We start from the raw sequence: 50,625 nt of genomic DNA, 5'->3' as shown, positions 1-50,625 counted from the left end.
AGCCGGAGTTAAACCACAACAGCTAGAAAGATGGACAGCCCCAAATTGTGTACTGTGAGAGAATTCAGTCCAAAATGCTGACATTTCACAGCTCAGCTGCAGTTCCTAAATACTGATATTGTGGTGACTTGCTGGGGGTCCCAGAGGGGGACCTGTATCCAGGCGCAGTGCTTGCGCAACTGAAGGTGCCAGCACAACTGCATCCATGGGCTGCTCCCCACTGTCACTGTAACAACGGCAATTTTTCCAAAGACTTACGAGAAGTCAACGACATCCACAGGCACCCGGAGAGGGAGAGAAAACAAGTCTCAGAGATCATGAGGCTTTCTGCCTCCAGAAAAGCAATGATTTAATCAAGTTTTTTCATGTTTATCATGCAGAAGAGCCCGACTACAAACCTTGTACCACCAGCAGTTTACTCAGACACAAAGTCAGGTTTTTCTAGCACATAACAGAGATCTTTGATGGCACTTTAGCTTTGCTTCATTGTTTATGTAAACATACAATTGCAAAGAGGCCAATCTTCAGCAAGTCATCACAAATGGACAAACCAGGCTATTTCTTTAGGACAAGGTTGTTCATAGAGTTTATAAGTCATTAATGTTAGGACCCTTTAATTCAAATATTGTCCGTAGAATGTGACCCTAAGTCACTGAGTATTGCCAGAAGCAGATCATTTAGCTTAGGATTCACTTTATTTGTTTACCTGGGGTAGGACAGGAGAGGCCAAGGAGCTGCTTTTCATGTCTGAGCTGTGTCTGTAGGATCCTGTGTCTTGTAACTGCACTGCTCCTTTTTAGCTGCCATCTGAGGGCAAAGTTAAAGCTTAACGTTTGGCGTTACGGCACAACGAATGGGTTTTATTGGCTCAGTGTGAAGAGTACATTTTAGAGTCTGCCGCACCTCTCATTTTCCTACCTCTTCCCCATCTTTCCCTCAAATGCTTTTCCTACACAAACATCCAAAGAAAGGCAGTATATTCATATGATTTTAAATTATTCTTAAACTATATACCACAAAAATGAAATACACACTTTCATAATTATTTTAGTATGTGCTCAGTCTTGATGTAGTAACAGCTTATTCTAAAATCAAATTGTGTCATACAACTTCAGTTTTTAGAGATTGTGTGATGGTAGTTCTTGAGGCATGCCCACTCCCTTCACATTTCAAAACACTGAAATCTTTCACTATTTTTTACATTAAAAAAGAGGTAATATCACACTGCACAGCCAGATCTGTTCTCAAAAGTGCATAGGTTTAAAAAAAACAAAACTGTTCTATTTACTTAATCTCTTGCCTTGCTTTATATGTTATACATATGTTTTACATAATGAAATGTACTTTTTAAGTGAAATTAGAAAGTAAATAAAATAAATAATAAACAAAGCAAATAATAAATAAATTTTATTTATTCATTCAGTAAATTTTTTTTAAATTATGTAAATAAGATATTATTTTGCTATTATTATGACACATGCTCCAATTCCTTAATCATCTTCAGGGCCCTTTGTCAGACATGCTACACTATGTCTATGCGCTTCTTGCTCTGGGGAGCCCATAACCAGGCACAGCAGACCAGATGCGTCTCACCAGTGTTGAGCAGAGGGGAAGGATCACCTTCCTTGACCTGCTGGAAACACCTTTTCCAGAGCAGCCTAGGATGCTGCTAGCCGCCTTTGCGTTGAGGGCACATTGCTGGCTCGTGTTCAGCTTGTTGTCCATCAGGACCTCCAGGTCCTTCTCTGCAGAGGTGCTTGCCAGCCACATATGCTGGTGCACGGGGTTGTTCCTTCCCATGTCCAGGACTTTGCATTTCCTGTTGTGAAACTTCATGAAGTTATTCCTCCCACATGCTGGACTTGCCGTTCCCCTTTGGTAAACTTGAGAGTCCTGCTGGCTCCATGCTCCAGCCTGTCAGGGTCCCTCTGAAAGGCAGCACATTCATCTTGTTAATTAATCACCCACCTCCCTGGCCTTGTTCTGCATTATCTGCCAACTTGCTCAGACAGCACTGACTCATCGTCCAGGTTGTTAATGATGTTTAGCAGGATTGGACCCAGTACTGGCCCCTGTGGCACACCATTAGTGGCTGGCCTCTAGCTGGGCTTCGTGCTGCTGCTGACAACTGTCTGAGCCCAGCAGTTCAGCTCGTTTTCAATCACTGTCTACTCATCTACCCTATACTTCATCAGCTTGTCTAAGAGGGATGTTATAGGAGGTAGTGTTGAAAGCCTTTCCAAGCTCAAGATAAACAACATCCACTGCTCCCCCTCATCTGCCAAGCCAGTCATCTCATTGTGGAAGGCTGTCAGATTGTCCAGACATGATTTCCCCTTCATAAATCTGTGCTGACTACTCCCAAACACCTTCAGAGTGCCATTATAGTCCTTTTGATGTGGATAAGAACCCAACTCCACCTGTAACTGCAGCCACTGCTTCTTTCTGGTGTGATGTTTCCCTGTAAACTTTTTCAGATAATACGATATGACAATCTGCAAAGCAATCTCTTGTGAATGGGAGATTTGAGGATATACTGGAATTTTACAAGAAAGCGTCCAATGCTTTAAAAGAAACCTGCTTTTAGTTAACCCAGAGAATTTATTTCTACATACACTACCTAACAAAGAGCTCATCTACGAGTCACATTGCCCTAGTACCAGAAACAATTTTGCAAGTGCTGACGTGCTGATAACAGATTGTCACACAACTCATTGTCATGCTTCTTTCTAGTGTCATTACAAAAAAAAGTTTCATCCCTTCCATTGAAAACACTTCACTTGCATTGATGTAATGTACTTACTATTTCCCTCTTTGCAGTGGAGTAAAAGGGACAGTTTCTGAATCACTGTCCATGCTATCTGTTAATGTTTTTCTGTTTTAGCAAGAGATGACAGCAGTTGATTATTCTCCAATGATTACTATTCTTTTAAGTAGAAGAAACCTATTATTATGCAGTAAAACCACCAGCTCATATTAAGAACAAGATACAACAAAATATGAAGTAGTATTGTCAGGAAAGAGGTGGAATTCAGGAGATACAACAGACACGAAGAAAAGATTGGTCTCTAAGAATAAGCAATACTTTAAAGACCAGCTCTTTACATAAGTCACTGCAGAGATGTTTAAATATTTAAATTATGAAAGTTAAATCATATGCAATGGCATGTTCAGTCATGAATCTCTCTTCTGATTATTGACAAGACAGGCAATAAATAATGTATAGTAAGTAGTATAGACACATTCAAATATTACAGACTCATATATAAATTGGTCTCATTGTTTTTTACTAACATACCTAAAGGCATACTTTTTCTTTATGTTCAAAAATATCTCCTTTTTCAAAGGCTTAGAATTAGGCTCTGCCTAAAGTCATACATACCCTGTCCCATTTAGAATACTCAAGGTTCATTCCATGTCCCATCGTGCACAACTTTTACAGTGTTTATTCCATGCCCAAGAAGAGGCAGAATAGCACAAACTACAGGAAAGCAGCTCCTCTTGCCCTTTCTGTTGATTTCACAGATGTCATAGAGTAGATCCACTTGCAGAGGTCTGGTCAAGGCCTGACCTAGGAAGCAGTTGCTCCTTGCTTGCAAACCCTGACACAAATCCATCCAGCAGAGAGGACGAAATGCCAATAGGCTCAAAATAAAATCCAATGGAAGCGAAACCCTGCTACATGTCGTTTCAGTTCCAAAGGGAATCTGGAAAACTGGTGTTACAGCAGCCTGTGGGTGACCTGCTGAGGAGAGAAGAGGCAGGCAGCCCAAGTGGTCAGAAACAAGGCAGAAAGAGAGTGTTCCCTGAAACCTTCATCAGCGTTGACATATTTCCACAGGATGTTTCATCTTCGGTGCATCAGCACTCTGCGGTAGAAATGTACCCGAGTAGGAAACTTCCACTGCTCTCAAAGCTGCTGGCTGTGCCTGCACTCGACTCTGCTCTTTTTCCTTGACACTTGCTGATTTCAAAGGGGTTTAGAACAGATCCTGTACAATTTGGTAGAAGATCACCAGAAAAGCTGTGAAACTTCCTAAAACTGAACCAGAATTTATTAAAAAGAGGCCATCTTCCACTCTCTTCCATGAATTCTCTCTGAACAACGACAATAGTTTTAGAATTTGAAATGGAATACTATAAACTTTGAAAAGCTATACTGATGTATGTATAGATACATATCCTTCTCCACCTTTAGCAGTTTTCGAGGCAGCAGGAGGGTGCCACAGCTGACCTGAGATAGTGCTGCTGGTAGGAATGCCCTGAGCAGGAGGTTGGACTGGAGACCTTCAGAGAAGGAGGTCTTCCAACCCAGAATTCCCAATGCTACCTTAATTTTACCATGGAAAAAAGCAGTGTTGGAAAGGGAATAACCATTTTAAAGACCTTTTCAGTAGTTCTAGAAGAACATATTGCAAGATAATATCTTCTGAACACTGACGCAAAGGACTCACTAAAATTAATGAACTATTTTACTGAACTGTAGCTACAAATATAAAATAATTACATGAAAAGGTAGTATAAAATCAAACCAATTTATTTTTTATAATATGAAATCGAGCTGATTTCAACGTTCAGTCTGAGTACAATTTAAAATAATGATATGTATTTCCTATTGGAGCCAATGGAGCCTATAATTTTTTGGTTAATACATACTATCAACGGAAATGTAATGAAAAATTTTCACTTACCCATTTAAATCTGAAAATACTCTCTCAAAGCTAAATTTGCCACAGGTACAAAGAAATCAGTCAGTGTTTGGATTTTATTATTTATCTGCTTTAAAGGCTTCCACTGCATGTAACTTGACAGTCTGAGAGACAAATGGGCTGTACAGGCTAGATAAAGTAACATGCTACAAGGAGAGAGATCATTATCTCAACCATTTTAAATTGAATCCTGCTAACACTTGGCATGCAAGCTGAAAAAACAAAGACCTGACTGCCAATATTTGTTAATCATTTGAATTCACTAAATCCCTTGTGCGTTGGGAGAAATGCAGAACAAAATTAAAGTGCACATTTAAATATACAAACTTTTCAAGACCTAAGAGTGAAATTAAAAAAAATATTCTAGCGTGCTGCAGCACCACACTGCAAAAAAGACCTTGAACAATGTTTCTGTATTTAACTCCTAATGGAAAGGGACTCAAAATGTAAAAGAATAAAAAAGAGTTGGTGAGAAAAACAGGTCCTCTAGTTGTCTGAAACAGCAGTGCTAGGCATGGTCCTTCCTGCTTCAGCACTTTGGGAGTTAGACTCTTGAGACTTCTGACAGAGTCATTTTAGTCAGCTTGCACAAGTTCCCTCACAGCAGTGATGGCACCTAATAGGAAATCTGCTCAGTCACGCATATTCTCCCTACACCGACATTATCTCCTAGCCAGATACACTGTCTGTAAGTATTGCTACTTGCCAACGGCTTTTTTCCATCTCCCACCTGCAGAAAGGACAGTTTGCTGATTTTATTGCTTATGTGGGCACATGAGTGTGTAAAGGTAACTGTGCTTTGCATTCAGCCTTATGTAATTAGACATGATAATTTCATGGGATTATTGAAGGAAAGGGAACTTTTTCATCTAAACCCCTTCTCTGCTCCAGACAAGGCTAACTTCCAAAGTTGGATCAGGTTGGTCAAGGTTGAGTTCAGGCACAATTCAGAAATCCTCAGTGACAGAGATTTCACCGCTGCTCTGTGCACCTGATTCAATGCAGCATTTGAGATGCACCACTTGTAGTGGCAGTTTTTCTCGTCCACACAGAATTGGGCTGTAACTGGTGTTTGTCCACTAGCTTGCAAACTACTCTCACAACGTAATTTACCAGTTCTGATGGAATATAATGTCCCAGAACTGCAGAAGAAACCGAAGCTTCTGAGACAGAAAAATGAAAAGTTGGGAATATATACATGGGATTCATAACCTCCCTCATGGAGAGATAGTGCAGATGTTAGCCTGTGGTCAAGGAGTATGTCCAACTGGAAACCATCAAGTACTCCAATCCGATAAAACTGACGGTTCCACCAGGAACACACCAATATGATCCAGCAGCACATAGCTGCAGACACCCAAGCAGTATGTCCCAGACATGTCACTGCAAATATGAGCCGATTATCTCTGCTGCAGGGCAAGACGCATTGGTGCAGTTCCACACCCAAGTTCAGATAACACTCTCTCTTTTGGACAGGACCACTGACAGGATCAAGGAGAAAACCATCTGGGCCTCAAAAACTTGACCATCACCTCTAGAGCCATGTAGTCACACTTGAAATGCTCTAGGTGTCCTCTGGCAGCACCACAGGTGACCTCACGGGTCACAGCAGCAGGGATTAATCCTGAATTGGTGTGGGAAACCTCGGCTGGGCCGAGGGATTGGGATGTAAGCTTAACATTAACCTTGAGCAGATAACCGTGTACCCTTAAGGAGTCTGGAAAGTACCGAGAAGAGCTGAGTAAAACAGAGCAAGGTACTGCCTCCGCAAGGAGAAGTAGTTTATCGAAGATGTAACAAAGAAGAGATCAGCCTATCATGAACTGTTGGTCCTTTGGGTGAGCGAATCATGTATGGACACACATTCTTAAGAAAGATATAAAACAGGCTTGTATAAACAATAAAGGGTCCCTTTTTGGCCTTTGGCTTTGATGCACGATTCCGTGCGTGTCATGTCTGTCTCAACAGTGACAAATTGGAGCCCCTGACAAGCAGCAAACTGACCCAGGGAATACATCAGCTTGGTACATGGGGTCTTCCATCCATCCCAACAAAGAATACTCCTCCTGCTTTCTATTTCCTCCTGCTGCTGTGTGCCTGAGGTTCAGATGATTTGGATGTCTCATGAGACAGAGGTCCCAGTCCCTTGTCTGCTACCAGGGCTCTGAGTCTGTCCGGGTGGAGGAGGAGACTTTCCTCTGGTGCCGGAAGTCACAGCCAGCTTTAGCCACCCTGGGAATCATAGAATCATAGAAAGGTTTGGGTTGAAAGGGACCTTAAAGATCATCTAGTTCCAACCCCCCTGACATGGGCAGGGACACCTTCCACTAGACCAGGTTGCTCAAAGCCACATCCAGCCACATCTCCACTTCCAAACTTCATAGACAAAACCTCTGCCTGCCTCTCCTTCAGTGCAGTGGAGAAGTCAGGCTCTTGATCTTGCAGAGTTTCAGAGAAGGTCCTCTTAACCTCTTTCTCATCACCTCTGATGCTGTGCACCCTTGTGACTGCCTCCCACAGTTCCCTGAATTGGCAGCACAAATCCTCAACAAGTGCCCATCTCCTGCATGCTTCAAGACCATCTTTCACTGCCCAGGCCCAGCAAGGGGCCCCAGGCATGCCTTGTAGTCTGAAATCTGTGGAGAAGCGTCCTACTTCTGCAGGAAAGCAAAAACATTGATCTGTATACATAAATGTGTGGGGTTTCACTGAAAAGGAGTTAATTTTCTTCATAGTAGCTAGTATAAGGCTGTGATTTGCATTTGTGCTGAGAAGTATGTTGACAACACACTGATGATTTAGTTGTTGCCGAGCAATGCTGATTAAGCCGAGGACTTTTTCGTTTTCTCATGCTGCCCCTGTTCTCTCAGCTTTTTCTCTACAAGAAGCTGGGAGGAGACACAGCCAGAACAGCTGACCCAGACTGACCAAAGGGACATTTCATACCAGAAGGTGCATGGTCAGTACATAAGTTGAGGGGAGATGGCCAGGAGTGATGGCTGCTCGGGCACAGGCCGAGTTCACCGGGTGGTGAGCAATTATTGCATTGTGCATCACTTGGTTTTGTAGATTATTTTTTTATTCACAGTCACAAAGCATCTGATTTTTCCATATGCCCAAAGAAATAGAACTAACAATTATTCCTCTGGTGCTCTTTTGCAGAAATTTCTCCCACAAGTCAGTGGTGGCTTTTTAAGAATTTTGCTTGCAAGAGACTCCAGTGCTGGGTTCCTCTTAAGAGCAAAGACAGAGCCCTGAAAACTTTATTGAAGATAAACAGGCAGAATAGCCATTCAAAACTGGGGAAGACGATCCAAACTACAATCTCATGCAGACTACACTTCTTTGTTACTCAAAAAGTTGAAACAGACATTGTGGGTAAATTTGTTCTCTCCCTGTTTCAGAACAGGAGGGATGGCCATGGGTTTTGCTTGCCAAATGAGGGTCAATGACTGATGACTGGCTTTTTTCCCCTCTGTCCCTGAGCTAATCTCACTGAAAACAATGAACTTGCAAAGTGAAAGGGCTGCACCAAGTATTCAGCTTGGATAGGTAGGTCAGGGTAGACTCATTCAACACTGAAGGAGCTCCATCAGAACTTTTTGCAATAGCATGGCCCACTCTGAGAGATCTCTTGGAAAGACTGGGCAATCCTGGGGAGAGCAGGTCAAACAGTAGCTTAACTACAGCTCCTGAAGACTGGATAAGTAACATTTTTGCTCTCTGAAGACTTAATACCAACTCACTCTATACCACAGAGGTTTGATTTTTGTCCATATGCTTTTACGTAGTTATACCTACTGCACTCCTACTGTCTAGGAACCAGAGCAAGAACATCATGGAATTCTAATGTTAACAGGCAAGTACTGATGTGAAGTAAAAATTATACTGCCCTTCAGTCCTAACCAAATGAAGAATTCCCATCATAGGAACCTTGTTTATTTAATAATTTTCTTCTCTCAAAAGAAGAAAAAATATGTGATAAAATAGAATGTCTGGTATTTCACTGTTGGTATTTACCAGTTTCTCTAGTGAAATGGTTCAAATTCTCACCCTCAAGTGCAGTAATAAAATCTACATTTTTTTGGCTTTTGGAGATAAAGGAGAGATCTCCTCAAGGTAGAATCTGAGGACATTGCCTTTCAAAAACAAGATGAATATTCAGATTGTCTTTTCTTGGTTACCTGTGATGTGGAGATCTGACCATCCTTGCCTCCAGCACTGCCTGGTGCAATGACAGCATCCCAGAGCTACTTGCCTTCACATAAACGTAAGCAGGACCACAGAAAGGAAACACAAGGTATTAGTCATTTATTCAACTTCATGCCTCACATTTTTTCCTTAGATTTCCCACCCCTGCCCCCCCTCCAAATTTAAAGATTGAAAAAGCTGGCAATTTGGCTTCCTCATTTAAGGAAAATTACCCTATACTACCTTAACAGTTTATTAGATGGGATTTACCTAACCTGCTATGCATCCTTACTGTCTGGATTCAAAAAAAACAAAGCAACACAAACACATCCAAAATATTTTTTACTCTCTCTCTCTAAAAAAAAAAAAAAGGCAATAAATGTAGATAAATAGACTTAAGTCTGAATGTTCGATTGCTTTTGTGCAGGGGTACACAAGTTTTATTTATATTAACAATCGCTATTGTGCCCAGTGCAATCCTGCAAACATATATCAAACATGATACAGATAGTCTGTAGCTACCTAATGGCACTCAGGAGGTACTCTAAAATTGTATGAAAGCTGATTTGTCCTGGTGTTTTAGAATTCCCTACATATGGCATTCTGGGAAGAAACACTGCTTGGCTTAGCTAGTAGCACATCCACACTATTCAGCAAATGGTCTTCCTCATAATGAAAGAAAAATTGTAGCTACTTCTATCCCATTAATAGCCTGATAGGAATCCAAAGTCACCTCCATCGTGCTGTATTTTTCTTACATCACATTTAATTACAAACTGTCACTAGAAGCAGATGTATTAACACATCCCAACTCATACATGCTGGTAGGAAAGACATACACGTGCACACAGACATTCACATGCACGCATATTAGGATAAAACAAATCTCTCAATTCCCAGCTTCACCTCAGCTCCAAACTGAGCACGTTTTCAGAGAGTGAACAGTGATGCTGATCAGTTGGTCAGTTGTGCCTTGCCACTGAAGAAACAGTATATCCTGGCACCTAGAGTTCCTGCCCTGCTCAGCAGTGGGCCATGTTTTCTTTGCCTAGCCCTCCGTTACTGATCTAGGGTCTTCTTGATGACCTTAACATCCATCCCAAGTGTTAACTCCTCATGACCTTTGGCTTTCTTGATACCATTCCTACATGAATGGGCAATGTTTCTAAAATCCTCCTTTGTCCGTGCTGAAAAAACAAATCTAACACGTTTAAATACTAGAGCAAAGCAACGAGAAAGAGTGGATGGGGAAGGAAAGAGATTAAAAGGTAATCAAATAAACCCAAATGCTAAAATGCTAGAGACAGGGACAACTTTCTAAATGCATCCAAGACAATTAGATGTGTAAATAATTGAACCCACCTGAAAAATCCTGCCAAGTTCTGATATGCATCTATCTTTGGGAGAGCAGAAGCACCAGTGTTCATAAAGTTTTCCCTAAACTAAAGCACAGCCAGGGCCAGAATTCCAGCTCCCAAACCCCCTAGCTGCCCAGCCTCTTAGTCATTGCAGTTGCCTAAAACTTAAACACTATGGTTAAACCATATTAAGAAGCACAGATCCAATCTCGGAACAACCCCACCAGTTTTGAAAAATAAATGGCTGCTTTAAAAACATTTTCAAACTCATTGTTTGGTTTTTTGTCTTTTTGTTGATGTTGTTGGGTTTGTTTGGGTTTTGTGGGTTTTTTGTTTGTTTGTTTGTTTAGATGTTATTAACAACAGTTTCATTATGAAAGATTATATCTTTCAGGAAAAAAATTAAGTAGAAGATCAAGATTGATTAATCTCTTTTGTAAGATGTGATTTTGTGGCTACACTAGGAATTTGCCTTACTTTCTGTTGAAGATCAATTCTCCCATAGGTCAATACAAAAGATTTCTGCTACAAGGGTTTTAAGAGTCTATTTCAGGCTTCAGCCAAAATATATCATAAATCAAGAAGTCTATCTGTCATTGCTTCTGAAATGAAGTTAATTCTACCAGCCAAAAATGATAAATAGTGCTTGAGGTTAAATTTGTTAAACAGTCTCTAGACTTGGCAATCATTTTCAGCTCTTCTAAAATTGTTCTGAACTTAAACCAATGGACAGCCTCATTTTGCTTTCTCTCCTACTGTTTCTTTAACAGTGATCTTTTATTTACTTCTGAACATTGTCACTTCCAACTCTCCCTACAAAGGTCATCACGAGAGGTGTCTGTTTATGTGCATTGTCTCTGGTTGTCTGTTTGTATGGTACCAATGCCGTTGTGGCATGCCCACATGAGCAGGAATAGCACAAAGAATACAGGCACAACATTTAAAAGAGTGAAACTAGCTATAGCTCTTGTATTTTTTTCTCTGATCCAATTGGTAAAAATAAAACTGTGGGAAGGGAGTAGAGGAATAGACAGGAATAGAGGAATATACAGGCAGGTAAGTGGAATGGACTGAATGTATAAATTTGCAGAAATGGGATGTCAGGTATTAGCTAGACTATAACACAAACAACAGACGACAATGGATCACAGCAATAATTATTCACTGTGTCACAAGGAGGATGGCATACTGCAAATCATGTGTTTGATCATTTGAAAAAAAGACACAATGGATTACTTTTATGCTTCACCCTTAACATCATGATGTTTTCACTGTTGATTTCACAAAAGACTTGGGTTACAGAGAAGTTGTGCCATCCACCCACAGTCTCTAATTTAGGACATAAGAACTCCATACTCATGCCTAAGCACAGTTTATGCTGACTGACAGTAACATTTGTTCAGAGGTTCCATCCCTGAACATCACTTCTGATCTAACATCATATTTTGCTTTATTTTAAATAACTAAAGATTTCCTCTAAAGCAATTAGTCATTTTTCTCCTAGTAAATCTGTGCTATCCTTAGTTATTTCTTACCACAAGATGATGTCAGACAACTATCACCATCACCCAGGCTGCCGTTTCCAAAAGCATTTTGCCCTTTTCATCCTCCCCCACTCTAAAGAAGGTAGGTATCACAAACACCACCAAAATGTACTCGCTGGCACCGCAGCTGCCCAAGGCCCTGGCAATGAGCTATTGGTGATGTACTCTTGGTGTAACAGGGCAAGAGTGTTTGAGGAGCACAGGAGGCTACCACTGATATACTCAGTAGCATGCAACACGGGGACACGCTGCGGGACACAGTCTTCTGTGTCAGAGGTCAAAGAATTCAGTGAAGGCAGATGCCACTCTCCAAAACGCTAGCTCACCAAGAACATAAGTTGGCCAGAAAGCACTCATCCTTCAAAGCAGGTGATTGACTCTGTTAGTTCAGCATATTTCTCATATTGCTGACTTTGCTGGAATTTTTGTCTAACTTCAACTGCAAATTAAAGCTGACTGCAAGACAGCAGAGCCCCCAGTTGCCAACAGCAGCGCAAGCATCCTCTGCCTCCTCAGAAAGCAAGTCCGCCTGTAGCAGAACTGCCTTTATTGTATTCCTCTACCACAGTTTGCTAGTGGAGATAAACTGGACAGTCTGTCTTGGAAAAGCTGCTGTGTTTACTCTGAGCGATGCAAGCAATGAATCACAGGCACTCTCTCAAGCAAACTTCTCAACCCCAGCGTGCAGCAAGGAGACAAAAATCTGAGAATGAAAACCAAGTATGCTGAAAACTAATACTCATGACTCTTCAGATACATTATTCCCGCTATAATGATCCTTCTTCTCCTTTCTTAAAAAGGGGCTGATGTGTATGCCATGGACAGAATTACAGCAACAGAAATCTGTGTATGCCAGATTGATAATGGATTCCTTATTTGCTGGCTTGCCAGGGGCTGGTTTCCACACACCCCCCCTGCCTGGGTGATAAGAACAGTAAGAAGAGGATACGCACTATTCTGTCATCTTACACACAACCAGTGCCAGAGACATGTACAATATGCATGCATATGTTTGGTTTCCCTTAACAGGAGTTTTTTCAACTTTGAATTAAATAAGCTGAAAGGATGACGTGGCTATCCGCATCATACTCACTAGGAGCTGACCATTATCAGTGCTAGAGAAAACTATTTCCATCTCTTTCTCTATTCTGAATGGTCTATCAGGGAAAAAAGAAGGGCATATCCTCTGCAGAAGAAAACAAAGGACGTGCAGAAATTCTCTGGTATGAGTTCAGAGACACAGAATCTATTCATTAAGAGACAAATAAAGTGGGTTTCCTATTAAAACAGGGAGGATTTTACAGCAGTCATTTCTGAAATACACAGGAAGAGGTAGGAAAACATTCTTCCATTGCCAACTCCTGGCTTTCAGCCACTTCTGTATGCTTCTTTACACTTGATTGCAACAGAAGTCCCAGATCTATGAGAGGAAAAAGGAGAATTCCAGCCTAGATGCTGCCACTGGAATTAAGGCCATGAAACACAAGAACACACAGAAGATATGAGATACCTTCAGGAGGGCAGAATCACCTTTGGAAGTAGCTATGTCCAAATGCAAACATTCAAACTGCCAACAGGATGCCTTCTAGCATGAGAAGCGCAGACACAAGTATGTGCAGAAGAGAGAGAAGAGGTTATGCATGCACCTGCAAAAGAAGATAAGCAGATGAGAGGAGTGTACACATGAAGGTGCAAGAAGAAGGAAGGAAAAAGAAAATAAGAAAATAGGAAGAGAAATTAAGTAAACTTTTTCAAAGATTCCACACAGTTACATTATAGAAAATGACCTCTTTGGTCCAGCTTTTCCATACTATTATCAGTGGAGGTTGACACTAGGGTATTATCTGTGCCTGGCAAGATCATGGAGCAAATCCTCCTGGAAATCATGCTGAGGCACATGGAGAATGAGGAGGTGATTGGTGACAGCCAGCATGGCTTCACCAAGGGCAGATCGTGCCTGACAAATATGGTGGCTTTCTATGATGGGGTCACGACCCTGGTGAACAGAGAATGAGCAACCCACCCGGAATACTGCGTCCAGCTGTGGAACCCTCAACATCAGAAGGATATAGACCAGTTGGAGCGAGTCCAGAGGAGGCCACGAAGATGCGCAGAGGGCTGGAGCACCTCTGCTATGGGGACAGGCTGAGAGAGTTGGGCTTGTTCAGCCTGGAGAAGAGAAGGCTCCGGGGAGACCTTACAGCACCTTCCAGTACCTGAAGGGGCTACAAGGAAGCTGGGGGGGGCTTTTTACAAGGGCCTGTAGTGACAGGACAAGGGGTAATGGGTTTAAATTGAAAGTGGGGAGGTTTAGATTAGATATCAGGAATAAGTTCTTCACAGAGAGGGTGGTGAGGCACTGGAACAGGTTGCCCAGAGAAGCTGTGGATGCCCCCTCCCTGGAAGTGTTCAAGGCCAGGCTGGATGAGGCTTTGAACAACCTGGTCTAGTGGAAGGGGTCCCTGCCCATGGCAGGGGAGTTGGAACTAGATGATCTTTAAGGTCCCTTCCAACCCAAACCATTCCATGATTCTATGATTATGAAGGAATTAAGAGGCAAGGAGTTGGTTTGTGCAATCTGACAATGGAGGCTTGCATGACACGAGATAAACTGTTAAATTTAAATGTGCATAATACTATAAACTATAAAGCCCTTGATTTACAGCGGTTCACATTTATACTCAGAGGTACACATAATCTTATCTGGTTATTTAACAAGATTGACATATTTTTGGAGATATAATGGATTTTAATGAGAAAATAATTTAAAGCAACTGTGTTGCCTCAGGTAACCATAACTCATCAGTGAGAGGAATAAGAATTTAAGAGATCTTTGGCAAAATGAAACAGAAGTCCTACGAGTAACTTAACTGCTACGCTATCCTATATTATAAAACATGGATTGGCATCCTGCATACACGAAGTGGTAACAAATAACTTGTCAAACAGTCCACTTTACAATTCACCTGTCACCAGGTCATAAATACAGGAATTTGCAGAGTCCCTCATTGACAGAAGATGAGGGTCCTGTGTCAGCCATATATTAACATGTATTTTTTATTAGAAGCTTTCAGAATTGTCTACCCTGCACATCAATATCACAAGTATTAACCACCCCCTTTATATGCATTAGAAATTTAAATATATGTGAACATTTGAAACTCAAAATTACCTGGATCTCTGTCCAGATCAAAGCTGACTATCCAATGCTGCATAGCCTCAATACATGACTCAAAAAATGCAATCATTCTTTGCACAAGCCCAACAGCAAAAATATAAAACAAAGTGTGGTTTATTAGCCAGCTGGCATGTATACTTTGTCTTACTGAAGCCTGTATGTGTCTTTTTTTTTTTTTTTTTTTAAACAGACTGACTCACAGTAAGTCAACCAGCTTGTTTTTAATTTAGGTCTGTTGAGGATGAACTTGCCCAGATGTACTGAATTGCAGAAGTTCATACCATGCCTTGAATGTTTTCTTTTAAGAGATTAATCTGGCTTTAGCCCAAAATAAAGCAGGAACACAAAACAAATGCAGTCACATACCGGTGCTTAAGATGCTGCTGAAAATCTTATAATGGAAAAATACTGTTGAACTTCAACATCAAGTTTTAACAGGAAACAAATATGGTAATTTTTTATGCAAGCATCAAGGAAAGGGAAACAGCTTTACTGGATAGGCTGCAGCAGTGATCCATGAAATCCCTTCCCCCAGTGTGCCCCTTCAAAATATGTGTAATATTGAACATTCCAGAAAACATTGTTGGGAAAACAAAATGTGGACCATGGATCATCACATAATGCTGTAGATACCACAGGCATCAAAGAACATCAAAGTCTCTCATGTGCAAGCTTTGCGTAACCTCTACAGGAGTCCCTCTTCCTTTGCAAGTTTCCTTGGGGAATATCTTTCCATTGTCTGAAGCTCAAATCAGAAGCTTTCGACCTGGGGAGAACGACACTCCATAAAAACCAGTGTCAGCAGCCAAGCTAGAGACAAGGACTGTTGGCTCTGTGCTCCAGCCTGCCATGGTCCCTCTAAAAGGCTGCACACCCATCTTATCAACCCCTACTTGCTCTGCAACATCTGCCCAATAGCATCAGTGCACTCTACCCCATCACCTGGGCCATTAATGAAGACGTGAAACAGGACTGGACCCCATACTGCTGTCCCCCGGGGCGCACCTCTAGTGACTGGCATCCAGCTGAGCCGGTCACAACCACTGGTGACCTGCAGTTCAGACAGTTTTCAATCCACCTCACTGTTCACTTCTTTAGTCCGTATTTCATCAGTAAGAAGGCGTTGAAAGCCTCAGTACAACTGAGAACAAATGACACCCACTAATCCCCCTCATCCATCCATCCAGTCAGTCTTCTTATTTTAGAAGGCTACCACGTTGGCCAGGCACTACTTCCTTGTTATCCATGATGACTAATCCAGGTGACCATTTTTCCCTTAGAAATGGTTTCCAGGAGGGTTTGCTTCATGACCTTCCCAGTGATCAAGGTCAGGCTGACCAGCCTGTAGTTATTCAGATCTTCTTTTTGGTTCATCTTGAAGATAGGAGTGACATTGGCTTTCCTCCAGTGCTTGGGAACATCTCCTGATCATCATGATCTTTCAAAAATAATTTAGAGTGGACTCAAAATCTACATGTTGAATATATAAATAGGAACACTGGATAATAACCTATTTACAAAATGCACAGATTATCTCATTCCCCTACATTTTGACAGCAATGTCAGTTCGTAATATACAACTCTACAAAAGCCATTTCAGTTTGTGAGATTAATGTGAAGTAGATCAGTTGTGCTTCTTCACATGCTTGAAAGGCCGAGCATGCTATAGGCACTATAAGAAACAAGGATTGAGGGAAATAAATATTTCTACCACATCTGTACAGCAGTTTACAGATTCGTGCCCTTTTTATTTACCACTTGTGCACTCATAAGTTTCTTTCTCTCTGCAAAATAAATAAGTAGGGAAAATCCTATATTCTTCTGATAGCACTGAATGAATAGAAGGGGACTACCTGGTGGCAATTTGTTTTCTTGGAAGTGTTGATTTGACGTTTTCTGAATAAAGGTCTGCATATAATTTAATAGTAAAATACAGCCATGTAAACGGAAGGACACCGCTATCCAGGCAGATATTTCAAAATATGTCTTACCTGTTAAGCAAGGACAAAAGCTAAATTGAGATCGTGGTAATACATAAATATATCTATTTAGATTTAGATATATACATGCATGTGTATGAAGAAAACAAAGATGTTTTACACAGCCCATTAAAAAAGAAAAAGCAAAACAACTGCAAACCATTGAAAGAGTTATTATCCCCATTTCCTCAGGGTTCTGAATTTACTTTTGTAGGAAGTTCTGCAAACATGAAAAATGTTTCCATTTACCTTAAAACGCAACACTCTCCTTTTGCAAATCTGCAAGAGCCTTAACAAATTCTCCCACTGGTAAGAAATATAGCCATTTCTACTTAGGAATTAGCTTTTTGTTTGAGAATTTTACAAAAACAGTTTAAAAATATATCAGTGTGTTCTGCTTCTCATAGGAACAAACGTTTAAAAAAAAAAACCCAACTTGCGTGAAATTCTTGGACATTCAATCATTCATTTAAAAAAAAAAAAATGTTACAGGATCCCTTTCTCCCCTTCCTATCTGTGTTCGCTCCAGCTGTTGTTAGGCAAGGAAAACCTAAAAATTGATTACCTTCAAGCTGTGCCTCTGGGCTTCTACTGGCAACAATGCCGCCCCCTCCCAGCACGTTGAGGCACTGTAACATGAAAAAGGGAAGAGATTCTGCCTTGAAAACAGTGTCTTACAAGAGCCACGGGATGATTACCTGCCAGCAGTTTCAGTAGCTCATATACTGCTCCTTTCTCACCTTTGCAGAAAACAAAAATAGTACTGGAAGGAGCCCTCCTAGTCTTCCAGCAAATTACAATGCAATGCGTTTAAAAAATAAAGAAGTTAAGGAAATCCAATCGATCCTCTAAGCAATAGGGTTAAAGCAGATTAGAAACGACTATCCCTCACGGAGGGAGCCTTACAAACCCTGTTTTCAAACCTTTTCTGTTTTAATAAGCTCAATTGGCCTCCAGCGCTCTGTCAATGTGACAAACCTTTTCCACCAGAAGTGCAGCATTTATTCAAATGCTAATGAAAGCAAATGTAACTTGTAGTGGTGCTGAATCAACTTCTCAAGACTGTAATTTGCATCTGTATGAAACTCCAATTTTTTCAATAAGAAACATACTTTAAATAGGGTTTTGAGACTGAACAAATTGACATACTACTTTTGCCATCAATTTCAAAGTATTTTAATTTCTTTATGATAGGCAACCCTAATAATCCTGAGCAGCTTTTTATATTTACACATTTTCTTCAACTGGAAAGCAGACTCTTGAGATTGATTAAAAATAGTCTATAGCTCTTATATTAATCCATTGTATCAACTAGCTCAATTTTCATGTTTGAATCAATTGCTCATACCATTCTGCCAATGTAGATTCATCTCTCAATTCACTGTAAGTGTCCAGGGCTTGCAGATCATAACTTTAAGCGATGTAATATTCTTCCCATAATCACCAGCAGCAGACATGAAGTGATTTGCCAGTCTTTATTCCTCCTGAACATCCCAAAAACCAGAATAGAATAGCAAATAATACTGAAAATATTCTGGTTTCATTTATTCTATAGTCACTGTCAGGTCTGAAATTGGACTCAGATGACAGAGCTATCCCCAAAAAAAAAAAACCCAAAAAACAAAGCAAACAACAACAAACAAACAAAAAACCCCACCAAAACCAAAAAGTCTCTTTTACAAAAGGGACAGTCAGGGAAACTAAGATGCTAATAAATCAGTTGTGCAAGACCATCAACATACCAAACTGATAAATGCATAAATATGCAATGAGAATGTCCATATTTACATGATAGAAAAGAAAGCTTGCAAGCAAGCAAGCCTCATGTGAACCATAAAGCTCAAAGATGAGCTTTAGGCAGGTCATTTCATAACTGTTTGCTACAAGTGTTCTTTTATTCTTCTTAAAAAAAAAAATAGTCTAGAGAATAATGGACTGAATATAAAAGATTATTTAAGTAGAATTTAGCATTATATACAGCTGCAGCTGAATTTGTCCATTCAAGCAGGGGACTTGTGAGTCACATAATTTTATGTATGGCATGGTGTTGACAAAGGTTTTAAAAAGCACAATGTCTTCAGGTGTAGGCATCTGATATCATACCCACCATGGGCACCAATTTGGCCAACCAGGGAACCTGTCAACGTATTTCTGTGCTCAACAGCAGAGAAATACTATCATCTGGGAAGCAGTATCAGTAAGGCTACACGGTAACATTTAAATAATAAAAAAAACCCAGTGTATATTATCCATATGGTTTATGTGACAACACGTCTTTGTCTAGTAACAGTAATTGCTATTAGGCAGCATAAAAGACAACTGCTGGGGAAGTATTTGCATAACAGTCTGGGCTGGTTAAAAAAAAAAAAATAGGATTTCCAAGGTATTTACAGTAACTAACGGCGCAGTAAGCCACTGGTTAATCGAAGAGATGACATAAAACATGTACAGACGCCACTAACTCTTTGGAATTCCATATCTCCTGCAACGTGAATGACTGCAAGGAATAAGCAGCAAATTGAAGAACATCTAACAAGCAGAAATGGATATATTTTTTAAAAATTTATCAGAATAGTAACACTTTCACCATCTTAATCGTATCTAACCAGCTGAAAAAAATCTGAACAATATAACCTGCCTGGTAAATGCTCTTAAAAGCCTTAGTGGAAATTAATTATCACTGCTCTGCTCTATTAAAAAAAAAATAACCTGAAGGCACAAGGAAAATTAATTAAAATCATTACAAAACAATGAAGGGTCAAGTGAGGAAGACGGTTCCAACAGAGGGAATATCCTGCTGCACAGGTATTTCTGTTGGGCACAAAGAGAAAAATCCTTCTGTCCCACAAGTCTACCTACGAGCAGGACAGAGCCGAACCCAACCCGTAACAGTGGCTGCCGCTGACAGGAACAGTTCAAACTGACCTCGTCAAAAAACCCAAACACACAGAACCCCATGGCGCGTTTTTACCATGTTCCTGACCGCAATCTAAGCGCTATCTGGTCTTCCACACAGCTGGGTTTACCAGGGCAGTACGAAGGATGTCACGGGAGTAAAAACGGCTCATGACGTCAGTGAACTTCTGCTGAGCCCTGAACACACCTGCACTCGCTTGTGGAGCTGGGGCAGGCACAAGACCTCTGCTACAATATCTGTGTGCAGCTTCACACGCAGAAAAATACACATGGTCCCACAGGTGGCCTCATCTTCAGTTCCATGGGATGTGCCAAACACCAGGTGGTGAAACACTGAAAGAAAAACAAACCCCAAAACCACGTAGTTCTGGCAAATACTGGCTTAGGGTTTATTTAAAAATACATTCAACAGTGCTTTCTATCAGGGATGAAATTTGGGATTAAGAATGTTCCCTGTTACATGTGCGTACGCCACTCGATACGGGGCCCTCACCCGAACTGGGAGTGACCCCAGGTCCAGTCAGCAGTGGTTCCTCTCTCCAGCCCACCAGGCTAAAGGTCATCAGTGGAAAATACATATATACATACACAGAATGTGGCTGCCACCGACACGGACAGACACATATGCCGTGGATCCCACCGGTAGCTGGGCCTAGACACACAGTCCACCCAGCAGCTGGCCTAGCTGGGAGGGGACACAGCCAGGACAGCTGACCCCAACTGACCACAGGGATATTCCCAAACATATGACCTCTGCTCAGCATAGAAAGCTGGGGGAAGAGGGAGGAAAGGGGGGATGGGGAAGACAGTTTGGAGTGATGGTGTTTGTCTTCCCAAGTAACCATCAGACATGACGGAGCTCTGCTTTCCTGGAGATGGCTGAACACACTGGCAGGCAGGTGAAGTGCTAAATGAGAGATCACTCACCAATTACTGTTATGGGCAAAACAGACTAAACTTTGGGAAATTAATTTAATTTACTGCCAATTAAAATCGAAGTAGGACCATGAGAAATGAGAGCAAAACTTAAACACACCTTCCTCCCTTCTTCCCAGGCTCAACTTTGATCCCCATTTCTCTACCTCTCCCTGAGCACCACAGGGGGATGGGGAATGGGGGCTGTGGTCAGTCCATCACGCAATGTCTCTGCTGCTCCTTCCTCCTTGGGGGGAGGGATCCTCATACTTTACTCCTGCTCCAGCGCGGGGTCCCTCCCACAGGAGACAAACCTCTGTGAACTTCTCCAATGAGTCCAACTTCTCCACACGGGCAGCAGTTCCTCATGAACTGCTCCAGCGTGGATCCCTCCCATGGGTCACAGTCTTCAGAAGCAGCCTGCTCCAGCCTGGGTCCCCCATGGGGTCACAGGTCCTGCCGGGAGCCTGCTCCATTGTGGGCTTCCCATGGATTCATAGCTTCCTTCAGGCATCCCCCTGCTCTGGTGTGGGGGCCTCCCCGGGCTGCAGGTGGGTCTCTGCTCCCCCGTGACCCTCCAGGGCTGCAGGGGCACAGCCGGCCTCACCATGGTCTGCACCACGGGCTGCCGGGGAATCTCTGCTCTGGCACCTGGAGCACTTCCTCCCCTCTTTCTCCACTGGCAGGGCTGTTCCTCTCATATTCTGACTCCTCTCTCTGGCTACAGTTGCTGTTGCACAGCAGTTTTTTCCCCTTTCTCAAACACGTTATCCCAGAGGTGCTACCCACCATGGCCGATGGGCTCGGCCTGGGCCAGCAGCAGGTCTGTCTTGGAACCGGCTGGCACTGGCTCTGTCAGACATGGGGGAAGCTTCTGGCATCCTCTCACAGAAGCCACCCCTGTAAGTCCTCCTCCACGCCACCAAAACCTTGCCATGCAAACCCAACACATGTTCGAAGAAATCTTGGCAAGCCAGTGATGTACACGATGGCGAACAGATTAGTGTGTAACACCTTATTTACTCCACAGCTTCTTCAGGGATACGTTACTGGAAAACATACACTGTGTAATGTAAACAGACAATTATACTTGTGCAGGTGCATAAGTTTTTACTTTCGGTGAGAAACCAATCTTCAAACAAGAGAATCAAGGCATTGACAGTTCAATATGTGACACGGTTAAAAACCCATATGCTTCAAAAGGCAGCCTGGCTTCTTCTAGTTTAAAAAGTTTCATATTCCTGTTTGAAAAGTCAATAGAGAGCGTTAAGATTTGTGTGACTGTAGACAGCACTTCTGGCAGTAACTTTTAGTCAAAAGTGCAAATGCAAAACAATCTTGGTGTTACAAAGGCACAGGAAAAGCTAAATATTTAGCTCCAAACATCCTGCAAATATCGTTTTGCTTCTCGAAGCATGGCCAGGGTTTTCATTGCTTCCAATTTGTCAACTTCCATTTCCATGCTTAAAATGTCCACTACAGCGTCACTTACACCATCAGCCATGTGCTTCTTATCTCTGCAAAGAAAAACAAAATAGAGGAGGAAAACACCTAATAGTGTATTTTTTCCTTTTATCAACAGCTTCAGAGGCAGGATGCTATCAGAAAAGAGGCATTTAAAAATCCCAAACAGAAATACAGCTTGTATGTTGTATGGCAAGATTCTCACTGAGTTTTCATGTAGCTGAGCAATGACAGTAACAAGGGTTTCTCTCAAGCAAACATTACAAAGTTTTCAGCATACTGTAATTTATAAGAAAAAAAAAACCCTCAGAGCCTTAGTTGAGCTGTCACAGAAGAATCACTTTCTTTCAGAGAGAACTGGACCTGCTGAAGTATTTTTCATTATTATATCCCCACATGGTTCCAATACTAAAAAAAACCCCAAACTCTCATTTATTAATAATGCTACTTTTCATACAAACAGCTGACATTTATTCCTGCAGGAGAAAGTATTGACTTTGGGCTCTGTATTCAAGAACTTCCTAAAAACCTCAAACCTCCAGGTAAGTTAACATCAACAAATAAAACTTTCCACTTCAAAATAAATTACTCTTATGGAGCTTTAATACTCTGGCCCATCCCAGCCTGGAACACAGCAGAGGACTGCCGCTAAGCCACAGCTGGGCTGTTTATTTTCACATATATTCAAGTATCTCGTTTTCTCAAGAGAAATATGTTAGCTTGAAACCTCCTATAGCTTAACTGAATACTAAAAAAGAAAAGGAAACCCAAAGTGGCTAAAGCAAGCAGCGGAACTCTGCGGTCACAAGCTACTCTTTCAAGAACACGCTGGAAAAAAACGGACAGTGATGAAATTCAAGCGTTCCAGGAAGGCTATTTCAGCATCACGCTGGTCCTTTCGGACAGCCCTAGGGCATTCTAACGCTTCAAACTTCTGCTGACTCTGTCCCCTTCCTGAGACAGCCCATCCCCTGCTCTACTCACCCACATATATAGAAGTAACCCCTCTCTTTTAGCAGGACTCTGGCAACTTCCTTGGCATAAAGCCGAACGACATCTTGCACGTATTTGGGCGGCGATACTTCTGCTACCGAAGCATCTCTCGAGAAACAAACCTTAAGATGAGTTAACGTGCCATTCTCAAGAAAACAGCTGAGCTCATCTCTGAAAGGCAATAGGAACTGTTAGTAAACGACTCTGCGATACGGATTCCCTCATGAATCAAAATTAATGGCAAAGAGCCGACTTGCTTGAACAGATAGTCTCGATCTTGATGCCGACAACCAAAAAACAGCCACGTCTCTCCAAATTCCCAGTCTGTATGTTCTTCTCTGAGCTTTTGCCTAAACAGACCAAAAAAAGAAGAATGTACCAATAGCATGTAAATCCACTCCTGTTTTAAGAAGTGCAGAATCTAAACGACCTATAACTAATTCTCATTTACAGCAGTGCTTTTATAAACCTCTGTATTGGCAGAAATGTGGCATGCCATAAATAAATGGTAAATCACAGTCAAAACCCCTCCTCCTCCTCCAATTTTCTTGAGTACTCACTTCTGGCCCAGCTCAAAAAATCAATCAGCTTCAAAGGTTTGGTTTTTTAGGGCTTTTTTCCCCTTCAGTTTCACATTGGAATAGTCAAGACTGACACTCCCAAACATCTCACAAAACAATCCTGACTGCTGAATAAGGAGATCACTACCCTATATCCTTCATTGGAAGCCCTGTAAAAACACCCGAGGAAACTCAGGACAAAGCATTTTTAGCACATTTTCCATTTAGCTGGAGAAACCTGCAAGATGTGACGAATAACAACCTATTTACTCCTACATCATCAGAAGAGTCATTGCATTTTCCTGAAGTAGTGCTGAAGGTATTCCTTTACAGGGGTTTTAGATGCAACTTTCTAGTTATATTTTGAGAGAGAGATTTTATTTATCATTGATCAAGTGGTTATGAAATGCTATGAACCCTTTAAAATCACATGCAAACTACTGAGAGATAAAGGTATATTTGAGGGTTAAAATGCAGGAGTAAGGATTGTATGTAATGATTTGGTTAAAGCGGGAACACAGAGTCAGGGACATCATGTCAAAATTTCACTTTTCTTTCAAATAAAACAGTTTAAAAATAATTGTTTGAGGATGCAAGAAACTCCATTACCTTGCCAGAAGGAATGAGTCATGTAGGAATGATATGTCTTGGTTACCTGTAAAACTTGCAACAGTTCCCACCCAAACACCCCACTCTTCCCTTTCTTCATTTCCTCCAAAACATCATGCTTTTACACATACTTGGTGATGGGGCTGCCTGTCACCTTTTGAACAAGCATCTCTCTGATTTGCAAAATCCTGCTGCTGGAATTGGAGGGAGAAGAAAAAGGGATCTACCTTCCCTCAAATGCAAACTCAGACAACCCAAGATTACTGCCCAGATGAGGGGCCAAGCTCCTGATCTTAAAACATCAAAGCGTGCAGTCACACAGGAATAGGGGAATATGACAGAAAACCTGACATTCAGTGTGCCAAGGCTTTTAATATAAATGTCACTTCTGAAGGAAATGGATTTTGAATATCGAAGTTAAGCCAACGAACACTGTTTTTAAAAACAACTACCAACCACTTACTGGACTTCCACTAGCAACACACAGATAAAAGATTTAATTTCTTACTAACATTCCTGCAATTCCTCCAATTCCTTATTTATCCACTATGAATATCAAATACGGTCAGATGAAAGTGGAAGTTTTACTCATTTGAAAAAACAGACAAACAAGCAAGCACGGCTTGTTTAAAATCAATAAGACTTTCTAATCAGCATACCACTGTTCCAAAAAGTAAAAAAAAAAGATAGTAACTACTTCTGTACTCAAAACATCAAAACATGAGGTTCTGTTTTCCTCAAGACAAAAAGGCTGCTTTCCAGGTAGCAATTTGGTACTTACCTATGTTGTAGGAAACCAATAAATGGTGAAATCCCTGTTCCTGGACCAACCATCATGAATGGGACAGACGGGTCTGCAGGTAAGTGGAAAGTATTGTTTGGACGAGCAAAAATAGGTATCTAAAAGTAAATCAGATAGAATATGACTGAAGGACATTCTTAAGCAGCGAAAATGCCGTGAACATTTTGGAACTGTCATGATGCTTACACAGTGCATACATCCACACACCCTTCCAAATCCTGAGCTTCACAGTTTATTGTTAATGCCATACAGATACCCAGAATAACATTTCACATGAGTTTAGGTTTGGGTTTTTTCTTTTTTTCAGAAAACACACGATTCTTACAGACCTATTAATTAGTCTGGAGAAAAACTAGGCAAAACCACACAAACATGAGTTTCTGAGTATGAAAGTGGACCACACCATAAATTTGAGGAATACTGTTAACAAATATTCATGTAACTTGTGTTGGCACTTGAAGGGAAGCAAAGTTAATTGCTATTACAGGCAACTCAACCTTTATTTTTTACATTCTGGGCACCTAAAAATATGGCAGTGGAGGTGAGGATTTGTTGATAGTGAATTGAAGTCTCCTGGTACTCAGCTCGCTTTCTTCATTTTCTTAAGTGTCTTACATGATCTCCAAAAAAGCTTGTGGGTGAGGGGAGGCGGGTAAGTGCTCCAAGACCTTGGAAAACAGCCTATGTCACTCCACCAATAAATTCTAGTTCTGGTCTTCAGATCTGTGTCTCAAAGGAAGTCTAAATACGATTTTCATAGGAGCTCCACAGCTATTCTCTGAGGCGCGGCTAACATAACGTAGAAAATGAGAGAGGACTATCTTTAATTGCTTAACAGAGCAATCAATACTCAGCAGCCATAGCAGAGCTTCATCCATTAAAGTCATAAGCACACATTCAATTTATTTTGCATATTAATTATGAAAGGATTTGAATTTACTTTCAACTTTAAGGAAGGAGTGAAGATTTAAAGAGATTTAAACTTTGCTCTGTAAACCCGTGTGGTTTAGCAATACTAATTTGTCATCATTTAATTCACTCTAGATAATACAAGGTTAAACAACACTATTTTTCTGGTTTGATGATGATACAAAAAACAGTATAATTCTTGCCACAGGGGGCAATATTTGTATTTCTGTTAGAGTTACTACTTAACCTCCTAAATCAAGTGTGGTTTATTTTCTCTATTAACAACTCCAAACAGGTCATTCCTTTAAAAAAATAATACAAATGCTAAACACATTTATACTGTAAAGTGTTCTCAACTATTCTAAGATATTTTTGCCTAAGAACACACTCGTCTATTTTGTATTGGTATTCCACATATTTCTGCAATCTGCGTGTATGGCTGCACAATTATCTAAGCTGAATTCTAGCTTGTGCAGCAGATGCAAACAGTTCTGAACTTTATTCAGCCTCATTTTGTAATAATATACTTTTTTCTTTTTACTCCACCTCTTTTTCGTGTTTCATCTTTAACATATTGCAAATCAATTATATTTTAAATAAAGAGCAGATGTGAATATTGGAATAAGATATATAATGTATGCACTAATCAGTTTGGGTTTTGAGTTGATTAAAAAAAAAAAGATAACTTGTATGGGTTTTCCTTCCATTCTGCAGACCAACATATATAGATTAGACTAGCAGTACTACTTTTGTCATATTAATTATATAGTAGAATTCAGAATTTTAAATAATTAGCTTACTTTGAGATAATTAGCTTAAACTTTGAGACCTATTAATTACATAGATTCTCTGCCACAAAAGGAAAAGAGGTAAAAAAAAAAAGTAACTTCTCCTAATAATACCCACTATGCCAAACCATCTTTGATGCACATCAGAAATACCACAGAAGATTGTTCTCTGTGTCACATTCAAGAATTTGGCCTTTGTAAACTGTGAGACTTAAGAAATAAGAGCTTTATGATTTCTCCCTCGTTATCTGCCACCTTTCCCTGGAAGTGACCAAGTGCCTCTTTCCTACAACCCTAACAGCTGTAATCATTTAACTGCACACTGGTGTTTTATTCCATGAAAACATCTTCCAAGACCCAATTAAGAGTACAGTGGGATGGAAACAACTCCGGCCCTTCAGCAATGAGAAATTTCACTACTCGTGTTTTAGTTTACCTGTGAATACCTGAGTTCAGCAACTTAGCAGTGCAATTCCAAACATGTTACAGAGGGAAGGGCAAACTTAAAAGTAGGGTACAACCACAAAATAAAGATGGATGTTGCCAAAACACATGCATTACATCAGAGCAGTGAACAAAAAAACCCAGCAGTTGTTTCAAACATATAAATTTAAGGGGGTTAGACCTAATATTTGTACCTTTTCAGTTGAAGGGTTTCCTCCTTTTGTATCCAGAGTGTTTTTATTGGGGTGCAGTAGAGGTGCAACTAATTCAGCAAGCCAGCCCGTACATACTCCTTTCCGTGAGACTGGTCTAGCGGGACAGGCAGGAAACTCCACAATATTGAACACAAAACACAGTTTTCCTGGCTGATACAAGTTCGAACTGTAAAGATGAAAGTATTAAAAACCCCACCAAAGCCTGAGAGACAGCTGTACAATCTTACAGCAGGTCTGCGTGCAGCCCAAACCACCTCACCCGAGCCTAGATTCTCAGTGTTCAGTTAACTGTGTTATATTTATATATCGCTAGCAGCGTTCAGTTAACTGTGTGATATTCTTATAGAGTTAGAAATTAAGGTTGGACTGAGGCCAGTGCCTACAGAAGGGAATCCAAATTTCTCTCCGATTTACACATATGTGAGCTTGTTCTTGAGAAATCTTTCGAGGTCTTGCCAGACACTCAAAACGATGCTGTTTGAAACAGTCAAACCCTGGGCTTTTTTTGCGGCACTTTTCCCTCAGGTTTTGTCCCTCATTCCTCTCTTTCTGCTTCAGATCATAACATAGCACACACACACTTGAGAAAAAAGCATGCTTAAATTACCAGAAGGTGTAATTTGAATATCTCCTTACCTTGACGCTGAATAGGGTCTGGCTTGTAATTTAGGAAGATGTTCTGGGGGGAAAAAAAAAAAGTAATAAATAAAAGCATCACCTATTGTTTAATTAACCCCCCAAAAAATTAAAACATCATATAACGAGTGTTTACACTACAACAGATACAGGCACATTACAATTTAACTGTAATTTTACTCTTTCAACATTCAGTGTTTGTGTCTCAGAAATAAGCTAGTAAGACTGAACTCTATTTTGAATGTTTTTTAGACTTTGTGGAACATCTGTTAAAAATCTTGTAAAATGAGGCCACAACAGTTCATTTACAGAGTTCTCGGTCAATTAAAAACATCTGTAAGGTGCACAGAAGAGACGCAGTAGCTAGTGGACAATGTGAAGCTTGAAATTTCATTTTCCCTACCTTTAACCTAAGACTGCTTTATGGAGCTGAAAGAGGAGGAATTACTTGACTGTAAGTTTCTTATTTATAATGTCCTAGAAGCAGATGTGCCAGTTCAATTGCAAACCACTGTGAATACCTATGCAAATTTTGAAATCAAAGCCTAAATAAACCCAGAGACAGGACTTTACTGAGCATTTTTTCAGTGAGAAACCCACTACACATATCACCCTCCTACACACACATTTATATATATGTACGTATGTACATCTGCATACATACATATAGTGTTCTTAAAGGCTGTAAGACTACACGCTGGAGAACAGAGCTCTCTTCCCCAAGAACAGTTTCAGTTTCACCACTATCAATAACTATAATATTTCTAAGGCAGTTAACGGAAGAGTTATTCCCCGTTCTTGGGAAACTGAACATTTAATCCAATGCATTTTCAGAAATGAAACCTAATTAAGTCTAAATCAGTCACTTACCAATTAAGAGGTTAAGTGAAGGCTTGCAGCTTGGAAAAGCACGAAGTAAATCCAGCAAGCAAACATTAGATTCCCTAATAAAGCGTGTGTAATCAGAGGCTCCTTGTCTGCTGCAAAGCTCCTGAAGCCTCCGCTTTTCTCCCACATCACCGGTACATTCTACAAGGGCTCGCAAGAAAGCCTGAAGAGAAGAAAGCAGGAGTGGAGGATTAAAAAACCAAAAAGACCTGTCCATTTGGGAAAATCATCACAAAACTGGGAAAAACTTGAGTTACCTGGCGACATGAAGCAGTCACCTGACAGGTTATTGGATAATAGAATTTATTTCCCAATGGACATTCACCTACTATAAAAAAAACCACCTTATATTTTACTTTTCTTTTTCTTTTTTTTTTTGGGAGTGGGGGTGCTGCTCTTCTAATGTCTGGGACAAAGCCAGCAAGTCAGAAAATCCTACTTAGCCTCCACAGGGGGAGAGACAAATAAACAGGCACAACTCATTCCCTGAAAAATCTCAAATCAATGAAAGGCTTTCTTATTTATGTATTTGCACTTTGGTTAGGTAAGCAGCTCAATAACACAAATTAATTCAAGACAAAACACCACTTGCTAAGTTACAGAAGCTGGGAAAGGAATAATAAAAATTCTTAGAAGAGGTATTACTGTAAATAAAATATGGTATTTAATGAGTCCTGCAAATGTCGCTGAGGTGTTTTATTCTATACTTTACGCCTACATAATGGTACTGCAAGCTTTTCTTAAGGGGAAAATTAAATTGAGCAGTGTAAGATAAAGTAAAAACCAGATGTAAATAGTTACAAGTTTTTTTCTAAAAGCAAGGGGGAAACAGACACAGTGCATAAAAGAAAAGTGATTCAAAACATCAAGTGCAATTAGATGACATATCCTACACAAAAGAATACTTGGGAAGTAATTTGAGTGTGCTCAAACACAGAGCTTCCAGACAATAGTTTAGAGTAGCAGTTACATAAAGCACATTCCACACTCAACAGGTAGTAAAGCAGGTTGGTTAGAAAAACTGGCTCGGGCGATATTCCCCAGCCAGCACCCTCTGCCTACTCTTACTGTTAAGACAAAAGTTCAAAGTTGTTAAGTGCTGTTTTGAAAAGGTTGAAACAACTGGAGGATTCTCTTCTGCTGCAAAATCACTAAATTGAGTGAAAACGTCCTTCTAAAATGTGATTTCCCTCAGAGACCCAACCAACACAACTGTTTAGCTTCATCCTTAATATAAAGTTATCTTTAAAATGTGTTTTGGCAATACCAGAAATAAACATGCATTTCCAGATGCAAGCTTCCATTTTTTTGCAGGCACAGAATGAGTAGAAAATAATACACACACATTGGGAGAAAAAATACTATAGAAGCAAAAAAAATTGTTCTTCGAATTCTGCCAGATTACTGAAATGCGAAAAAAAACCCTTTTAAAATAATTTAAAAGACATTAGTTTGCATAAAGCAACACACGTATTTTCAGTGACAAAACTTGACAGATATGGCTCCCTCTGATTAGAAAGAATGATTTCTCCAAAATGCCTACAGGGTCAGGTTCAGTCAGCCTTCCAGTTATCTGGCACCAAATATCTAATACTTTCCTATTTACTTCCAGACTAGTTTATGAATCAAGGTACTGCAGAACAGGAACAGAGATTTCAGTATCTCAGAGTCTGCTAGGTAAAGCACCAGAAGTGAAATTTCTCAGAATAAAGAACAAAGAGCAGCATAAAAACTGACAATCTTTATTCACCAAGAAACATGGTAACTACACACGAAGCAAGGATAGGGATTTCTCTTTAAAAGAACACACACACAAATACCTTCTTGGGAATTGCTCTTATTTCCAGACACCAGGTTAGAATGAATTTCAGAGTGCATCTTGCAGGGATGTGTTGTGGATGAGTTGCGCCTAGTCCAGTGGGAAAAAAACAAACAAGACACAATGTGCACCTATTAACATCCAAAAATGGCATCACAGAGTGCTTGTTCCTTCAAGAAATACAAGAGAGCTAAACTGCATTCAATTTTGTACATTCAAGCCCCCCTGGTTAGTGGAAATTACAAACTAAACAGCAAGACAGTTTTCCGCTGAAATATCGAGGACAATTTTCCATATAACAGCCAAAACTAATCGGGAAAGCAGAAAACAAAAAGAGGGGTGTAATACATGAGTGTTCAAATAAATTTCACCGCTAAGCCACTCAAGGTTTTGTTGCACTTTCCATTTTGAAGAAATTCAGTGGAATTCTTACCAGGAAACGGAATATCCACACTTTTTCCCCCCTTCCATCAATAAGCACTCCTGAAAATCAGAACACACTGATATTTTCTAATCATCTAACCAAAGGAGTATGCAGCCAGTGTCAAGCTGGAGGTTCTAAGGTCCAGCAAATACAGGGGGTTTCTGTGCAAGCAAATAGTCCCTCCTGTCCTCTCTACAGGTGCCATTGCTGGGAAGGAGGCACACTGACATCCCATCTGTCCCTTCACGGAGTCAGCCAGGGTGCTGCCAGGCTTAGCCTCATGCCACATCATCCTAAAGCAGCTATTCTAAGTTAACCCCAAAAGCAATATAGCAGCATTTATGTGACAGAGCACCTTTAATTAATAAGCCCTGCAGCTCCCAAATTGTTTCTTACAGACACAACGTTCATGTTGGGATTTTTCGACAATGCTTCTTGGCTTTGACATCTCCCTGCTGATTCTCACTATGCTTTTTTCCATGCTCAAGAGCACTTCAATACTACAGAATTTTCGCTTCAAGAATATACCTATGTAACTTGCTAAATTACCTCTTCGTATCAGCATTACTTGGCTGAATCCTTGCTACAGAGAACAAAATTTACTTTTAGAAGATAAGAAGATTAGCATAAATATAATGCAGGGAAGCAGCATCCATTTTCACATCTACATAAACTTCCTTTTCAGACAGGATGTTACAAGAACTACTTAATCCTCCTCTGAGGATGCCTGTACATACAATAAAGAAAACCCCACAACTACAGAAAACCAGTATTTGAGCAATAGATACTGTACCAGACTGCAAATAGCTTTTGCTTTGTCATCTCAATTATGTCATCTACTTCATCGTACAATTCAGACTGAACCAAGAGAGGCTGTAAACAAAATTCAGTGGAATTCCTGGTAAATCGTGAAGATGCAGCAGAGGCACAGCCTGCTGTTCATGCTCTTCTCCCAGGTTTTTAGCTCTCTTCACTCAGTAAGTCCACAACTGTGACAGCCTGTAGTAACTATTACAGGTTCCTCAGATACGTGAACACACTTGAGGGACAACCATCTCAAAAGGAAAGCAAGTCTGGAACATTGCTAGGAATTGCGAAGCTGCATTGTAGACCTGAATTCTTTGGTAGGGATTTGTAACAGCAACTAATTAAGTTAGAGTACTTAATGAGCCTCTGCTCACCAGCACAGTTCCGAAGAAATGAATTTGGGTTTGATCCTAAACCATTTCAGTTCCTAGCTGCAGTGCATGGAAGTCAGTGCACAAAGCACGATGGGAGATTGGTGGATCAGCAGCAACTCGCCAAGTCCTGGCCAAGTATCTGAGGCAAGTGTAAAAAAGTCAGCCTGACTTGCTCTGGGTCATCCATAAGACTCGAGAGCAGAACCAAGAGCTTCGATTCCCTCTGCTGCAATCCAGTGCCATGACTTTCCTTTCTATTATCATTCATTAAGATTCACAAACAGGCATGCTATTCTACATACAGGATATGGCAAAATGTTGCCTAAATAATGCATAATTTCACCTTTTTCCCCCCCATGATTAGTGCTACATTAGGCAGTCAGAGATGCAATAACCTGAATTATTTACACATAGGATGAGAGCACTGATATTTACTCAATTATTTTACCAAGTTTGTCTTGAAAGGACAGGATTCTTTTGGTATAAAGGAACAATCAAGGGGCTAGGCTATGTTCACAGGGCTATACAGGCTCTGTTTCACACAGAAAGTTCTCTGACACTGATGAACTCAAAGTGCCATGTTAGGGTAGCTTTACGTCCTTCCTGCAACATCAGTACAGCAGAAGAAAGGGAACTATTTGTAGGCAGGAAGGAGGGAATTTCCCTCTGTGCCTGTTCAGGGAGACCTTCACTGAACATACTGTTGACGCTGTCCTTAACTTAGAGATTCAAATTTTATGTAGCCAGGTATCAGGGCTCTCATTTGCAGAGAAAAAAACCCTACTAGCCTTCAGGGGGGACATTCAAGCCCCCCTTCCTACGAATATCTGATGGTTTTGGCCCTCCATTACCCTATCCTTTGTTACATCCTTCGATTTTCATTGCTTCCTTTGAAAATGTGCTTGATTCTGTAAAATCTGTAACCAATATGAACAGCAGAAGTAGCATGTCTTTGAAATCCTCCCACATCACCCAACCCCTTGCTAATTCCCTGTGCATGGTGGTTGGGGCTTTTTTTTTTTTTCTTGGAAGAACCAGGTGTGTTTGGGGAGGAGCTGAGGTCTGTCCCAGAGGAAGAAAGGCCATGGGGCCTCCCCAGGAACGGTGCAGGGGAGCGGCATGTGTTCAGCAGTGGGGCTGGGTAACAGCCAGACCAGCACTGCAGATGCAGGGCTCATCCCTGGCGCAGGGACCAGGCTGTAACCAATACCGGCTCTGCTCCAAATCGAACCAGTGACCTCTCCCAGCAGAGCTTAGTTACTGCAGCCAGGGTCACGGATGGGGATCAGCTAGGCCTGGACATCCCCTGTGATGTTACAAAGTGGCCCATCACGTAAATTCACCTCATTAACAACTGAGTTACTTGCAGGTTACAAGAAGAGATGTCCATTTACATCTCATACTTTCAGGACAACTATTGTTGCCCTAAACTATTGTGGGAATCTCACCATGGGAACTGATTTTCCTGAGGTGTGGGGGCCTAAAGCTCAGCAGAGCAGATGCATACATACCTACAAGCACTTAAAAGGCAACTTGCAGCAGCACAAAGTCTTCTGCCTAGGGAGCGAGGCCCTCTTAGGATGTAAACAAGATTGATGTGAAGTGCTGTGCAAGGACAGATTTCACTTTCAAGTGGGGGCTGGTTGGGTTATGTGATTTAAGACTCATCTCCATAAGCATAAAGGAGCACAGAGGAAGGATGAGATGGATGAACACCAATGCCAGGCTCAAGTTCCCAGTCAGAAGCTAACCCACCTACAGTAAAACCAGCAGCAGCATTCTATACGTCCTCTCTTTAACACATCTTTGTGACTTCCAACATGCCTCCATGAAATGACAGCTGTGTTCCAAAACTAAAGACAAAAACATCCAAAAGTTCGTGTACCAACTACCACCGATGCAGAAAGGAGTATTTGTTCACGACCAGTGCATCACACCATACCTTTCTTTTTAGTGCCCTGCTTAACCTTTACACAAACGAAATAGTCTCCTTTTTCAGAAAGTCCCAGGATTTGAAGAAGTTCTTCCACCTCACTGAAATTGTTGGGACACATTACACTGAAGGCATCTCCAGGCTGATAATCAAAGAGTGTATCCTGTTTTAACATATGAGATCATTTCCATTAAATTGTGTGATAAACCAAGGCCAACAGCAACCCCATTCCTAACAGCAGCAATCTTCCTACTATCTGTCACAAGCAGTCATATGTTCTTTTACCCTGAACTAGCACTTCACTGTTTAGTTTCTGTTGTGATCTAAATACTCATGTTTTCTTTTCAGGTTTAAACTCACTAATTAGAATAACATTTCCTTATCTGGTTTAAGTAGTTGGACAGTCTTCAATAAGAACTGCTGAGCAGCCTAAACAAAAGGAACATAAATATGTATTAAAAGAATGTGTTATATAACCAGTCCAGATCATTAATTACTGAGGTACTTGGTTTTCTGGTTTGAGAAGAGCAGAGAAACAAAATCCTCATACTTAATCAAACTTTGTATAGAGATACATTATCAATAAAAGAAAATTTGCTGGTTAAGCTATTTGATGAACTGTGACTGAGATGACCCCAACTGCTTTCATTTTCTGAAGGAAAAAAGAAAAACAGCAAGGAAAGAGCACAGTGAAAATTCAAAGGTATCTCAGTTCTTAAGACCTAGATTCTACTTAGCTGTCTGAGGTTCTTGTGCTAAAACCCTGTTAGGGCTTCTGCCTCTTACAGAAACACGCAGAACTATACTTGCATCAGTATGTTTCTCTTATGCATCAGGTGTCATGACCTGCATACAGAGGCTGTTGACAATGTGAGGGGAGAAGAGGCACAAAATGTTCAAATTTCAGTGTGTGCTGATGACAGGATACACATATATGAAGAAAAAAAAACCCCATCACGTAATCTCAGAGATTCACTTGCTCAAGACTTTAAACAGACTATATTTATATCTGAAATTTAAAGATGTCACATGAAAATTGATGCAGATCAGGTTAATAGACTCCAATAAAACTTAGCGCCAAAATCAAAATACACAAAAGGCTTAATTCTACAGATTTGGAAAATCGCTCCAAAGCGACGTATCTTCCTCGTACAGATTTCTCGTAAAGTAATCATCAAGCTTTGAATTTACAAAATGGATCAGCCTAAGCTGACATCCTGTGGTATGGGGAATTTTTTTTTCTTTTAAAATAGTCAAATAAATAATTCCCGTCCCACTTGTTATACATAACACACATGCATTTCCCCCTTCATTTTAACCCACTAAAGAAAAAGCCATCACTAACTTACGGCAATATCAAGCTCTAAGAGCAAAGCAGTTTTTATTGCATCTTCTCTAGTGAGCCGAACTGCTTTTGTAACTGGCACCTCAAAGGTTGTTCCCTCTGAAATCACTGAGGACAGATGTGGATTCTGAAAAAAAGAGGTCATGAAAACTTACACTAAAAATGCAAATCAGCTGAATGGCAGCTTACTGTGACATACAGGAATTAGTGTTGGTACAATTTTTTTTAGACGATCTTACAAAACAATTCAAAACAAGGGAAAACATGAACCTTCTATATACATAGTGTTTTGCTCTACATTTAAAAACAAAAAATCACATCCAAGCAGTAACAGGCATATATTCAACTATAAAAAGCCAGTAGGCTTGATCAGCCTAGTGGGCCTAAACTACTAGGAAATGCAGCTAGCTGTTTACCTTTTCAAAGGCACCCTTGAAAATTGCCAATTAGAGAATGGCCTTTATGTTAAAACCCAAAAGCCTCCCACCTAATTAAAGGATTACAAGGTATACAGAACAGACATAAGAACAGAAGCTGTTTGAAAACATCACTGCAGATTTACAAATTAAGACTTTGGGGTGCAGATGGGGACATTATTACAGGCAATTTATAAGAGGAATTTTAAAAATTACAGTTAAATTTAGAGCTAATCAGCAAACTCCACACTACAAAACAGCATCAAATTATGCCACAACATTTCTACAAGGGTGAAAATGTGCCCCAAGAATTGTTAATGGGCACCAAGAATAACTCCAGACCTCCTCTGTCAAAGGCTGTCACTTGAAGTTTAGACTACAGCCCTCATCTCTCCACCACTGGTGTCAGCAAGCTTCATTTGAGATCAAGACAGACAAAAATGAAAAGAGGTGGGAGAGATATCAAATGTCCATAACAATGCTCTATCAAATGGAGAGTAATTACCAATAAGAGAAGATTGGTTAATGTGAAGACCTCCTATTTAAAAGGAAAAGGAGACAGGAGAATCACTTGAGACCAACAGTTGGAAGTTTAAAGTCTTAAAATTTTGACATGTTGATTAATGGCTTGGGCCATATCAAGTATTGTGCATCAGCTAGACTGTGGCAACTGCCTGCACTCATATCCCCTCCAAGTCAAGTTCAAGGCATAACGAGATCAACATTTAAAGATAAATTGTTTTACTTTACAGTTGCCACAAAGGCTAAAGTTGCAAACCGCTAATGCTCTGCTCCTGCACCTTGTTAATTCAACACTGAGGCTCAAGAGCCCAGGACACAGAGCATAATGGTAACTAGAGAGGCCGCGTACGCAGCCTTCTTTAAATGACAGTAATATCCAATATTTTTGGCAACATCCAAACCTCAGGTTGACGTGTTCCAAAACAAGCTAACTTCAGCTGTGCTTGGCAAAATATACCCATGGTTGTTGCAATGTGAGAGACCAGAAAAGGACATGAATTGTAAGGTTTGGTTGTACAACACCTGGGGCCTCCTTGTTGGCAAGGTCTAGCCAACTATATCAATAGTGCCAAAGGAAAAAAAGCCAAACCTGCATTTGATTATTTCCAAGTCTTAAAACAACCATCCAGCTTTATACCTCAAATCCGGACTATAATCTTTAACCTGTCACTGAATCCCAGATCAGCAGCTTCAGCTTTTTCACTGTTTTTCCATTTACAGAGAAGTTAAGGCATCAACATTAGAACCTGATCAATTATTTCAGAGCAGCCTGAAGATACGCTACGATTTTAAAATATGAAAACTGGCTTTTAACCACTGTAGCACCACTTTCAAACTGAGTATTAATCTTTAATCAAAGAGAACCTCTAAATCATATTTGTTCCAATAATTTGGATTATTTACATCAACAACCTGAACAAAACCAACCACAAAAAGCAAACTTACCCAGCGTTTCATACACTCTTACATAATTATATTAGTTAGACCAAGTGACTCTCTCAGCATTACCCCTGACACCCTCAGCAGAGAGTGTCAGGGCCCTGAGGATACAGAGGCTTTCGTGGTCCCGACCAGCCTCACCAGAGGTCTCCACCCTCTGCTCATGGGCCCATGAGCCCCATCTCAGCTCATCCCTGGGTCTTCAGTCCCTGCTCGAGTTAAATCACAGGAGTACTGGTCTGCAGCTCAGCCCCCACCATGCCCATGACTGCCCACAGATCCTGCTGATCAAGTCCTGGAGCCTCAGACTGACTTCCCGGCTTCGCCCCAGACCTGCCTCATTGCCACAAGCTTGCCTGATGATCTGTACTCATGGCTGATCCTGGCTGCCATCTCCCAGTTTGCATCGCTTGGGTATCAGGGAATGGGTCTGTCCATTCTCACACTCTGCTCCTGGCTCCCTGCCCCTTAAAGAGCAGGCAGCACTCACTGCTCCCTCGCACAGATAACCAAAGCGGCTGCCCTTCAGCAGGCAGCTGGAAAAGTCTGAGTCACACTTCCCAGCTCATTTTGAAGACTAAATACGTCAGCTGGAGCTGATCACCAGCTCATGCTAATTCTTCCTTTTGTACAGTCAGTCTTTGTTCAACAGGGCTTTTGATCTACAGTTCATCTTCCATTTCCAGCAGTAAAATCATCATCATGTTTTTACAAGGACAAGTTTCTCTGTTATTAAACACGCAGCAAGGTTTTGAGCAATTTTGCACCCTTCTAAGGAATTCTGCAAGTACTAAAAATTTGAACAGAATTTCTACAGGAAGATGTTTTCACTAGCCCAACATAAGCCACTGAGGGTTTTAATTCTTCCATTCCTGGCACTGCAATGCCCAGTTTTTATTTAGCTAAATTATGCTTTGACCTAAGTGTCCATAACTCATACGGTGGTAACTACATTTTCACAATATGAACGGACCTTTCACTCACAGTTCAGAAACCTCCTGCGCCCAGGGATGTATCTCCCTTATGCAAGTATCCACTTGCTCTCTTGAGCCGTATGTGTGAGTTTACACTCATGCTCCTAACAGAGCTGGAGGGTTTCACCATGCAAAGTGAAGTCCTTACCTCACCATGGGCGTCCTGAAACTCCACCTCTATATATTCCGGTGGCAAGGCAGGAATATTAAGGGCAGACTGAGAGACAGGAGGGACAGAGCGAACAAGTGAAGGTTCGGTGTCTGTAGCTGAAGCCGCAAGATTACTGTCAACTGATTTCTGTGACAGAACACCAGAACTCCTCGCTCCCTCATCTTCTAGCTTCAAGTTCTGTATGTCCGAGCTTAAGTTCAGTTCATGCATAGCGTGTGGGACTGCAGAGAGAGCGCTGGAAATAGCATCACTGCTCATGCCTTCTTTCCGCAACAGAAACGCTTTCTTGAGGGCAAGCCAAAGTCCATCGATCCAAGGATCGACCACTAGTTCCAAACTGGGAAAGGAGGAGGAAAAAAAAGGGAGAGTAATGGATGAACTGTTGTGACTTACTGGCCTGTTAATTTACAAATAACGAAAAGACAACAAAAGCTAAAAATACCATTCATTTCCCATTTTTAATACATATCCACAGCTGTTACCAAGATTACTTTTTTGTTAAAAAAAATATTTTCCTTTAGTCCCTAACACTATGCAAATTTATGGAGTCACAAGTGTATAACAACCTCACTCTTCTTCCAGTTTCTCATTTTTATTTTCTTACACTGAACTTTATGACAGGAAGTTGAAGGGATGGAAACAAAATATGCAACTTTTCATTGTGCAACAGCTACATCAACAGCTTACCCTAATGTTCCGTTTTTATTATTTTAGAACACAAGATATAAGTTTTATGGTTATGACAATGTGTTCAACTGCCTCATATCACCACCCAAAGAACCAATCTGCAGTTCAAAATAAATAAGCCAGGACTGCAGCCTACTGGCAGAGAGAGCAACAGAGCAGGAAGGGAGCTGTTTTCTTATGCAATTCCTCTACAGCAACCTAAAAAACCTGCTTTGATAATTCCCCTACAGTGATTAACGGAAAAGAAAAAAAAAAGAAAAAAAAGAGGATGTTTTCTGTAAGAGAGAAAAATATTAAAAACAATATAAGGTTTGCTTAAAGCAGCTCTACGGAAAGATGTGAGCTTGGATAAAAGTCTGATGCATATGTGGAAAGAGATCCCATTACCCAGTACCAGACATATTGGGGAGTGGATTTATTTTTATTTGCTTCAGTAAACAGACTACATTTTTAAACCCCTGCACTTATTCTGAATTACTTAATTTCTCAAACTGCTAAATATCCTCCATTTTCCAGATGTTTGCACACACTTTAAAAATGGTGTTTTATTTAATGGCAAATGAGATTGGAAAGGCATACTGTGTTCAGACAAGACTCATTCCTATGAGGTGCTGAGTATTCAGGTTCAACTGATTTCAAAGGGTTCAGAATGTAATTCTGAAGAAATTCACATGTGATTACTGCATCTTGAAGAAATTAAATCCAAACTCGTTCAGCTCTTACCCTACACAATCATCTGCTAACCCTGTGTTGTAAAAGTGCTTGGCACCAAGTTCTTGAAGTCGTTGGTCTACTGTCTTTCCACCGTTACAAAAGAACGTGTACTCCGAATCTCCCAGACCTAGCAAATTCAAGGAAAGAGGCATCAGGTCAATCAGCCAGCCAGGCTACACAGAGTAAGGTCTGCAAAGACAACACAGGATTTTCTTGCAGGTGAACAGAAGTATCTGCTGTAGTGAAGCGCATATTACCAGGACACTTTTACAACCTTAAAAACCCTTGTGTTTGTCCCAAAGTAGTGCTGAAGAAGTGGTTCCTCCTTCACAAATTCCAGACACACAATTTCTCTGAAAATATTTTGCTTTCAGTACTTCACATTTCAGAAGAATACTGCTTTAGTTTGAGACTTTCAAAAAATACAAACCCACTCTTAACAGGAAAGAGGTAAAGAACCAAAATAATTAAGAGTGAAACTGATAAACTGTATGTGAATTACCAAAAGAAATCATCTCAGATTCAAGTTAAAATTGTTAATATATGTTAACAACATAGGGGAGAGAGTATTAGAAGTGATTCAATGATACTGGAACCCTGGGAGGGATGGGAATTAAAAAAAAAAATCAAACACAGGAGTGATGTTAAACAATATGAAGACAGACATGTAGGAAAATGTGCATAAGGGAACCTGGTCCAACATCCTCCTTTCCAAGAATCAAAGATTTCATTTTCACTGCACTGGGCTTTCTGCCCTTTAACAGCTATAAAGATGTTCTGTTAGTAGATGCTCGTTGTTAACAGTTAAAAAGGCAGTGGACTCAGGAGGTATGTTCGTGGAGAACCTGAGATTCTAAGAGATCAACTAAATCACTGACCCACCCTAAAAGTGATTCAACCACACACACCCCATCCTTAATAGATGCTTATCTAACACTCCCAAAGACCACTGGTTAGGTAGTCCTCACAGATTCTGTAAGTAATCCACACCACTGTTTTACTAGATCCTTCACAAACCACTAGATCCTTATCTTCTCCCCCTAAACTTCCACCTTTGTAACAACCTTTTTTTTTTTTTCCCCTTTTTATGTTGGGTTTGGGGTTTTTTTTTTTAATTTTTAGAAAGACTTCTACTCCCTCCCAAGTACAGTACTAGGAGTGAACACTTCATTGGACAAGCAGAAACGTATCCCGTGAACGCATATGACGACATAACTTTTCAGACTAGAATCACAAACTATGTTACAGCTTAGGTACTTCAATAGTATTTGTTACAACAAAAATTAGTATTAATATAATGCTTATCTTCATATGTGCATGTTCATATATGCATTCAGTCAGCAGGGGGGTTGGAACTAGATGATCTTTAAGGTCCCTTCCAACCCTAACCATTCTATGAGATTCTATGAAAAACCGAGCCATTTCACAAACTGTAACACATTACCAGGCAGCAGCACAACATGTTCTCAAAGCGTTATGTCATAGAATCATAGAATCACTGGGTTGGAAAAGACCTTAGAGATCATCCAGTCCAACCGAATCTGTCCACCACTAAACCATATCTCTCAGCACCTCATCCACCCGTCTCTTAAACACATCCAGGGACGGTGACTCCACCACCTCCCTGGGCAGCCTGTTCCAGTGCATGATAACCCTTTCGGTGAAGAACTTCTTCCTTACATCCAATCTAACCCTCCCCTGGCGCAGCTTGAGTCCATTCCCCCACGTCCGATCATCTGTCATTAGGGAGAAGAGACCAACACCCACTTCTCCACAACCTCCTTTCAGGGAGTTGTAGGCAGTGATCAGGTCTCCTCTCAGCCTCCTCTTCTCCAGGCTAAACAAGCCCAGTTCCCTCAGTCGCTCCTCATAAGACATATTCTCCAGACCCTTCACCAGTTTTGTGGCCCTTCTCTGGACACGCTCCAAGACCTCAATGTCTTTCTTGTAGTGAGGGGCCCAAAACTGAACACAGTACTCGAGGTGTGGCCTCACCAGTGCCGAGTACAGGGGCAGAATCACATTCCTGGACCTGCTGACCACGCTGTTTTTTGTTTTGTCATTAGGATGCGTATGTTTCAGGCTTCCACATTCTATATCCACTAGAAATTTCCTTCTAGTGGGTACTTTCCCCACCAGAAATCTAGAATTTTCCTCACTCCGACCTATCAACTTAAACTTGTCAGGCAAAAGTAACAGAGGTTCATTCCAGAAGTTTCTGTAGTTTGTTTACACACAACCTGAAAACTCAACAAACTGACCTTACCATCAGTTCAGGACAGCATTTTGCCAAATCTGTATTTTGCATTTCAATCTGTAACCAGAATTTATATTCCTTCTATTGATGACTATGACATTCAAAATTTTAAAAAAATATTACAAATTTACAGAGATGAGATGATCTTAAAATCTTAAGAACATTTCATACTTCCTTTCCCTCAGTATAGAAAAATACCCAATTACTTGCAAAATCAAGTAATGTCACCTAGTCCATAGAGACCTGACACAAAATTAAAACTTTGACAATTACAAATAGCTTACATCATGTTTTGTTTATGCAAAGAAAATTAAACTATAATAAGATTACATTGGTAGCCTACATTCAGATCACTTCTGCGACACTTTTCCTTTACTGCTCATAGAGGACATTACGCAAAAAAGCTGTTCATATTATAAAAATAAACATTTTATAAGCACTTAAAAAAAATTCTACAACCTATTCACAAGTGAAAAAATGTGAAAATATTCACTGACAGACAAGTGCTGCAGTGAATACAGAGAAATACTAAATCACCTAGCAATCCATACTGGAGATGTGCGAAATGACTGGGTGGCAATGTCCTGTCTTGAATTTTCTTTACAAACTTGCGGGCAGTGTCTGGTGGGTCTCCAGTGCCGGTGGTGGAAATAATAATAACTACAGGATCCTTTTCTGTTTCCAGGTTATACTACAAGGAATAGAACAAGTGAGTTACAAAGTGACAATTGATACCTATTTCTGGCCTTAGGTACTACCACCCTTCCTTTTCCCAAAGGTACACAGAAATAAGTTTATGCTCATCTTACCTGTATTAAGCCACAGAAAGTTATTCAAGTCATTACAAGTAATTTTGGGGATGCAACTTATGTTGTTGGTTGGAGCTTTCAAGACCAGACTGGGTAAAGCACTGAAGAACCTGCTCTGACCTCAGCTGACCCTGCTGTGAGATGACCTCATGACCCTTCTAACCTAAATTATCCTACGACCCCATACACCAACACCGGAGGGCAGAATTTTGAGCAGGGAAGAACACTTCCCAGCTGCACTCAGCTGAAATACTCAACTCTACAGCACTGGCTTTGTCACAGGAAGTATTTTTGTATATATGATCACAATCACACAGCCATAATCCCGTTAATTTCAGAGATAACTGGGGCCACAGAAACCATAGGGATTGTTTCTGAATTCCATTCGGGATCACACGGTTCTGTCTGATAACTTCGTTACATCTACCTTTGACACAAAAAAAACCAGCCCTCTATGCTTTGGGGGAGCTAAGGTAGCTCTGAACAGAGAGAAATCAGTCACCATGCTCTATAGCCTAATTCATTTCGGGATTGTGCATCCGTCCATAGCTTCAGGTCTCACACAACCATTTATTACTTCTCAAGTAAAAAGCACTCTGTTTCTTTCACTATAGCAGCTTTCTAGTGGTAGCGGGTTGCAGCACTGTGACAGCGTGCTGCCTGTCAGGTCACCCACACAACATGCTCTTTCCCAGCACCCCTACGGGCTATGAGTTTTGAGTCACACAGACAGCGAGCCACCTACTTGAAAAACAGCTCCACAGCATCACCTGCACTTCTGCTTGCAGTGACCACTGGAGGTCACCAAGCCCTACCCCACGCTCCCAGTGGGACTAACTGTGAACGCTCCATTAGGTCAGCAATGACTCTAGTGGAATCTCTACCCTAACAAGTTTCCAAAATTCAGCTTTTCTGAGCAGCCTCTTCCATCCGGAAGAACTTCTGTTAGTGTCAAATCTGAGTTTACGAGGCTGCCTTTAGTGAATTTTGCCTCCTGGTGTACAGTCTTCTGCTGCCAAGAAGAGTTTGGCTCAAGTAGGCTGCTGTTCGGTCACTCCTTAGCCTCCTCTTCGCCACAGTAAGCAACCCGAGCTCCTTTCGCTGCTCCCTGTGGGTTTCCATTTTAACACTCTCTCAGAATTCCAAGATTAGTAAAATAGTGGGGTTATGAGAAAATATAAATAAAGCAAGACATGCTATGTTTCATTTCAAGTAGATTCAGGACTGAGAGTCAAATCTTCAGAGTGTGAGGAGTTGTCTTCTCAGGACTTCACTCAATGAAACACTCAAACTTATCCCCTCCTCAAGGCACATAAGAAGTTACAATCCAAAAAGGTTATGAACACAAAGCAAGAGTATCAAAGGGTTTTGTTGTTGTCATTTTTTTCCTGGAACCTTCCTGAAGAACCTAAAAACAGCTGCATAGAGCAACTTAAAAAAAAAAAAAAACATAAAAGATTAGAAGGTAAAAGAACAGAGGTATGATTAGTTCGCAAAATTCTTGCTTGCTCCACTGCATGTTCTCTTCTGCAAACTTAAAGACCTTTTTGGAAGCAAAACAACTGTGGACAGACTCCTTAAGAAGAAATGTCAAGGCCATCTGGCCTCTGGAAGGACAGAGGTCCTGCACCGATTTGTATCAATTATCAGGAAGTCTGATGTATCACTAAGCCAACAAGAACCGTACACAATTCCATAGTTTTTTACCATCCACTTCTTCCCATACTCTTGGTGTCACTTCTTTGTCCCATTCTTTCTCTTTCCTCCAAAAGTATTCCTCAGCTGAGGATAGCAATGGCACACAACGGCAGCGAGCGGCCTGCTCAAGCTGTCAGTGATGGCTGAAGGAAGAGGAAGAGAACCCAGATGATGTCCTATCCAGAACAAGACATTCTGTGGCAAAACGCTTGTTCAGATAACGCATCCAAGGCTGACTACGTGCACTGTGACACAAGATGGAACTCCACACAGCCTCCTATTTTACTGCTCCTACCTCACTTCCACTTCATTTCACTCTCATCAACCATAAAAAGCAGTAAGTAACCAGCCAAAGACTCACAACCTTTTCTCACTTATGAGAGTGTAGGAGAGACAAACAGCTGGTGTTGCCAAAACTTGAGCAGTATTTGACTATTCTTTCTTGTATGCCAACAGGATCACATTATGACTGTTGACTCCGTAGCCACCTATTCCATGCACAGACCTCCACAGCCCTCCCTTTCAGTGATGACCCAACAGCCACATTATGACAGGCCTTCTCACTGACAAATAAGGACAAAACAGAAGCCTCTTACTTCCTCGCCTAAGACATACACACACCTCTCAGGTTGTGGGTTAAACTCTCAGATCTAACATGCCCGAAGGTCTTCACAAGGGGCCCCACCAAACTGAAGCAAGCTCCTCCTCCAGTACATTATGCCCCTCTGCCTTCCCCCCCCTAATTATCCTTAAGCTGCTAGAAGTTCTCCTTATTTACAGGGTAAGGAAAAGCTTAAGTGATGAAATTTACGTAGCTGCAGAACTTACTTTTTTCCCTCAGCGCCCAGTTCTCAGATTCTCAACTCAGTACATCTTTCTACCTCATCAACAAGTTGCAAGTCCGAGCTGTCTCACCAAATTTGACAAAACAGGGCTAGAAATATCCTGCCTACCGCCTTCCTGAAACCCAACCTGTCAAATGCAGAAGAAATGAAATGGAAGAATACAAGGAGAATCTTCATATTCCCTGCTGGCTGCCTAAGTCTCTTTGTAACACTTCGCTACGTACTCAGTGAACATGCATTCACAAGCACATGCCCAGCTACCCAACACCTAGTGTATCCCCAAGAAAGCTACTTGCTAAAAGAGAACTGAGTATTTTTATAAACCTCTCAGACTTTCAAGTGCAGGAAAAAAACCCCCAAACTCTCTTTTAAATGTTATTTTCTACTCATCTGATATGAAATACCAGGCTATCAAGTTTTGTTTGTTTTAAAATGTTTTTGTTTGAGGACACAGAGCTGAAAGTACGTTGTGAAGGAAATTACAGCCCATGTTGCTTTTAGGTACAGACACACTAACAGGTCTCAGAGCCTTACCCTCGGATAACAGCAAATCATAAAAAGCCAATTCCTTGCTCCAGTCAAACTTTTTGTTCCTTTCTAGAATATATCTTGAGCATTATCTAGTGCGAACTGGAGTGAGTGCATATGCTAAGTGACTCAAGAAAACCCCTCAAAAGCTCAGGGTCATGCTGGAGCCCACACCTAATGCAACACAGGACCTCAATGCAACACAAAAACAATGGGGGGAAAAAAAAATGCGTAATTTCTAACAACAGGAGAGTGACCAGTAAATATAGCATTCATTCACTACTGCAAACATAAATAGTTTTCAAAAAGGTACTGCACTGTTGTGATCGAAGAGATCAAAGATATATTAATTTACTGTTCTAATAAAAATCACAAGAAAGATGTACCTTTGGCAGAAGGCTAGTAAGCATCTGTAAGCACTGGTCCATATTACTGATTCATAAGAAATAAAAATTTAAAAATTGATGGTTTATTTTAGGTGGGTGCATGTGCTCAGCCTTCACAATTATTAACAGCCACCACTCAAAACGATGAAGAAAAACGCAGCTTTTAAATACCTATTTTGCAAACCAGCACGGAGTATCTCACCTTGTCCATTTCACTTATACAGTGCATATCAGCTTCAAGTCCATGGGCACCTGCTTGCTGCCATATTTCCTCAGCTATGGCTTTTGCCTGCCCCTTTTGTGTTGCATAGAGGAGCAAAAACCTCCTTTTTAAATCACAGCACATTTCCCAAAACAGAGCACTTTTTTCTTCCTTTTTTCCCCCTGCAGTGTATTTAAAAAAAATAAAGAAAAAAAAATTGAATTGATTGCATGCAGAACAGTAAGGTTTTGCTTCGGTTATTAAACTAAGAAGAGATACTTTAAAGGATAACAGTACTGGTTTTTAACTTAGAAATGAGACGTTTGCTCTGAAGAGAACCCATTTCTCACTACCAAGCTTTGTAGGCCAGGTTGCAAAGGACACGTGGCATTAGTTGTATGTTCTGTACTGCCTTGATATTGCAGTAACGTTGCAATATGCCCAGTATCAAGACCCTAGTTTGCAAACAATACAATGGAGAAACTAGGTTCATGAAAAGAAATACTATTTCTATTCTCTAAGCTACCTTTTCCACTTCAAGTCAGTGACCGCTTCGGTCACTTTTCTGAGATGTATTTGAAAACAAAACAAAAAACATAGACCTGGTGAAGCCAAACTACAACACTTGAGGGGAAAAAAAGAATTAAAATTCTCACTTTCTTCTTTTCTGAAATCAGTAGTTTTTGCCTGAATGCCTTTTATGCTTTACTGTCCACCATGCCTATATTTTAGAACACAAACATTGTTTCTAATTTCGTATTTCAAAAAGGACCTTCTTACACAAGTGCAACTACAGGATCAACTGTTTGGGGGTTTTTTCCCCCTTCCTAAAAATAAAAAAGCAGTGGAACTCAATTACCTAGAATTACAAGCAAGTAATTTTCAGTTCCCAGTCTGAGATGTTTTTCACGTGCTCGGGCCCAGTTTGCTGTATTTCACCTATTGCTCCCACACAGACTCACCTACCGAGAGCATTCAGTGTGCTAGCCACACACGCTGATTCACGGAAACCTGTGGCTAAGTAATTTGAGGCATATCTTTTCCCTGTTTCTCTCAAAAGAAAGCAAGCATAGCTCAACTGCAGAAGCAGCATACTGCACTCTACTGCTATGGCATGATATTTCTCCCCACAGTACAGTGGAAGGTTTCTGCTATTAGAAGCCTTTTTTTTAATGCACACTTGTAAATCAAAAGTGGGAAAACTAAGTGATAGCTTCTTAAGAACACAGTGCCTGTACCATACATTAACTCCACAAAAAACGTAATTACTAAAAAATTTTAAGGCTTTCATTTTACTTTGTTCTACTACATCTTCCGTTACAGTTTTCCCTTCAAATTGATTACATTACCTAAAAATATTAATAGTTACCTTAACAGCCGCTTTAAGTAAATTCATTTAAATATAACTGGCTTCACATGCATGTGCACAGAAGACCCATGTGCCAAAACAATCCACAAAATGGTTTTTCATCCTCCTTTTCCAGAAGAAATACAAATAAAATTGATGGCACACAAATTACAACAATTCCTACAAAGCAGTTTAAATACCCTCAGATCCCTGCAGTAATTAATATACATTCACCCTAGCCACATGCTGTGTTTTCACCTTCATTGTTCTCTTGTCAGCAGGTGGCAATGCCTGACTGTAAATGCAGAAGAGCACTGTAGATGAAGCAGCATTTCGTTACTACATTCCTTCTCATAACTCAGAAAGGGAGAAAAATAATCAGCTTTCCACTGGGGCCACACCATAGCACAGAAGCCTTCTATACATGGAAAGCTGAGGAGTAAGCTGCCAATATTATAGCCAGGGGCTTACTAACAGACTTCAAACAACAGAGTCAGCTTGGGATGACGTATCAGAGCAGCATGAAAATTTGTAATAGCAGGGGGAGAGGAGAAAGCAACAGAAAGAACAGCAGTAACAATGTGGTTTAATGTGGTCAGACGTTGCCTTAATAGCACCGTGACCTCTGCCTAGGTCAGGCAGGACAGACTCCCGCTAAGGCACTGTGAGCTGCTTCCACTCCAGCAGGTAGAGTAACAATAAAGGATGCAAAAAGTAGCAACCCCCACCCTGGGTGCAAGTATAGGAACTTGCAGGGAGCTCTCTCACTGGTGTCTGGAGTAGTAGATTACACAGACACAGAAGTTAGAGAAATCACAACTCCCACAGAAGGTGTCTGTAAGCAAGAGAACCCACAGGGCCAGAAGAAGGGATTGTGCTTGAGATGCATACCTCCTGAGAGAGGGGACTGTGTGCTTATGTAACAGTGCAAACGCCTCCTTGTGGGAAGGGGGAGGCCACAATTAGATAATTCCATGGAATTAGAATAGGCTGTTTAAATATTTGTAGGCATGCATTAACATTATATAAGTGCCTAGTATCGTATCTGTTGCATTGTTGCTATTGATCTTCAATGTATAGTTCAATTAACTGATTAAACTGTAGTTTAATGAACTGCCTTACAGTTAATTATGTCATTAATAGATCAATAAACTCCTCTGATCCTGATTCGATCTAAACTACACAAGTTGAGGAGTTTCTCCCTGTGAGCACCTACTATCATCAACCAGTAGAGCCTCAGGCACAAACTGATCAAGCGATGTTTGCCAGAGAGGAAGATCAGTCAGACCTACCTGCAGACGAACACAATCGTAAACCAGGAACACGCCTGCACTCAGATGAACATACTACCCACACTGCTCCTGCTTTGCTGCACTATGCACTCTTCCAAGACGATATGCCACTTCAATTTACGTGATATGAGTTCAACTAAAATAAAGATGGGAAAAAGATGGTAATTCTTGGCTATCACACATTCCAGAGAATCCCTTACTTTAACAGTATTACCACACCAGCAGCACATGTTGATAGCAGTGGTAGCTGCATGTCAAAACACCAAACATTAAGCTGGGAAAATAATGCAAGATTTGCTGGCTCAAACCAAGGCTTAACGTGAAACTAAGCATAAAATCTTGAATTATAGCTCCTCTCATGCAGTACTCAGAAAAGTTAAAAACTTAGTACACGATTAACAGGGAGCCCATCAGCTCCACAAGTCAACACACCAGCAGCAAACAAACGGTCTACAGCTGTCAGCCCCGCAGTTTCACTGGCCCAGATTGGCTGGCCCTAGCAATAACACAGATGCACTGTAAGGCCAGACTACCTACTTCGTGTACCTGACTATCAAAAATGTCAAATCATGTGGCCGTGAGCAGGATAAAAACGCAAAACACTTCTGCAGTCACTGTACACGCTCCTGTGTGGCTTTAAACCGGGTTGTGGGACGGTGCCTTCAGAGCCACGACACCATTCCCATATCGTGTTTTCAACCATTAGTGACTTGCTCAGAATCACTTTCACCCTACAACAAAAATAAAGGTGAAAAAAACCATAAAAACGTCAACGAAAGCAGCCTTTCACGGCGCAGGGTTGCCCTTCCGTCCAGCAAAATTTGGCTGGACCAACCGACACCCCGCTGGGAATAGAGAGAGATGTCCCTGCAGGTCAGCGATTTTAGGAAGCTAAAACCAGGCCCACATCAGAGGTCCGGACGCCCCTACAGCACCAGAAGTTGCCCAGAAAGCCGGCACCGCCGGGCCGGGCCGGGCCGCAGCTCCCAGCCAGCCCCCCGCTGTCCCTCAGAGCGCGCACCGCCGCCCACCTGCG

General features: G+C 41.0%; 1 protein-coding gene across 1 annotated transcript; it reads right to left on the bottom strand.

The window, feature by feature from the left end:
• Nucleotides 1–22,162: 22,162 nt before the first annotated feature.
• MTRR (5-methyltetrahydrofolate-homocysteine methyltransferase reductase) lies at nt 22,163–47,121 on the bottom strand. Its single transcript, XM_010152228.1, has 14 exons — nt 46,950–47,121; nt 43,019–43,172; nt 40,234–40,351; nt 38,800–39,160; nt 35,805–35,927; nt 34,465–34,618; nt 30,919–31,007; nt 29,081–29,261; nt 28,211–28,253; nt 27,554–27,740; nt 25,198–25,316; nt 23,505–23,597; nt 23,239–23,418; nt 22,163–22,307 (listed from the first exon to the last, which is right to left on the bottom strand). Exons 1-14 carry the CDS (start codon nt 47,091–47,093, stop codon nt 22,163–22,165), a joined length of 2,091 nt encoding a protein of 696 aa, XP_010150530.1. The 5' UTR covers nt 47,094–47,121.
• Nucleotides 47,122–50,625: the final 3,504 nt, after the last annotated feature.

This window comes from Eurypyga helias, unplaced genomic scaffold, assembly GCF_000690775.1.
Source record: "Eurypyga helias isolate BGI_N326 unplaced genomic scaffold, ASM69077v1 scaffold10975, whole genome shotgun sequence".
NCBI lineage: Eukaryota > Metazoa > Chordata > Aves > Eurypygiformes > Eurypygidae > Eurypyga > Eurypyga helias.
Note: the sequence above shows the minus strand (reverse complement) of the source record. Positions and strands in the feature narration are given on the sequence as shown.

Bases quoted from the DNA above. Each gene is read 5' to 3' on its own strand.
- MTRR (XM_010152228.1), bottom strand. From the start codon at position 47,093: ATGTGCTGTGATTTAAAAAGGAGGTTTTTGCTCCTCTATGCAACACAA. The intron at 28,254-29,080 runs GTAAGTGACTGA...TTTTCCCCCCAG, and splicing joins TTCACTTAACCTCTTAATTG to AACATCTTCCTAAATTACAA. The intron at 23,419-23,504 runs GCAAGTCGGCTC...ATTGCCTTTCAG, and splicing joins GATCGAGACTATCTGTTCAA to AGATGAGCTCAGCTGTTTTC.